The 62132-nt window shown below is 35.9% G+C and overlaps 8 protein-coding genes, 1 long non-coding RNA gene and 1 pseudogene across 9 annotated transcripts; 5 read left to right on the top strand and 5 right to left on the bottom strand.

Annotated features, from left to right (window-relative positions):
• Positions 1–2861: 2861 nt before the first annotated feature.
• Positions 2862–4656, bottom strand: LOC105973870 (uncharacterized; annotated as a pseudogene).
• A 2228-nt stretch (positions 4657–6884) lies between these two features.
• LOC148765251 (uncharacterized) lies at positions 6885–8056 on the bottom strand. Its single transcript, XR_016029844.1, has 3 exons — positions 7919–8056; positions 7104–7184; positions 6885–6997 (listed from the first exon to the last, which is right to left on the bottom strand). It is a non-coding gene; the product is annotated as an uncharacterized LOC148765251 (long non-coding RNA).
• A 15442-nt stretch (positions 8057–23498) lies between these two features.
• On the top strand, positions 23499–25735 carry LOC148765250 (putative carboxylesterase 8). Its single transcript, XM_088814140.1, has 2 exons — positions 23499–24125; positions 24878–25735. Exons 1-2 carry the CDS (start codon positions 23547–23549, stop codon positions 25460–25462), a joined length of 1164 nt encoding a protein of 387 aa, XP_088670266.1. The 5' UTR covers positions 23499–23546; the 3' UTR covers positions 25463–25735.
• A 1515-nt stretch (positions 25736–27250) lies between these two features.
• LOC105951375 (glutathione S-transferase T3-like) lies at positions 27251–28756 on the top strand. The gene is made up of 3 exons (XM_012974797.2): positions 27251–27282; positions 27727–28031; positions 28115–28756. Exons 2-3 carry the CDS (start codon positions 27729–27731, stop codon positions 28625–28627), a joined length of 816 nt encoding a protein of 271 aa, XP_012830251.1. The 5' UTR covers positions 27251–27282; positions 27727–27728; the 3' UTR covers positions 28628–28756.
• A 39-nt stretch (positions 28757–28795) lies between these two features.
• On the bottom strand, positions 28796–30361 carry LOC105973177 (uncharacterized). Its single transcript, XM_012998198.2, has one exon. It carries the CDS (start codon positions 30341–30343, stop codon positions 28907–28909), a length of 1437 nt encoding a protein of 478 aa, XP_012853652.2. The 5' UTR covers positions 30344–30361; the 3' UTR covers positions 28796–28906.
• Positions 30362–30767: 406 nt separating this feature from the next.
• LOC105960514 (UTP:RNA uridylyltransferase 1) lies at positions 30768–32587 on the top strand. The gene is made up of 5 exons (XM_088812721.1): positions 30768–30821; positions 31346–31569; positions 31767–31830; positions 32070–32266; positions 32374–32587. Exons 1-5 carry the CDS (start codon positions 30768–30770, stop codon positions 32585–32587), a joined length of 753 nt encoding a protein of 250 aa, XP_088668847.1.
• Positions 32588–32787: 200 nt separating this feature from the next.
• LOC105960530 (cation/H(+) antiporter 9) lies at positions 32788–35945 on the bottom strand. Its single transcript, XM_012984717.2, has 2 exons — positions 35410–35945; positions 32788–34983 (listed from the first exon to the last, which is right to left on the bottom strand). Exons 1-2 carry the CDS (start codon positions 35662–35664, stop codon positions 32881–32883), a joined length of 2358 nt encoding a protein of 785 aa, XP_012840171.2. The 5' UTR covers positions 35665–35945; the 3' UTR covers positions 32788–32880.
• A 1171-nt stretch (positions 35946–37116) lies between these two features.
• LOC105960516 (phenylpyruvate reductase) lies at positions 37117–38707 on the top strand. The gene is made up of 2 exons (XM_012984702.2): positions 37117–37647; positions 38114–38707. The coding sequence occupies exons 1-2, from the start codon at positions 37183–37185 to the stop codon at positions 38636–38638; spliced, it is 990 nt and encodes a 329-aa protein (XP_012840156.2). The 5' UTR covers positions 37117–37182; the 3' UTR covers positions 38639–38707.
• Positions 38708–42342: 3635 nt separating this feature from the next.
• Positions 42343–44177, bottom strand: LOC105960531 (gibberellin 20 oxidase 1-D-like). Its single transcript, XM_088814139.1, has 3 exons — positions 43621–44177; positions 43136–43457; positions 42343–42887 (listed from the first exon to the last, which is right to left on the bottom strand). The coding sequence occupies exons 1-3, from the start codon at positions 44115–44117 to the stop codon at positions 42627–42629; spliced, it is 1080 nt and encodes a 359-aa protein (XP_088670265.1). The 5' UTR covers positions 44118–44177; the 3' UTR covers positions 42343–42626.
• A 13906-nt stretch (positions 44178–58083) lies between these two features.
• LOC105960532 (agamous-like MADS-box protein MADS3) lies at positions 58084–61602 on the top strand. Its single transcript, XM_012984718.2, has 8 exons — positions 58084–58423; positions 59546–59621; positions 59728–59789; positions 60139–60238; positions 60402–60443; positions 60672–60734; positions 60842–60984; positions 61310–61602. The coding sequence occupies exons 1-8, from the start codon at positions 58242–58244 to the stop codon at positions 61371–61373; spliced, it is 732 nt and encodes a 243-aa protein (XP_012840172.2). The 5' UTR covers positions 58084–58241; the 3' UTR covers positions 61374–61602.
• The last annotated feature ends 530 nt before the right edge of the window (positions 61603–62132 follow it).

The following is a 62132-nucleotide window of genomic DNA, read 5'->3' as shown; positions in this document are numbered from 1 at the left end:
AAATACCATTGTTTACTGATAAATGCAGAAAATTTTTTGGAGAGTTAATAAGGGTATAATTGAAAAATATGTAATTAATGCAGCATTGGAATTGTAAAGTGACATATAATATGAAACAAAAAAAGTTCTTAAAAAAGACAGATATTGTGGAACAGATGGAGTACTTATTAAGAGATATCAGAATTGAAAATTATATAATTAATGCATTCATATTGAAATTCTAAAGTGACATATAGTATTTCAGTGGAACTACGTTAATTTATTAATTTTATGATTTTGTTTTTGCAGGCAATTACGAATGCTAGGGTTCCGGTTCTTAAGCTAAAGGATCCAACGACGGGTATTTCATGCGATATATGTGTGAATAATATGTTGGCGGTTGGGAACACGAAGCTGCTCCGGGATTATTCCCAAATCGATGTTAGGGTTTGACAGTTGGTCTTGATTGTCAAGTATTGGGCTAAATCACGAAAAATCAACGAAGCTTATTGAGGAACTCTCTCTCTAGTTATTCGTAAGTTTCTTCTCTTTTTCGATCTTTTAGAACCTAATTAACTACGACCCCTGAAAATTCTGACTCTGCCATTGATCATTTGGATATTGTTATATATAATTAACTTGATGTTTAATTATTTTTTCAGTTATGTTTTGATGTGTATACATTTCTTACAACAACGTTGGCCGGCCATACTCCCGTGCTTGCAGGTTCGAAAACGATGATATATATATAAATACACACATCAATTTTTTGATAATTACAAAAAAAAAATTATATAGTTAAATTCTTGATTCTTATTTATTTATTACATGACTTGACAGAGAATGGGGACTACTTATTCAACAACTGCGGAGGATATCGAGTGCTCGTATTTCGACCGTGTGAAAGAGCTGCGCAATTTCGGGATAAGAAACAGAGAGAATCTATCTCAACTAGTGTGGGCATTTTTCCATTATTGGGCTTATTGTCACGACTATGTAAACGACGTCATATCAGTTCGAACGGGAGATTTATTAAGGTAGTAATAATTAATAAAACGTGATTTTGTGTTTTTTTAATAAAGTAAACGACAACAAAAATACTAATTAAACTGATTTTTTTTTTCCATGTTCGATTTTTGTAGCAAGAGAGAGAAAGGATGGACGATTAGAGTGGGCAACGATCGACATTTGATGTGCATCGAAGATCCATTTGACGTATACCATGATCTTGGAAGATTTGTTGACAGAAGTACTTTGAGAATTATCAGACAAGAATTCGAACGTGCTGCCGAAATCATGCAATATGATTCTCAACCCTTTGTAGCTTTGTTTGAACCCTATGTTAGATGTACGTAGATAATATATATATATATATATATATATATATATATATATATGGGAAATGTGGGATAACCCCCTAGTTTTGAAAATATATGGGGATAAGTTCTAATGATTTTTCTTCCCTAGTCAAAAATCCAAATTATAATCTTAATTTGATAGACCCCCTAGACAAATTAAAATACCTATTTTACCCTTTAGTTACAATTTAAAACCCTAGATCTCTCAACTCTCGTTCCATTCTCTCTTCATCCTCCACCGCCGTTTATCCTCTCTCTCTCTCTCTCTCTCTCTCTCTCAAATTTCAGTAGCTTTCACTGCTCTCTCTCTCTCTCTCACCACTGTACAAATTCCAGAAAGAAAAAAAACTTGAAAATTTTCAACAATGGCGGCCATTGGTAGTTGGATCTGATTTGTCTCAAGCTCCATCAGCCACGCCCAAAGCCTGCTCCAACAGCAGCACCAGTGGCGGCGCCGCCCACGCCGGTGGCGGGAGCACCAAGTCCAACACCATCAGCCACCATTACGCCGCCCGCATCATCTCCGCCGTCCGATTCCCCCACCGCTTCTCCCCCTGTTCCTCCCACTTCTCACTGCGACTCCGTTGCTAACAGCCGCCCACCGCCACACCGCCGTCCACCACCGCCCACCGCTCACCGCCGCCACCGTCACCGGTAAACTTAATTTTTGCATCAGTTTAAGATGCTCCAATAGCATAAGAAAAAGGCTTCTTCTTTGAAGGGTTCCTAATTAATTGGGTTTGTTCTTCTTTTCTATTTGCTGATTCGATTTGTTAACTTAATTGATTTGAATATTCCATGAATCAGGTGATAAGATCTTCAATTTCCTTTTTGCATATTTGTTTTGCTTGTGCTAATTGTGAGCCTTGTGCCGAATAATAGGTTTTTAGGTTAAAAGGCATTCTCTGTATCAAAGTTATCATTTATTTTTTATTTTTTTAATGAGATTCTAGATCTTTAAATATTAGGTTCCACTTAAGTTAAATAATTAGATTCTATTCTATGTTTTTTATGTTTTTAGGTTGAATTGCTCTATTCTTTGTTATACTGAAGCTAAACTGCATCTTTCACACGATTCATAGGTAGCCCTTGAAAATTTCTGATACGATTTTAAACATATGTGTTAGATCCACGAACCTAAAATGTTGATACTGCAAAATTACTATACATACCTATTTTTAAGAAGAAATTCTTCTGTGTGTGGATGCAACTGTATGTTAATCGATATTTGTCGGTCGACGATAACATGTAGTAACATATGCACGTGATTGCGTATTTCGATTTATATTTATTGGTTATGAGTTGATTTATAATATAAATATTTAAATTGAACCTGTTTTTTTTTCAACAGGTTTTGGTGTTTGAACACCTTCTATGCACTAAGCTTTTGCAGAGAGGACATGTTGTTTGTCAGTTCGAAACAGTTGCCGATTAGATTGAAGTTACTATCGTGTTGAAAAGTAGGATTTGAAGCCATAAATACAAACTATACTATATACTCTTATAGTCACATGTGGTCATATACATGTAGTCATATATAGTCATGTACATGTAGTCATATATAATCATATGTAGTCTTATACAAGGGGCATCTTTGGTTGGGGGTATTACAAGGGATGGGATGGGATATACCGATTTGTACAATGTTTGGTTTGGTTGATTTTACCATCCTTGACAACTGGGCCCACCAATTTAATCCCTCAATCGAATTATTGTTAGTCAAGCCAAAATTGGCTTGACTAGTTATCACATACTCAATCCCATATTGTGACCCATGTGAAATATCGAAAATATCCTTCCAAAATACCATAATTACGAAATTAATAATATATACACTAAATCTTCATCTTCCTCTTTGAAATCTCGATCTCCTGCAGGTTAGTATATGTAATAGCATCTCCTAGTATCCCCTTCGTCTGCATATTTACGAACACCCTTCGAGCACAGTCAATTCTTTGTTTTTTACACAGCCTCCGAATTATCGCCCGATATACCGTGACATCAGCACAGAGACCCTTTTGCACCAACTCGTCCCGCAATTTCAAGACACCCTCGTCATCGTTTAAAAAATCCACAAGCCATGAATATACGCAGTATCTCGGAGAAAATCCAGAGCCAATCATATCGAATAAAATCTCTTTCGCACTAATTACATCCCTCGACTTGCAGAATCCATGAATCAACGCCTTGTGAGTGAATTTGTCGGGTTTTAATCCAGCCCCCAACATCTTGTTCTTGATTTTCGAAGCGGATTTCATATCTCCGATATTGCACTACGCGTTGATTAATGTATTGCACGTGACATTATCGGCTTCGATTTTTCTTCAACTCATTTCATTCATCAGTTTATTCGCATCTTGTATCCGCTTCTCTTTGCATAATTTCCGTAAAATTGCATTGTAAGTCACCCCTCCTCCCAACGTACAACCCTTTCACCTCCATTATACCACGAAGCTCTAAAGCTTCTTTTATATCACCAACTCTGCAATACCCACGAGCAAAGTAGTATACGTCACATTGTTCGGAGAAACACGTGTAATAATATCGTTAAAAAGCCTCAAAGCCTCTCTCATTCTGCCTTCTCTACAATAACTATAAACGAGCGAATTATAAGTTATAATATCGGGACATACTCCCCCTCGTTCCATCCTATCTTAAACGGGTAAATCCTCGTAATGCATACCATTTTTGGCAGTATAGCGAAATCAATGTGTTGTACGTGAAAATATCCGGGTGTACGTTTTTCGACCCCATTTCACCGACACCAATTCATCAGCCTTCTCTACATCCCCCGACTTGGAACAAGCGTGCATCAAGACATTGTAGACATGTAAATTCGGAACAATCCCAACTCTCGTCATCTTATTGTAGACTTTCCACACATTATCGGCCAGCCTCTCTTTGACCAATGAATGAAGAAGCACGGTACAAGCGTGCAAATGGGTCTTATATCCACACAGGCGCATATGATCAAACACTTGGAGTGCATCTGGATTCTTCTTCAATTGACGTAAAATATCACCAGCCAGCTCAGAACATACGAATTCACACCCGAGTCACCGTCGCTGTTAACGAGGGCGTTCAATACAGTTGGAGACGATAAGAAATCTCTCCGCGCGATCTTTTTGAGCAAATTTTGAGCAGTTTTGAGGTGCCTCTGTTTTGTGAAGATGCATATCATCAACCAATAAAATTGCAACGAATGCTTGTACTGTGGAATCGTGTCAACCCATTTGAAGAATGACCATGAAATTGAAAACGAGTATGGAGAAAGATCCAACAATACTTGGTTCTTGACAATAAGGAGAGAATCGATTAATAATTAAAAAAATAAGAGGGAGAAGTCCTGGTAATAACGAGAGAGAATCAATTAATTAAAAAAAAGAATTATAAGGGCAAACCAGTAATTTACCTCAAAAATCCATATAAAACAGTGTTATCATCCAAACAAAACATGATATTGTTAATGCATTTATTATTAGTTTCTTCCCCATAACTCCAACCAAATAATGGATTACTCACTGTGAATCAACAATTTAGTCCCAGTATACCATATCCCATCCCTAGCTATCATTCCAAACCACCCAACCAAAGATGCCCAAGTAGTCATATATAGTCACATGTTGACATGTTGTCATATAGATGTAGTCATATATAGTCACATGTATTAATATATAGTCACATGTAGTCATGTACATGTAGTCGTATATAATCATATGTAGTCATATACAAGTAGTCATATATAGTCACATACTCACATGTAGTAATATATAGTTATATATTAGTTATGTGGTTTTTCCTGATGTATAGTGATGTTGGTGTTTTTCTAATTCTTTTGTTGGGTACTAATTGATTTATAATATCAAGTTCCAAATTGTGAATTTTGTAGATGTAGACGAAGTTTTTTTTTTTTTTTTTTATATATATAATGAACCCTCTACATAATCGTCCGACCGTAATTTTGGTGTAAAAAACAGTTCATGACTACATATAATTATACTAATATACTATAGTCATTTTTAGTCAATTTCTGTACAGGAAACTTATTGAGTAAATAATTGAAAAACTAATATAAGAAAAATAAAAAATAAAAATTAAAAAAATAATTAAAAAAAATAATTAAATAATTAAAAGAAAAGTAAAAGAAAATTAAAAAATAAAAAAATACAAAAAGGTATATATATATTAAAAAAATAATAAAATAAACATTAATATTTTTTTATAAAAAAAATCTGTAAAGGTGGTAAATGCAGGTCAAAAATGCTAAAATGCAGTTGATGGAAATGCTGACTGCAGTTGGTGGAATGCTGAATGCAGTTGGGTGGAAATTGAATATAAGGGCCCAATAGTACTTTTACCTCTCCAGGGGTTATCTCAAAGAAAGAATTTTAGGGGTGGACCTAGCCTTATATAAGTTCCTTATGAGGGGTGTATATCAAATGGGCCCATATATATATATATATATATATATATATATATATATATATATACTAGGTATGGAGCACCGCGCAAGGCGCGGTGCCCGTGTGTACTCGACATGTTGCACAGTTAAAAATAAATCGAGTGATGCTTCATATGAATTTGAATTTAATGTTGCCTAGGTAAACACATATCTGTTAAACCTATACAAGTGCATGGGATCATGACAAATTATTTGAATAGCACTGAATTTTACACAAAGGCAACATTGTATGCTAAAACACTATGCGCTACCATGGAAGGCATACAATTGACTTAAGACGATGCCTAACACACACTATCGGCGAAATATGAATGTCCGAATTTCTAGTAAGAATGTAATATTTCTAAACACATCCATCGTTGCATACCATGCACAGGCCTTTTCGTTTTAGGTTAGTCTCTTTTCGTCACTGTATATATGCATACAAGTGTCTACAACGCACAAGGGCCAAAGAAATTATAAACAACACGGGTCATATATGGGCCAAAGATATTATTAACACCTAGGGCTAAATCTGAGACAAATGTTGATTATGATTATTGTATTGCCGTTCCATCAGCAGCGAAGAAACTAACAATTAACAAATAGTTCGATTCAAGTTTCAAAAAGTTTTTTTGTGAATTGTAACCTGAATTCACCAAAAGCTTCTTTAATTGCCTAAGTATATGTGGTGTTGTGCTCGAACAGTTACCGTTGTTGTTAGAACCTATTTATGGCACATGCTGTAGTCTTTTGCATTGAAAAAAAAATAATTAAAAGTATTTTTGTTTGGCAATACATAAATCACTATACACTTCATTTACAATTGGTTATGTGGCTAAAATAAAAAAAAAAGTAGTTATCTTCATTATGCCATTACTTCAACAAATTAATAAATATGTGCTCATGTATCATATTATGCAATATGTAACAGCCGTCATTATTGTTTTTTTTTTTTTTTTCATTTCTTAATTCAAAAAGCTACAAGAGTAAAAAAAAATCCTCACCATTTTAAGCCACAGAGCCAAACAGTGCCGAGAGAGCCAAACGAGTAAGAAACAGACGGTCAACCAAATTTGTGAATCAACATAGGTGAAAATGCAAGACCGATTACAGAGCCAAGATACATACCATTGTTAGCTAGTGTTAAAGACCTACTTCTGTCCGATACAGGTACCCATTTCGACAGTAAATTATTCGTAGCAAGCATTGCAACACCCTGAAACAAACTAAAGAACTACTTGTCAAAAAAAAAAAAAAAAAATCAAGAATGGCATATTATTGATTTAATTTTATGAATTAAGAATTAATGGTACTGTTATGACCGACACCCATGAAAGCACGAACGACGAGTAAGTAGGTCAAACCGAATTTTGCTCCAACAGTGCCCATACGCCACCTGCAATCTGCAATCTGCAATCTGAACTCTCCATGCCATAAATATAATTATAAAACCTTGCTAATATATAGTAGTCTTAACCAATATATCAAACACATGGTGTGCACATGAAAATTCTTCTGCCATGTGAACAGCTTGCTGAAGTTAGATTTCAGTCCCAATTCATGTGTTCTTAAGGAATATCCCAAACCTAAAATTCTTCAAAGAAAAATGGTTCTTACCTTGTAAGAAATTATATCTATGTCTAAGAGAATTGAAACTTAAAACCTCAATAGGTTTTTGTGAAGGTGTTCAAATCAAATAATTCCAATTACAGCGTCTTCCAAATGCTAAAAGAAAAACACATTAATCAATTACATCGGCGTAAATATTATCAGATCATTTAAATATTATCACCCTACTCATTATACCACAACATACAACATTAACCATAAAATGTAGTTAATTTTTATTTTTTCTCAAATCACTAAAGAGCTATATTTTCAATTTCCTTTATAATTCAAACTAAGAAACAGTAGAGGCATACACATATTCATATCAAAACTTCAAAAGTTCCTCTCCAATCAAAATATCCAACATGCGTGGGAGAAAAAAAAAACTAAAATCTAAGTAGAAAAAATCCCCAGAATTGCTCAATCCGAAAATTAAAAAAGAAATCTTTTAGTGCTGATAGGAGGGGGAAAATGGCTGAAATATGATTTTAAGAAAACCAAAAAAAAAAAAAGAGAAATTTTAGCCAACCTCGGTCGATCGAAGTCCGAAATATGGAACGAAGCCTACGGAACCTACGCCACTATGTGTTTGGTTGAAAGGGGCAGCTCCGGCGAGCCTAGAAAAGACGGCGGCGGAAGGGAACAGTTGTAGGCCGGATGTGGACTGGTAATATATATATATATATATATATATATATTAGTCATTTGAAAGGAAAGAAAATAAAAGAAATAATTTCTTGGAAAAAAAACATTTATAAAACAAAGATATAAGTACCGTAGATGCACTGCTAATCATCCATTTACACACAAACACAAACAAACAAATTCAAATCGCCTTTGCAAACTACAATTCACTAATTCAGGACAAATTCTGATTTTACCAAAAAAAAAAAAGAAACGTGGAGTTTATTGCAAATACCACCCCTTGTAATTTTTAATTGTGAAATACTCCCAGTCAAAAGAAAACGTACACAAGCCTCCATGTATAAACTTTTTCGAAGCACATTGCACCCTTTGTTATTATAGACTTTGACTCAAGGTAAAATAACAGAAATACCATTGGGGATTATTATATCTATTATATATTACGTATATATTATTATTATTATTTATTATAGTTATCTTGTGTATTAGGTTACCTTGTGTAATAGGTTAGGGTTTCCTACATGTAATTATATATATGATTAATATACGTGAGAGACATAATTCTCTCTTTCTCCAACTTTATTTCTCTTATATGGTATCAGACACTAGGTTAACCTAGCCGTCACCACCCTCAGCCGTCGCACATCTTCTTCTCCATGGCCGACGACGCTTCTTCTCAGCCGTCGCACATCTTCTTCTCCATGGCCGACGACGCTTCTTCTCCCTCCACCGCCCCTCTCAATCATTTCCACCTCGCTCATGCCATCTCCAATATCAAATCTCTTATCCCGTTATTCTAGATTTGAAAAATCCCAACTATCAAAAGTGGAGCCACTTTTTCACAATTACTGTCAGTCAGTTCTGCCTCTCCGATCTTCTCCATGGAAAACCCCGACCGGATTCAATTTCCGCCGATGAATGGCAACGCGCCAACTATCTCCTCCAATCTTGGATCTACGACACCATCTCCAATGATTTGTCCAGCATGGTTCTATCCAAAACCTCCACCGCCAGTGATCTATGGACGGCCATCTCTTCTCTCTTCACCGATAATAAAGATTATCGGGCCATTCAACTTGAAGAAAAATTCAAGTCCCCTCAAGAAAGGCACTCTCTCCATTCACGATTATTGCCAAATAATCAAAACCACAGCGGACAACTAGGCCGATGTCGGAAATCCAATCTCCGACAAACAACTCGTCCTACAAACCCTACATGGCCTTCCGAAAAATTACGGGACCGTCGACAATCTCATCTCCTTTCAGAATCCCCTTCCCACTTTTCTACAGACTCGATCGCTTCTTCAAATGGAAGAAACAAGACTTGCTGAACCTGAGCAGATTGCTGCTGTTTTCTACGCCTTCAACGCGAACTGTCCATCCAACAGTTGCAACAATTCCCGCGAAGGTGGTTCTTCGCGCTATCAGCGCGGGGGTGGCCGATCCAACCGTCGCGGAGGTCGTGGCACTAACTGTCACCCCATGCAGCACTAGGGCTACCATAGTGCTCATAGCCTATCTCAACTCTGGCACGTACCTTACCGACAATCGTCGTACCCGTCAATTCTAGGACCCGCTCCAAATACATCGGGCCATCCATCCACTCCGGCTGCTCAAGCCTACTTTACTGGACCACCTGAACCTTACACCGACCACTCAGGTTCATCCGCACCAGCAGCCATGCCACAGCCCTAACAGTTCCATCAACAGTTGCAACAGTCCTTGCAACAGTGCCAACGTGGTGGATCTAGCAAATCATTTGAATACGGTGACACTTCAGCAGCCTACTGAGTCACAGTGGTTCATGGACAGCCAGGCGACCTCTCATATGGCACCACACTCAGGTAATTTCAATTTTGTTTTTAATCCTAGCAGTAATTTCCCCAAACATGTCGTCGTCGGTAATGGTTTCACCCTCCCCATCACCCACATAGGCCACACAATTCTTCACACCACTCATTTCCGCCTCACAAATGTCTATGTCACACCTAATATCATCAAACACCTTATCTATGTTCGAAAGTTCACCTACGATAACTCATGTTCGGTTGAATTGGACCCTTTTGGTTTTTCTGTGAAGGACCTTCGGAGTCGAGTCGAGATTTTCATGTGCAATAGCTCCGGTGACCTATATCCATTTGGCGTCCATCCTCCCACCTCACTTCCCGCTGCTTTCCTCACTGTCTCCACACCTTCGTCTCAAACTCTTTGGCATCGGCGTCTAGGTCATCCCGACAAACACGTCATGTCCCGTTTATTTTCTAGCACATTTATTTCTCATAATAAAGACACTAGGGGGTCTATTTGTAATGCCTGTCAATTAGGCAAACATTTCCGTCTACCATTTTATTCTAAAAAATCTACTACCGTTGCTCCATTTCAAATTAGTCATGCTGATTTATGGACTTCTCCTGTCTCTGGTCTTACGGGTTTCAAATACTATCTTGTCTTAGTTGATGATTTTACCCACTATTTATGGACTTTTCCTCTTCGAAATAAATCTGACGTTTTTACAACCTTTGTCAATTTTCGTACACTTCTAAAAGCTCAATTCCAACATTCCCTCAAAGCTTACAAAGTGATAATGGTCGTGAATTAAAAAATGCGGATTTTCAAAACTACTTCACTAAACACGGCATCCTAAATCGTTTTTCATGTCCCCACATCTCCCCTCAAAACGGACACGTAGAACGAATGATCGGCACTATAACCAACATGATTCTGATAAGTGTTCATTTTGCACAACTTTTACTTATCGAATCTTCGAGTTTTGGTCTTCGTTCGTCCGAGTTTTCGGCTTTATTTGTACATATTATGCGTTTCTAATTTTATTTATATTTTAGGTAAAGAGAAGCTATTTTTGCCGATTCAAAACGATTTTGGAAGCATAGCCGAAAATCTAACCAAACACGTGCAAAAGTGTATATTCGCGGGTTGTGGCACTGTTTCGTATTTCAAGAATAATTTTTTCATACAACCTCCGATTGAGCTAATTCAAATGCCCTTAGAAAGCTAACTTCAAGATCTACAACTTTTGTAAAATGCAAAACTGTCAAATTCGGGTTAAAAAAGGGTCAAAACAGTGTTTTAAGTTGGCACAGAAGACCAGATCGTGATCCAGCCTTCCTGGATCGCGATCTGGGGGTCTTACAGAACGCTTTCTTGATCAGGACCCAGATCGCGATCCATCTTTCCTGGATCGCGATCTGCGCACCGAATTCGAGACAAGATATTTTTATTTGATTTCCTACTATAAATAGAAGGTCTCTTATTTATTTTTGAAGATCTCGACAATATCTCGACCTTTTCTTCGGTTTTCTCTTCGGTTCTCGCCAGTTCTTAGCGGGAAGCTTCGACGAGGGTTTCGACTCGGGTTTTTCATAAGCTTTTCTTTACGTTTAGTTTATAATTTCTCGTGTTCTTCATTTTGATGCTATGTTTGTAATGAACTGAGCATTTTCTTTTTGGGGAAATGAAACCTTGTATATATTGATTTTGATTTCCAGATCTGTGATCTATTTGTCGTTCTTTGATTTTGTTTATGTTTTCTGTATTAAATGCTTTCGATTGTTTGGCCAACAGTTGAATAGATTCTAAATGGGAATGAACTCGAGAGAGGATTTCTCGTTTGATTTTAGGAAAACATAGCTCGGGTTGTGGAAATGGAGACGTGATGCACCTCGGGTAGCCCTTAAGGACTTGACCTAAATGCTCTCTTAATATCAGGTTCTGAACGGAGACGTCGGACCTGTGGGTAGACTCTAACTACACTGGAGACGGGGGTTAGGGTATTTTAGTGTCTGGGTTAGCAAACATAGAATTGACAATATATTCGGATCTGTAGATCTTTATCGATAGTACACTGGTGGATTTTACCCTAGAAGCCATCACACGTCGGAATTCCTTGCTTTTACTAGCGGACCGTTATTTTTATTATTGTTTATTTTTAGTTTTATTTCGCCCTTCCATTCTTGATCGTCTAGATAAAAGTATAGGATAGTATAATTACGGTACTTGGTAAATTTAGGAACTTAATTCCCTGTGGATCGATATATGGAATTCACTATTCTACAAAACGCGATATTGTACACTTGCGGTTTTTCATACGTAGGTTTTACGCGTATCAAGTTTTTGGCGCAGTTGCCGGGGAATTAGTTAATCTTGAATATACTAATATCGTTACCAACTATCCTTACTTTACTTTAGACATTTTCCTTCTATTTTTTTTCTTTCTTTTGATTTTTTTTATTTTATTTTTTTAGCAGATTTGTATACATTGATGGCCTCGATATTTGATATCTCTCTTTACGAGATTCAATCCAGAGCAGATTACATTCAACAAGAGTTGGAAGATATTGAAAGACATCGAAGGTTGAACCCAGAAAATGGAATTGCACAGACAAATGAGCACTTGTGCTATTTACAAGACGAACTCCACTTTCTGGCGAATATTTTTGAAAATTTTCAGAGATGTCACGTTCACAAACCACATCCGACCATCCTATATAAAGACGAAGAGGTATTTACAGATTTTCGTGTGAAGGATGAGGTTGAGCACCTTGAGGGAATTATTCATCCCAATTTTGTTGATATTTTTGCGTGTGATGAAAGTGGGATGAAGATGTTGGTAGATGCGGAATTTGACGAAGAAAATCCTATCCACATTGTAACTTTGGATTTAAGTGTGGGCAAGGGGATGAGTATCATGTTTGAGGTAGAGCTTACTCCAAAGCTCGAATATCTTGTGTACAAGTTTGAGAGATCGGTAGGCAAGCAACCCATCCTAGTCTCGTACCGACTAGTCTCCTACCGACTGATTTCCCAAGCAAACGAAAAGTACCATGGGTTGGGATGGTCATTACAAGATTGCAATCTAGTCCATGATATGATTGCAAAATATGTATTAAGATTGATGGATGGATGCGCAATCTACAAGGCTTTGGATTGGACATAATCCGTCGAAATTGTGTCGAGCCGTCGACTGTAAAACAGGCGCTGAATGGGAGGCAACCCATTACTTATTTTTCGTCATTTATTTTGTTAGTTTTCTTTTATTTTTGCATTTTTTTGGTTTAAAGTTTAATTTCACCCATTTTTCTTAATTTTTGCCGGTATCTCGTCCCCAAGGAAGGAAGATAAGAAGTCGGGAAGTCTAGACAATTCCGGCAAGACGCCCTCGGTGCCAAAATTCATGGCACCCCGTGCAACCAAAGAACACTTTCGCAACCGTAGAACACTGATCAATCTGCGGCACGACTGTTCAGGGTGTATTTCTTTCTCATATCTTTTATTTTTCGCATTGAGGGCAATGCATGATTTAAGTTTGGGGGTGAGTTTAGCTTATTTTGATTTGGTCTTTTGCATGCATATCATATAATTTAGTTTCATTTATGTATTTCGATTTCCGTAATTGTGTTATGTTTGTCACATGCATTTCATTTAGGATCGAGTGTAAATTGCATTTCCGGATTCTATTGAAGCAAAGCAATTAATAAATGAATTAGTAGACTGGCTAGTTGATTTTAAAACTGAAATTATGGATAACCCGTTAATTATGGATAACCTTCCGACTGCGTTTTTGCAACTTGTGTGGATAGCCTTTCGAATCCTTTCCGATTAAGCTTGAGCGCACTTTTCTGAGGGGTATAATAGTCTGAGGTTTGGGGGGCGAGTTAGAATTGAATTATGTGTTCATGATTTCCAGTTGTTGGCTAAAAGTTCTATCAATGGTCTATACGTTTCATGTGACACACCGTCCATGTTCATTCTCCCTCAGACTTCGTCTAACTATTGCAATAGTTCTTCCAGCTGTCCAACAGTGAACCACCCAGTTCCAACAGTTCGTCCCACAGTCCTATAACACAGCCAACACCTGTTTCACCTGCAGCACCACCTCTCGACCACGACCAGCTCACAATCCCTACTCCTACTCCCACATCTCCTTCCCATACTCCCACACCTCCCCCACCTCCCCTGCTCACCCTAAGGTGACTCGCAGTAAAGTGGGCATCCACAAACCCAAAGTCCCTTTCTCTCTAGTCGCGTCCACTACCTCTTCCATTCCCACCAACTATCGCCAAGCTCTTATTGACCAAAATTGGGGAAACGCCATGATTGAGAAATATACTGCTTTAATTAAAAACAATACTTGGAATGTTGTGCCCCGCCCCCCGTTCACTAATGTTATTTCTAGTAAGTGGATATACAAACAGAAACTCAAGTCTGATGGCTCCTTTAAGCATACAAAGCACGATGGGTTGTTCGCGGTTTTCACCAGCAGGCTGGCATCGACTTTGACGAGACCTTTAGCCCAGTTGTCAAACCATCCACTGTTCGAACAGTTCTCAGTATTGCTCTCTCACGATCATGGCCAATCCACCAGCTTGATGTGAAAAATGCCTTCTTACATGGCAATCTCTCTAAAACTGTCTACTGCGAGCAACCTCCCGGATTCGTCGATCCATCTCGCCCCACTCACGTGTATCGTCTCAACAAAGCACTCTACGGTCTCAAGCAAGCACCCCGTGCTTGGTATAAGCATTTTGCCTCTCACATTACTACCATGGGTTTAAGAGAATGCAAGTCCGACACTTCACTCTTTGTGTACTGTCGCAACAGTTCACGTGAATGTCGCAACAGTTCATGCGCATACCTTCTACTGTATGTCGATGACATTGTACTTACGGCCTCCACACCTGAATTGCTATCGTTTTTTCCCTCGTCTATTTATGCGTTCGTTTAGTATTATAATTTTCAAAGTTTCGTGTAGCGGTTTTTTCTTCGAAGATATCGAATCATACTTATGAAAGCCAGCTAAAACGACTTGTTGTAACGCGGATTCAGCATTGTGATTCTTTAACTGTTTTAATCGTAAACTGGTGTATTGAATTTTCACTTGGTACATTGCCGTTTGGAAAAGTTGCTCTGCATCGTAAAGTTTGATATTCAAGAAATCATTTACCTGAAAATAAACATGTGCAAAATCAGTGTCGCTATATATTTGTGGCGGGGGTTTTCGTATAAACATGTGCAAAAAAAACCGGTTTCACGTCAAATGAATTTCTTGAAATGTTCGTCTCAGGCAGCAGAGGTCATCATAAAAGAATCGGTCGAACCATTACTAGAAGATTATCGGCCACCTGGGATTACTTCATTGAAATTCAGCAAATTGTAACTCGGGACCGTGTCTCCTAAAATTGAAGGTCACAAGTTGTCAATATATTTAATCTTTTAATGTATCTTTAGCTTTTCATATTCTATTCATTTTCTTACGGCTTTGAATATGTAATAACTCGATCCATGCAGGTATTCGAGTTCAGAGCCTTAAGCAAGGTCAAATCACCATGGATATTGACCTTCGCTGGGGCGGTGATCCGAACATTATTCTAGGTATTCAGGCCGCACATATTGCTTGTATACCCATTCAGGTGACAATGTTTTCTTTTTTTCTTATGTTTTTTTTTTAAAATATATAATTGCAATTTGGAGCTAAATACGAAATTTTACTTGTTTGTTTCAGTTGAAGGATCTTCAAGTTTTCACAGTAGTTCGTGCGATTTTCCAACTTACGGACGAAATTCCTTGCATCTCTGCAGTTGTTGTTGCTCTGCTAGCCGAGGTTCTTTCTTAGCACACTTATTAATTCGCTTAAGCCTTTATTCAAATCTAGTGATCGATTAAGGCCTGTCGATTGTTTTAATTTTCTTTCGTGTTATGCAGCCAAAACCACAGATTGAGTATACTCTAAAAGCCGTCGGCGGAAGTTTAACAGCTCTTTCCATTTTTTTTCTCCGAAAATTATACTTATAGTTACAATTTTTATAGTATAATGCATTTAATATTGTAGGTGAGTAAGAATTTTCCGAATTCTAGCAGATTCCAATCCGAAAATTTTCAATTTTGCATGAGTTTATGCATTCCAATTCCCGAAATTCCTACTACCACTTTTCAATTCTTTCGATTTCTTCATAACGGAATTGGAATTAGTTTTTTAACTTCGAAAAAAATCTGATTTCTTTCGAAATGCTAATTTTGATCCGATTCGTTCAATTTCCAGGTAGATGCAATAAACTGTTTAGATAAAATCCTAAAATCCAAATGCAAAATTAAGATATTGTTGTGGGTGTAGGTGTTTTATCACGAATTCTTGAAGGAAGAGCAATTGTTTGCTCTAGAAGAAGAGAAGAGAATATTCGAAGAAAGAAAGAAACTAAAAGAAGCCGGAGTAATAGGAAGCACCGTTGAAGCCCTTGACGGAGCAGCCTCTGCAGTTGGCTCCGGCGTCGGTATGGTCGGCAGCGGCATCGGTGCCGGAGTTGGCTTCGTCGGCACCGGATTTGGAGCCGTCGGTAGTGGATTGAGTAAAGCCGGAAAGTTCATGGGCCGTACCATCACCGGCCACCACTCCGGCGGGTCCCGCCGGAGCGGCTCCTCCACCCCCGTCCATGAGAACGGAAGTGTGAAGACCAAGTCGAGTTGATTATTTGTCGACGTGGAATTTTTTTGGTATTTTTGCCGTCCACACGCACGCACCCGTACGGGTGTGTGTGTTTTTCTCGGTGGATGTTATTAATGATTGTCCAGGTGGCATGTAGTAGACCTATGTTATCCTTTTCCTTTTTAAATTAGTATTTTTTTCGAAGTTATTTTCACAACTATTTAATTTGGTTCCAATGCCATTTTTTTTTAATGTTTTAAGATGAGAGTTAGTTTGACAAATTACGACCACCCTTAAAGTAAGGTCAAGTTACGAAAAAAAATGCATAATATTTATGTAATTACAACCACTTGTCGATCAATTGTGTATTTATTTTCACGTCCATCTTTACGGTGTTAAAATTTATCTACTGAATGAAGAGTTTTTTTTATAAGAAAATATATGATTGTAAGAGGTTATTGTAATAATCCAAAGATGAGAAATTTTTACTTCTTCATTTGTTGTTACTTCGAGAGTTACCGTAGTTTGTCCTGAGTTATTTTCATGTCCAATCAACTTTATTTTAATTGTAAGGATGTATATAATGTTGTCGACTGTGTTGTCATTGCTGTCGACTGTGTTGTCGTTGCCAAACAATCGGTTGAACTTATTTAAAAAAAATGAAAAAAAATAAGAAAAAGAAAAAGAATCAATCAATTGAAAAGAAAGTAGCCCTTAGAACAAATCAATACAATATGCCAGCTCAACTCATATTTAATATGACATTTTGCAGCATGTGGATTGCATGAAGATATCCTTGGGATAAGATGTAGACCTCTCAATACTTTATAATCGTGAATAGTTATTTATATAGATTTGTTCAGAACAATCTTTACAGGTTTATGTGAATATGTACAATGACCTATATATGTCGACAAGTTTCGAATTTAATATTGAAATTTCATTCGACTGATCATTTGATTTGTGTCCATAGAAAAAAATGACATTTGTAAACCTAAATTGCTAGAAGTAAACATCAGTACAATTCCCACAATTTTAGTGGTGTAAGGGAGATAAAAATAGGGGACGAATGGGGTGAATTTCGCAAATGGACCATATTCATGGTCGAGCTGAATCACCGAAAATGTCAAGTCTAATTCGAAGGCCCGTCTCAAACGATAATCTTAGAGGAGGCGTTTTAGAAGTAATCTTATCTAGAAGATTCTTTGGCTTAAAAGGCACGTTGTTCAAAGATACGAACGTCGTGAGACCGATCTCGTGACATAAAAATAGTTCATCGAGTAGGAATTTAGAATAATCTCATTAGTTAAGGAAAATATATCCCATAACAATAGCCAGTCTACCCCTTTGGGAGGGTGGACTCAAGCCTACCTAATATTTTTTTATTCTTTTCTTCATTTTATGTTCCTCTTTTCTGATTTTGTCACAAAAAAATTCTCAATTTTTTTTGGGGTGCTGCCCCTGTACCCCGAAATTTTAAGCTCACCCTGTAAAACATTCTTGAACTCAGCACTGCCCATATCTATAGAAAATGGAAAACCTACCAACGATGGACTTTGAAAACCCTAATCTTATATATGGGTTCGGTGAAGAGGAGTTTGAGCCCGAGCTTAAAGGGCACCCTATTCTTCGAGGATCTTCTCCGACGGACAATTGAGATAGGTTATTAAAAAAACTTGACCGCGTACTAAGTCATGCGATCAAGGACGATCGACAAAAACACACGACGGCCAAATGATCATTTTTCTTCGTTTTAATTGGTTCAAAAAATTCTTAATTTTTCACACATCCAAATATTATTTTCCATGATTTTATATATAGTCTCTAACCTACCATTATTTTAGAACCCGAGCTAAAAATTCCTCATCGTTTCCTTTTCTTCTTTAAGATCGATAAAACATTGAGTATGACAAACTGTAGTAGTGGGCCCCACACAATCGCTTTACATGGGCCACGTGGAAACAAATCGTGAAGAAATGCTTTACCAACAATCAACCCAATAATTGTTAGCCTCTTGGGCTGGGAATTGGGATATTACCTTTTTATTAGTGGTTTGTAATTTTAATAAATAAAAAATGATAAATAAATCACAATTTTTAGTAAATGCAATATATTTTTATTTAAAAAATAAAAATATAATTGACAAATATTATTTTTGTCTAAAGTTTCGCATCGTTAATAAATAAATAACATGAATTTATTAGATTTGCAATTTCTTCGTCATTTTTTGGACATGAATTGGACGCACGATGATTATAGTCGCGTTTGGAACGTGTATATATATATTCCTAAATAACCCATTAAAAAACTTGAATTCCACCTAAAAAATTAAAGTGTGGACATAACATATCGAATTTGGATCGTTAGATGTCTGTTTTCCTGCTCGGCCAACTAATTAGGTCATTTAACGAAATGGTCCCTCCGTAACCAGTTATCGATAATAACAAATAAATAATTTTCATTTTTCAGAGGTTTTAGTTGGCGTAAATATTTTCTCCGACATTGGTAAATTTCATATTTGTATTTATATGGGAAAGGGGAGAAACATATATTATTTCACTTAATGTGGACAATTTCATAAAATTAAAGAGTTTTGGGCCCACCTTTTAATTGAGATACCAATGGCGTGCATGATATTAGCTGGCATCAGTAGTTATAAAACATAAAATAAAATAAATAATTATTATATATATTATGAGCTCTCCATGAGATTTTCATTTAGTACACGTCCCCACAAAAAAGTTGCTAAAATATGTATGTATTTATATTTTTTCTATTAAAAATTAAAAAAAATATTAGTATTATTTTATATTCTAATAACTAATAGAAAAAAAAATAGGGTAAATTACGGTCACCCTAGAGGTGTGGTCAAATTACGAAAAAACCCCTTTTGTTTGGGTAATTACAGCCAACCCCTTCTTTTATATATATTTTACATAAAATTTATGTAATTCACTTATTTACCGAACCAAATCGTATATTTAGTTCGGTAAACGTTATGAAATATTGCCTTATGAAAATTTCAGTTCGGTATTACTGAATTAACATCCCTAAATTTACCTCTGAAGGGGTCTCTTCGTAAAATAATACATAGTTGATTGAGGTGGCTGTAATAAGCCGAACAAGAATGGGGTTTTCGTAATTTGACCATAACTTAGGGTGGTAACCGTAATTTGCCCCAAAGAAATATGAACTTAGATAATAGAATAGAGAACTTATAAAATCTGGGGGGTGGGGGAATGTAAAAAACACAGATTTATAAAATACTGATATGCCTAATTGGGTCAACCCAATGGGCCTACAATTTCTTTATCTAATGGGCCATGAACTCAATATTTAAGACCACTATCACCGAGGCCCAATCGCCTTCAAGGAAGGTTTGGGCCCGACAATCTCAACTAAGCTATAAATAAAGGTTTGAACTCAATCCTTAAGGTACGCCATATTATCCAAATAATACGAGGGGTCATATTCTCCCAACTATTTCTACTATCCGCACGTCTGACTTGAGCGTCGGAGGGGTTTCCGCCGGATCAACCCCTGGCCTAGTTCACGTGTTCTTTGTTCGCAGGTATCTCAGGGCCATCTAGCACGTGAGCAGTGACCCACTTGGCTTTCCAAGCTCCCTCAATCTCAACTATCTAAGGTGATCTATTTTTAGCATCATCATAATGGCGCCGTCTGTGGGAAGGCAGACATAATCACGTAGCGCGCATGATGGCCTTGAGACATTTGCTCAGGGGGAGTGTGACTGCTAACGACCTCCCACCTTGTGGAGGCTCTGGCTTGCAACTTCCTCCTCCTCGTGCTCGGGATTCACCACGAGACCTGCTTCGGAGGTCCCACTAGATCCTCAACAGGATTCACTTCTTCCCGTCCCTCAATCGGTTCAGACAACCGAGGAGGCCCTTCAACGCTCGCCAAGGGTTATCGACTCCCTGGGGGCCTACCTCTGCCCCCAAAATAGTTCGTTTGCCAAGGGTTATCGACTCCCTGGGAGTCATCCCAAGGGTACGTGATCGCCTCATCCTAAGTTGGGGGTTATCTCACCCCAAGGTTGGGCATCTCACCCCAAGGGTACGTGATCGCCTCTTCCTAAGTTGGGGGTTATCCCACCCCAAGGTTGGGCATCTCACCCCAAGGGTACGTGATCGCCTCTTCCTAAGTTGGGGGTTATCCCAATCCAAGGTTGGGCATCTCATCCCAAGGGTACGTGATCGCCTCATCCTAAGTTGGAGGTTACCCACCTCAAGGTTGGGCATCACATCCCAAGGGTACGTGATCGTCTCATCCTAAGTTGGGGGTTATCCTACCACAGATTGAGCATCTCATCCCAATGGTTGAACATCACCCTTACTGCGGGTTCACATCCCACATCTCCATCCGGATTTACATCACTTTAGGATCCCTCTGATTCTTCACTATCACTCCTAAAATCTACATATTGGGATATAAGACGTCTCCTACTAGTACCAACATCATCAATAATATTGGTAATTCCATTATTCGTTGCCAAATTATGATCCGGAGAAGAAACAAGTCGACGCTCCGCGAAAACAGGCGAAAAAGGGCCAATAACGCGCACCGAAGCGCAAATCAGCCCTACCCTACTCACCCCCCCACCCCACCCACCCGCGCGGGGTACCACCCCACCCACCCGCGCGTCGCACGGGGTACCCCCACTCACCGCGCGTCGCACGGGGTACCCACCCCCCCATCCGCCTCCCCTACCTCTCCCCTCTCTCTCTCTTCTCTCACCCACCCCACCACTCCCCCCACGTGGCCACCCTGCAGCCCCACCTACCACCCTCTCTCTGTCTCTCTCCTCTCACCACCCCCCATGTGGGCCACCTACCCTACCCCTCCCTTTTCTCTCTCCTCATTAATCACCCTCCCATCACCTCTCTCCTCATTAATTATATATGTCATCACACTCTCTCTCTCCGCATTAAATGCACCTACAAAGCACGCGCGACCCCATGCGCGCGTTCTCCAATGCGCGCGCGTGCACGTGCTTCCAAGCGCGCCGCCTTCTACTATGGAGCGCGTGCAACTCTCGCTATTCTCTACCCAATTGCGCGCGGATTTCTTCTCGTTTCACCAAATCGCGCGAGAATTTCAACGCGCTCCACCAAATTGTGCGAGCTCTCCAGCGCATCTCACCATATCGCGCACGCTCTCACATGGATAAATAAATAATTATTATTTCTCCACACCACGCCAGCAATTAGCGGTACACCACAACACCGATCTACTCTCGACACGATTCGGTACCATTCTCGACTTATCTCCCACATCGAATCGAAAGTGGGGGGCTTGCGAGACAACTCCCACGAGGAGCCAACTAGCTCGGTCCTACAACCCGTTGCGAGGCAACTCCCACGAAGAGCCAACTCCCTCGGCACTACAACCCGCAGCGAGACTACTCCCACGAGGAGCCAACTCGCTCGGCACTACAAATCCAACCTTAGAAACACTTAGAGATATTATGAGAATCTATATAGCCTGGCCAGCTTGATTACTCAAATTTCTATACTTGTTTTCGACAGGTCGTTTATTAAAACGTGGCCACGGTCCAAACATACGTATGACCCACGAGGTCAGAACAAGGGGCACGATCCCCATATACAAAAAAATCTTGAGAGCCTGATCCACTCATCAAGTACATCACGCACAAGGCTATATGTAAACACATATAAGCAACACGTCAAACCATTGACAACGTCAATACATAAACAACTCCCACGAGGAGATAACAACGCCGACGACTGAAGTAATTTATATCGCGACATTTTGGTCGCGCTACGCGCCAACGCGCCTTCACTCCCTTCCGACACACGCTCCAACGCATATATATATATATATATATATATATATATATATATATATATATATATATATATATATATATATATATATATATATATATATATATATATATATTATTTTATAATATCATTATAATATATTTAATATCTTGATTTAAAATTATTGTTTTCATTAGGTAACCTTCAATTTTTTTTATTATTATTTTTTTTAATTTTTTCTTCAGCTTTACGGGTTTTTTGGCGGGGCGGGTGCGGGTTGAGAAAATTTAAACCCGTTGCGGGGCGGGACGGGTGCGGGTTGAACGGGTTTGTTAACGGGGCGGGTGCGGGGAATGCAAAACCCGCCCCAAACCCGCCCCATGGCCATCCCTACATATACTGCTTCATATACAAAATGATGACTATGGTATGAATGCAATAAAGGATATATTATTGTCCTAATTTTATTCACTTATGTAGTTAATTATAAGTGTAATAATGTAGACAAATGTTGGGCTAGGTCCATATATATGTCACGTACAATTAAATTTCGAAATTGATCACTCGTACTAAGTAGTTGGCCAAATTAATTACTACGTACTATTCATGACTTTTTTCATATAACTAAAAAACTAAACCAAACTTACTCGAAAATGTGATATGAATTCGGTTTTGATATGACGAACCAAGTCTGAACACATATTTTTTAATGATGTGTGTTACGAAACTCGACTCACATTCGAGCTCGATCAGAAGAAAATTAAATATGTACAAAAAAAACCCTACTCGAGATCGACTTTTTGCTTATGAGACCAAACTCAAACGCAACTTTTAAAGCAAGGGGAAAAAAATCAAGCACTTGTGCAAATGTGCGTTCGTATCGACTCTATTCGCTTACACACCCTATTCCGCATAAATAAACCTCTTTGAGCTCGATCAACTCTATCGATTATCAAAACAAACTCAAATATAATTTTTAAAGTTAGCTCATAAGAAAATAAAACAAACATACGTTCGTCTCGACTCGATCGGTACAAATTGCACACATTTTGTTTGAATTCAGTTTGCTAATATAACGAACCAAATGTGAACACACATTTTCATTTCTTCGATAAATTTTGAAACTCAGCTCCAGTGGGTCCCGATTAGTGATAATTTTATTTAATTAAATGTGTATTAAAAACAGACACGTACACTCGAGCTCAACTCTATTGCTTATCAGACCAAACTCAAATATAATTCAAAAAATTTAAAACTCACGTGAATTGCATGCCCCTCCTCCCCTTTATAAATCCCTCAAATCTTATAACAAACTTCAAAAAAAAAAGAAATAAGAAAATGGCTAAACTATTAGCCAATCAAATCCTTGTTATAATCTTCTTGATTGTTGCTTCGCAACAATGGCAGCATGCCGAATCACATAAGCACACGTGGCAGGAAGCCTTCAAAGTCCTCGGCATTGCATGGAACCGCGACGGAACCCTAAACAGGACCATCCAGATTCCGATGGTGGACCCCACCCCGTACGAGGATTCCGCCACCCCATCCCCGACGGTCCTCTCCCAGGACATCCAGCTCAGCTCCAAGAGCAATGCCACCGTCCGCCTCTACGTGCCGGCGAACCCGCCAAAGAACAAGAAGCTGCCGCTCGTCGTCTACCTCCACGGCGGCGACTTCGTCCTCTTCAGCGCCTCCACCGTCATCTTCCACAACTTCTGCAACGACATCGCCGAGTACTTTCCGGCCGTCGTCGTCTCCGTCGAGTACCGACTCGCGCCGGAGAACAAACTCCCCGCCGCCTTCGACGACGCCCTCAACGCCATCTTCTGGGTAAAGAACCAGGCTAAGGTACTAAATCAGTTGATGTTCATTTTTGTTTTTGTTGTGTTTTAATTGCATTTTAGTACCTTGTTTTATCATATTGCTCAAACAGTCCTCATATTATTACAGATTGGCGAAAAAACCCTCTTTAATTATTTTTTTGGCTAATTTTTAATAGTACGAGGACTTCACTGACAATTAGAATAAATACAAAGGTATTGAATGCTATTAGGTGTAGAAATTGGAACAAAATCCGATTTCCTCCAATTCCGGCTTTTCTCCAATTTTCTTGTAATGAAAATCGGAATATATATTAGATTTCACCTTTTGATCAGATTTTAATTTTTGAAAGCTATACTTGTAATATCAATATTATTATGCTCCTTATATTTTAAAGGTGACCAATAAATTGGAATTTTTCGAATGCCGAGGAAAACAATTAAAAAAAAATAAGTTTTTGGAACGACTTTTTTCATTCTAATTTCTACTTTTTTTTGATATTTTTTTAGTGAAATTGAAACTAGTTTTTCACTTTAAAAAAATATTGAATTTTTCCTAATTAAGTGCTTCTTTTGTTCTGATCTGTCCGGTTTAATTTCCATGCATAAATGCAATTATCTTTATTTAATTTCAGTTAATCTATAAATTAATACAAATGCGAGCGTCTAACAAAATTTTATTAATTTAGAAAAATATTAAATTATTGAATTAATAATTTAATATGTTTTTACGGAAGAAAATTATTAATTTATTAATGTCATGCTATATATTAAAAACAGGGAGTAGGGGGGCGGGACCCATGGATGGAGTTCGCCGACTTCTCAAGAGTCTTCATCCTCGGCAGCAGCGCCGGCGCCAACATCGCGTACCACGTGGCACTCCGGGCACTCGATTTCGATCTCCGGCCACTCAAAATCAAAGGCCTCCTCATGAACCAAGCCTACTTCGGCGGCGTGCAGCGAACCCAATCGGAGATCATCCTGAAAGAAGATCCCTACGTGCCACTTTACGTAAACGACGTTCTCTGGTCGTTAGCTCTGCCGTTAAACTTTAACCGGGACCACAGGTTCTGCAACCCGATCTCCGGCGGGACTTACCGCGGCCGGGTTTACCGGCTGCCGAAGGTGTACATCAAGGGCGACTTCGGCGACCCGTTAGTTGATAGATCGATTCTGTTGGGGATGTTCTTGCAGTCTTGTAAGGTGCCGGTTTATCACCGGTTCAACACCGACGGGTTTCACGGGATCGAGCTGCAGAATAAGACGGCGGCGCAGCAACTGTATCATGATATGAAGGGGTTTATTGATGATGTTCATACCAATTTGAACTCTGAGGATCTTTCTAGTCTTCATGCTTCTTACTAAGCCACGACGATGGCGGCGGCGGAAAATCGACTGTCGGAGTTGGTTAATAAAGTTGTCTTGTGTGAGATCGGTTTCGGTTTCGGGTTTTTTTTTTTTTTTTTTTTTGTTTTATCCTTTGTACTTGGAGTTCATGATTAATAAGCTAAGTAATAAAACATATTTATGATGAATAATTATATACCGGGGGTAAATTACGGTTACCGCTGAGGTAAGATTAAATTATGAAAAAAATACCTCGTATTTGGGTTAATTATGAACTTTTTTATATGTCTACACTTATGATGTTAAATTCAACGTAATCTTGTAGATTGCGTGGAATGTTCTCTAGTTTATACTCGTTTTGTGTAAAAATGCAGTTTCTGATGCACCACAATTCGATATTTATAAGCCAAGAGACGCATCTTATGATCGATCATCTTGCTTCAAATATGAAACTCAATTGGGGTAAATAGGACACAAACTAGAGAATATTACATACAATTTAGAAGATTTTACTAATTTGATATCACAAGGGTGGGACGTGTAAGGAAATTTTTAGCTGAGGGGTGGTTGTAATTACTCAAACACAAGAATTTTTTTCGTAATTTGACCTTATTTTAAGTATGACCGTAATTTACCCTTTCAATGATGAAAATATATTTTTTTTGTCAATGACACTTGTTTAGTGACGATAATCTTTTTATCATTCCAAACACGTGGCCATGTTAGACATGTTTTGAATCCTCCTGACTTCACCGCCAACCAATCCATTTCGAAATTAAATATTCGGTCGACGACCATTAACCAATCCCAAAAGTTGGACTGGCAATAATTTTGAACTTTGAGCAGAATTCGTCTGTCAGATCTTCGATTTTTAGGTCGGTAATTGACCGATCCAACCGAGTCCCGGACATAATTATACCAAAAGAAGCCTTTTTTTAAAATCCAAATTGTTGTTGAATCCCAAATTTTAAATTTATTTTATTTAACAAAGATTAGCCCAATAAAGAGTAGACGAGCCCAATAAATATTAGCCCAATAAAGTGAACAAATTATTGGCGTTAGTGTTATAGTTGAATTTGTTCTAACATGTACGTATTCACATATATAAATAAACACAATTAAGAAAAAGAAAAAAAAAAATTAGTTTATGTTGAATATATTATTAAAAAAATAATGAGCCTCCTATCAAGATATGTGCAGAAGAACACGCCATGCCGGAGCGACGTCGTCTCGTTCAATCCCCAATTCTTGAGGGTTTTCGAATCTTTAATCCCGGCCGTTGAAATTAGGGCTAAACAGAAACAATTATTTACATTGTTGGAGAATCTAATCACACAGGAATTGCCACGTGCTCGATTGTTCATGTACGGATCATGTGCCAACACATTTAGCCTGTTTGAAAGCGACATCGATATTTGTCTCGACTTGGGGGACAACAACGTTGACAAGTCCCATGTTTTATTAGGGCATCTCCAATGGAGTCTCTAAACTCCATTGGGCTGCATAATATAGAAATTCTGCACCAAAATCCAACACCAACAAGAAATTTTAAGGGGCTCTAAATTTTCAGATTTTTGCAAAATATGCAAACTTGGTTCTAAATTTAGGTATTGCTTTAGAGACTCTGATTTATTGGGACCCAGCTTCAAACAAAACAAAATTTCTTGAATTTAAATTTTGAATTTAATTTTTTTAAATAAAAATAAAAATTTGAATGATTTGTAAATATGACCGTTGGTTTTCAACGGTAAGAAAAATAATGAAAAAAGCATAAATACCCTCTAATTGTTCTTCATCTTCATCTTCATCTTCTTCATCTTCTTCTAAATCTCCAGATTGTGAGTTTTTTTTCTCTTCAATAGTTGTAGAAATTGGAAACTTGGTTGGGTTTATGGCAGAGAATGAAGAAATAAGAAGTATAGGGGGCTGGGATTTACTTCAGTTCTTGAAGAAATTAGGAGCAATTTTTTTTGTGTTTTCTCTCTGTCATGGCTGCGTGAATAAATTGGGGAGTTGCGTGAATAAATTGGGGAAGAAGAGGGATTAGGTTTAGAAGAGAGAAAAGAGGAAAAAAAAAAAAAAAGGAAAAAATACGTGTGGGTGTCAAAGCGGTGCACAATTTGTGGAGATTACAAATCTTATATTTAATTAGTTACTAAAAAATATTTAATTAGTCTTATTTTTTTTTTTTTTAGTAATTAGTTTATTTTGTTTTAAAGTTTAATAAATTTAATTTTTTTATATTTAGTTTAATGACTTATTATTTAATTATTTTGTAACAGTAATGGAAGATCTCGAAGGAAGTTCAAGGGGTCGTAATTTTTCTTCTGAAGAGGATGCATCTTTGTGCCGAGCTTATATAGCGATTAGTGAAGATCCACTTATTGGAAAAAATCAATCAATAACTACAATGTGGAAGCGAATACAAGAAAAATTTCACGAGTTGGTTCCTGATGGAGGTGAAAACAGAACAGCAAAAAGTCTGAAATCCCATTGGACGAAAATCAATCAAAGTTGTACAAGATTTGCTGAATGTGTTGCTCAAATAACTTTGAGGCCAAGAAGCGGAGCAAGTGCCATTGACAATGTGAGTGTTATTTATGTTGTGTTATTTTTATTTCTTATTTAATATTTTATATACTAAATGTTTGTTATTTTTGTTATTCACAGTTGGATGACGCTAGACTACTATACCTTAGTAGTGAGCGCAAAAATTTTAACTTGGATCATTGCTGGACAATTTTACAAGATGGCAAAAAATGGAGGGCTATCATCGGAGTTCAATTCTCCCCAAGTGCAAATATCACTTCAAGTCCGAACCTATTTTCTAGTCCGAGTGAAGGAGGGGATTCGGTGCCGGAGACCCAAAATTTACCTGAATCATCAAACACCAACGTAAGGCCGATGGGGCACAAAAAAGCTAAGAAACAAAAAGATAAGGGCACTGTAAATGATAGCACGAGACAAGCTGATTCAATGGCAAAAGTAATGAGGGATTACCAAGAAAAATTTGAGATTAAAACAGATTTCAAAATTATGATGACGAGCAGGTCCTCAGTTGAAACTCCGGAGAGGAAAGCATGGTTGATTGAACAACAAAATGCCATTATTGCAAAAAGGTCATCTCGTTCACTGAATTTTGACGATGATGTCTATCATCCCGAAATGCCTCCATCTGATTAAGTATATTGATGTTCTTTTAACGGTTTAATTTTCTGATTATCGTTGATTATCTTAAATGTAGTTATTTTAATTGTTAATTTGAATTTTTAGTAATGTCTAATAAGTTATTAATATTAATGTTAATTTTTTAAATATATAATTTTAAATATTAAGTTTACAGACAATCAATTAAAACGAGGATTAATATGGTTGACCCAAATATCCCTTAAAATACAAGGAACAAAACAAAAAAACAAGACAATGAATAACCATCTTACAACATGATTACAACAATAAAAATTAAACATTCAAATTTCCATCTCGATACTCTTTCCAGACATGCTCGACGAGATCATTTCGGAGCATAAAATAGCGATTTGTATCTGTAAGTCCGGCACGGTTGCTTAAATATTCTGCAATAGTTATCGGGTCTCGATCAACAGGTTGCTGCTGCACGTGCTCGACAAAATCGTCACCTTCTTGATTGCGGTTGTCTTCCACGATCATATTATGAAGAATTATACAACATTTCATAACTTCACCAATTTGTGCATTGTGCCATAATCGACAAGGTCCTGTAATAAACTCAAATCGTTGTTGGAGAATGCCAAATGTTCTTTCAACATCCTTTCGATATGCCTCTTGCAACCTCGTAAATAATTGTTTATCGCGTCCTTGTGGATCGGGAATTGCTTGAACAATAGTTGACCAACGTGGATATATACCATCTGCTAGATAATATCCTTGCTTGTATACTCTACCATTTATAGTAAACTGAATATCTGTGGCTAGACCTTCGACAACATCATTGAAAATAGGTGAGCTATATAATACATTAAGATCATTACACGCACCTGGTGGACCAAAGTATGAATGCCAAATCCAAGTATCATATGATGCTACGGCTTCAAGTATTATTGTAGGTTTGCCATGGCGCCCAGAGTATGTACCAGCCCAAGCGGTGGGACAATTTTTCCATTCCCAATGCATACAGTCCACACTTCCTAGCATTCCAGGAAATCCCCGTTGCTCTGCTTTTCTAAGTAGTCTTACCATGTCTGCATTGTTAGGTCGTCGAAGGTACTCCTCTCCATACACTGCATTGACAGCACGACAAAAATGCTTCAAAGTATCTGAGGATGTGCTCGCTGCTATTTTTAGATACTCGTCAATTGCATCTGCAGGATATCTGTAAGCGAGTATACGAAGTGCAGCTGTCATCTTGACATGGGGTGAGAAACCTTGATTTCCGGAGGCATCCGGTTTTTGCCTAAAGTAATCGTCAAAATTCACAATATCATTCATAATTCGTAAAAATAATTCACGCCTCATACGATTTCTAGTTCGAAAATATTCAGGAGGATATAAAGGACGATCTACAAAGTAATCATTCATAAGTCGCTCATGCGCAACTCTTCGATCCCTTCTTATGGAAGTCCGGCGTGATGATGTTCCTCCATGTTGTGTTTTGCACTTTCCCTGCGAAGCCAACATGAGTGATTGGTATTCCACGTACATCGTCGTCATCATTGTGTGGCCTTGGTTGTCGTCGTCAGAGGAGGAATTATCACTTCCTTGCTGTGCCATTTTCTTTTTATAAAACAGAAACTGAATTGTATATAGAATGTGAGGTGATTGTGTATAGAATGTGTGGTGATTGTGTAAGGGGTGAGGAGTACCATTATATAAGAAAATGAATAGATAATAGATAAGAATTGGATGGCCAAGATTGAACATGAAAATTCAATCTAATGGATTATAGTTGGATAAGATAATGAAAATCTGAATAAGATCATCAAGATGTGGATAAGATGATTAGATAAAAATTTGATGGACGAGATCAATTGAAATCATATCCAGTGGTTGTAGTTCAATATTTCAGATATTTTCAGAAATTTTCATTTTTAGGATCAAAATGTGTATTAAAAATAATTAAGATTGTTTAAATAAAATTTAACTGTCTACAATCTCGTATATGAATAAAATTTGAGCCATAAATAAATTACTACATAAAATAATCCGCAACATGATTTAGAGACTCGAAATTATAGAGCCCTCCCATTGTGGATTTTTTTTTTTTAGAGACCCCAAAATTTTACTGGGTCTCCATTTGGGTCTCCAAAACATAATTTGGAGACCCAATTTGAAGACTCTATTGGAGATGCCCTTAGGGTTGGCTGATTTATTTCGCATCCAAAATTTTACGGATGTTCAGGTATCAATTTTTCTTGTTCCATATTATCTTCGTATTTGTTTACTTATTTCATCTTGTTCTTTGTAATTGTTTCATTATACGTGGCCTGATTTTGGGAAAATTCTTTTTTTAGACGATAATGCCCTGGTCCTCTAGTTATTATTCCCTCCGTTTCTAAATATGTTGTTCACCTAGGCACGAGTCTTAAGAATCTCGATAAATATACCTTGATTTTAGGAAAATATATATAAATAGACCAAAATACCTTTGTTTACTAATTAATGCAGAAAAGTGTTGGAGAGTTAATAAGGGTATAATTGAAAAATATGTACTTAATGCAACATTGGAATTATAAAGTGACATATAATATGAAACAAAAAAATCCTTAAAAGAGACAGATATTGTGGAACAGAGGGGTACTTATTAAGAGATATCAGAATTGAAAATTATATAATTAATGCATTAATATTGAAATTCTAAAGTGACAGATAGTATTTCAATGAAACTACGTTAATTTATTAATTTTATGATTTGTTTTTTTGTAGGCAATTACGAATGCTAGGGTTCCGGTTCTTAAGCTAAAGGATCCAACGACGGGTATTTCATGCGATATATGTGTGAATAATATGTTGGCGGTTGTGAACACGAAGCTGCTCCGGGATTATTCCCAAATTGATGTTAGGGTTCGACAGTTGGTCTTGATTGTGAAGTATTGGGCTAAATCACGAAAAATCAACGAAGCTTATCGAGGAACTCTCTCTAGTTATTCGTAAGTTTCTCTTTTTCGATCTTTTAAATTCTAATCAATTACGACCCCCGATGTTTCTCAATTCCCTAGTATTGTATATAGATATTTACTAGTTTTAGTGCATTATTTGGCTCTCGCAGATACAAAATTCTGACTCTGCCACTGATCATTCGGACATTTTTATATATTATTAAATGATTTTTTAATTTTTTTTCCAGTTATGTTTTGATGTGCATACATTTCTTACAACAACGTTGGCCGGCCATACTCCCGTGCTTGCAGGTTCGAAAACGACGATATACATATATATATATATATATATATATATATATATATATATATATATATATATATATATATATATATATATATATATATATATATATATATATATATATATATATATGTATATATATATATATATATATATACACACACACTTCAATTTCTTGATAATTACAAAAAAAGAAATTATATAGTTAAATTCTTGATTCTTATTTATGTATTACATGACTTGACAGAGAATGGGAACTACTTATTCAACAACTGCGGAGGATATCGAGTGCTCGTATTTCGACCGTGTGAAAGAGCTGCGCAATTTCGGGTTACGAAACAGAGAGAATCTATCTCAACTAGTGTGGGCATTTTTCCATTATTGGGCTTATTGTCACGACTATGTAAACGACGTCATATCAGTTCGAACGGGAGATTTATTAAGGTAGTAATAATTAATAAAACGCGATTTTGTGTTTTTTTATAATAAAGTAAACGACAGCAAAAATACTAATTAAACTGATTTTTTTTTTCCGTGTTCGTTTTTTGTAGCAAGAGAGAGAAAGGATGGACGATTAGAGTGGGCAACGATCGACATTTGATGTGCATCGAAGATCCATTTGACGTATACCGTGATCTTGGAAGATTTGTTGACAGAAGTACTTTGAGAATTATCAGACAAGAATTCGAACGTGCTGCCGAAATCATGCAATATGATTCTCAACCCTTTGTAGCTTTGTTTGAACCCTATGTTAAATGTACGTAGATAATATATATATATATACACACACACATATATATATATATATAAATATATAGATAAAGTCTTTGTCTTTCTTGTTGATCATGTTATGTCTTTTTCTACTGTATTTTGCTGCTGTATAATTAGCATCAATTCTTGATTTCTTCTCATATATATATGTATATATATATATTTAGTCATTGGAAAGAAAATTAAAAAAATAATTTCTTGGAAAAAAAACATTTATAAAACAAAGATTTAAGTTCAGTAGATGCACTGCACATCATCCATTTACACACACACACAAACAAACAAATTCAAATCGCCTTTGCATTTTGATGCTGCACCACCAGCACAGAAACCGGCGTGTTAAGATCCGCCGCCGCCAGCATATCCCCCACCGGCCCGAGCTCCGGCAGGTCATTCCACTCGCTCAGCCCCAACAGCTGCGGCGTGTCCTCCTTATGCCGCCTCCCAACCATAATCAAATCAAACGCCTCCTCCATTGCGTGTATCATCAGAGCAGTCTCCGCCCCATCCTTCACCCTCTCCTCCTTGTACACGATATTATCCTGGTGGGCCCCCTGCATCCTCGTATCCTTCAATATCTCGGCATCCAGAACGGCATCCCACTGACTATCCCCCGCGTATATATCCCACGGCACGAAACGCACCACCGTCAAGTGCACGTCCGCCGACTGGGCCATACGCCTCGCGTAGGCTAGCGCCTCCCTGTCGTCGGTCCCGCCAAAGAACGCAACGCCTACGTTGTACGTCTGAGAAGGGTTCCGCCGCACCTTGTGTCGGTCCACCAGTATCCCCACCGAGCATGGCGCCAAATCAAGAACGTCGCAGTTTATCGACCTCAAACTACTACTATCAAGAATCATCTTCCCCTGGTGGTTCCATTTTCGATGGAACGGTAAAATAATCAAAGACGCCAACTTGTTGAATGCCACCGTGCATATATCGTGGTGCATGAATTTCGTCAGGGACATTGCAGTAAATTGCTGTACCGTAACTACCCCTTGATACTGCTGCTCGAAGAAGGAAAGAATCTCAATCATTTTCTGCGTTCGTGTGCCGCCGGACGATTTCTGACCTAATTGATGGTCAATAAGCTGAGGGTGGGCCCTGCCCACGAGCTCCACCAAATGGAGGGCGTAGACTGCCAACGGACTTTCCTTCCTCGGAAAAGAAGCTTCTAGAACCTTCCGGGCTGCTAACACGTCATCCACACGGTGCGCACACGTCAGCACACGGAGCTCGGAGTTGGCCGTTGTGTGCTGGATGTCTCTTTTCTGGTAGCCAGTGTACATTCTCGAGTAATCGTACAACGACTTCACTATTATGTTTGCTGCAGCAGCTTGTATTAGAACCGATGTCGTGAGCATGGAAAACGTTTCTCCGTCGAATGTCTGGTTCACAGCGTTGTAATAGTAAAACGACATCTGAACGACTCCCTGACCACTCATTACGAACGCGAGCGCCGCAGCATCTTTGACCGGCACTCTGCAAATCAACGCCGGAATGAAAATTGCGGCCAATTTAGTCAGCAGGCAAATGCCGAGAACTAGCCACACCGTGCCGATGAATTTCAGATCGTACAGCTCGACTAGATTGACTTTCATTCCGCAGTAAGTGACCAAAAGGGGTGCGAGCAAACCGGATATTAACGTCTCCAATCTATCAACGAGTGTGGCTCCGAGAGGCGGGCCATCTGGCACAGCCAACCCTAGTAAAAACGGACCGTACATATAGTTAAGCCCAGCATTGTCGGTAAGCAAGACGACAACTAGTACGAGAAGAGACGTGAGAATTATATGGAATCTGCAGACGGGTTTTCCTTCCGGAGTCTTCTGGATGATCCACAAACAAAGCGGGCGACCCACGAACAAGATAAACATAATCAGGCCGAGGGTTAAGACCGACGAATGAACCATGATAGCACTAGCGTACCCCATTTGGCCCAACCTCCCGTACGATATGATGGTGGCCGTGAGATTGCTGGTCAGATCGCTGATCAGGGCTGCCGCCAGAGCGAGGCGGCCGAGCTCGGAGTTCATGATTTTCAGGTCGACGAGCATGGAGGCAATAACGGGGAAAGGGAATAGATTCTGGATACCGATGATGTTTTTGTAAGCCGGCCAACGGTACCTGTGGATTCTGTTCTGGTTGACTATGGTCAACACCAAGCCACCGCTGACCGGGATTGTGACAGCGAGGACTCCAATCGTCCAAGCCTTGATACCGGTTCTTAGCACGGTTCTTGGATCCATTTTCACGCCGCTGAGGAATATGAAGAAGATGTAGCCGATTTTCGACAGCAAGTCCAAATAGACGTCTCCTTCTAGCGGGAACAATGCGGATTGAATGTTCGGCAACTGTCCTAGAATCGTGGGTCCCAGTATGATTCCAGCCTGTTCGAAATAAAAAACTCCAGTGAGTTTTATATGTACTAACATCTGGCTGAAAAACAACAGCAAACGAAAAAACACCAATCGATTTATAAACAAAAATTTTGCAATCAAATCTACTTGTTCTATAGTATGTAATTGCGTATAATGTTCAGATAATGAAAAAACAACCAAACGCAAACACACACAAAATCATGCCTCATTCAAGCATTTCATCAAACACTACATAGGCACCCGGAACAGGGCAACAATCTCCCAAATCAAAACGAAAATGGAGAACAAATAATCAGGCCAACCGTTAATTTCCACACACACACACACACACACACACAGAGAGAGAGAGAGAGAGAGAGAGAGAGAGAGAGAGAGAGAGAGAGAGAGAGAGAGAGAGAGAGAGAGAGAGAGAGAGAGAGAGAGAGAGAGAGAGACCAGGATCTCTGAAACAAGGCGAGGCAAATGGAAACGGCGGAGCAAAAGATGAAGTGATTGGGTGAGGATGAAAATGACAGCCAATTGAAGCTGTAGGCGGGGCAAGGTGTACTGGAGGAAGGTTCTCTCCCCATCGGAACCCCAGACGCCGGGGGAATGCAGCCCTATATCGACGGAGCATAAATCACCCGCCACATTTCCGGGCAAATCTCCTTTTGTATTAGGATCAATCTTATCGGCACCAGTGTCTGCCATGTTCGTCCTCGTCGATCTAATCAGCTCCTGCTGCTGCACCCCCTACCCACCACCACCTACCCCCTTCAATTGATCTTCATCAGCGCGCCAAGGATTGACCTGATTTTTTTTCCCCGTTTGAGAAGAAAGGTTTTTCCATGGGATTTTGATGGTGGAAAAGGGGATTTTTTCTCTGTGGGTAATCTTGAAATGGACGGACCTCTGTCGGGTTCTTGCCCGGGAAATATTCGCAGCCATTTGAGTTCTGTATTATGTTTTTAGGTTTGTTTTGGTTAATATGTGGTATACCTATATTTATCTACTTACTATAAATAAAACTAGATTAATTTTAAATAATTCAATATTTGAATTTTATTGGATGTTTTGTTATTCATTAAAAATTATTTATTGACATTTTTTTAAATATAATTATATAATTGAATTATCATAAACTTACATAATAATTATATACTAATCATATTTTTGACATAAAACTGTTACTTGCACTCCCTACTTTTCATAATAAATATTTTTATCTCATATTATCTGTCATTTTAGATTTTCAATGCTTGAAGTACATATTTTCATGTTTTAACTTTATTAGTTTAATTAACTCTCTATATGACATCAATAAATGACTAAGGTTATTTTAGTCTCTTTTAATGTATTTTTCGTAAAATTAAAACAAGTTTATTGACATTGATCCTAACACTTTGTGAAAAAAAAAATGACAGTTAATCAGAAACGTAGAGAAGAAGAAGTTAGTCAAATATATTACGATGGGATACGATCAATGATACAGTACAATATACACACGAAAAGGATACTCCATATATTTCCGATATGTTAACCATGCATTGAATTCCCTTCATTAACTCATTTGATGAGAGAAATTATTTGATATTTGAACTCATTTAAAACAATATAAGGTAAATTCTACTTTATTTCTTGTACTTTGGCTCGATATCATTTTACCCCCTTCTAATCCTGATTGCATCAATTTCCCCCCTTCTGCCTTACTTTAAAAATTATCTCAATGTGGCCATCGCCGTTAACTTTCAGATCTTTAACCTTAACACCATTTGATCTAAGCTCGAAAATTACAAAAAAAATTATCCCTCTCAGTTTAAATAATTATTAAAAAAACAAAACATAAATTAAAAAGCAAAAAAATAATAATAAAAAATTCAAGACAACGAGAAAGCATAGTCCACTACGGCATCCACAATTTATTTTTAATTTTGTAATTTTTTTGTAATTTTTTTAATAATTATTTAGACTAGGAGGCGTGATTTTGATCAAACGATGTTAATGTTAAATGTCTAAAAACTAACATTGAGACAATTTTTAAAGTAAAGGGGGGCAAATCGATACAATTGAGAGTAGAAGGGGTAAAGTGATATCAAACCATAGTACTAGGGTGGAAAGTGAAATTTACACAAAAAATATATATATAAATAATATGAATTAAGAATCTTATTTGGGGGTGCGTGCCAAAGTATCTCAAACATTACTATTTTTGATCTCTGTGATTTCTCCATGGCTGAAGACAAAAATCTCTCCAAAATTCAGCAGCCGCCGGAGATTGTAGTCCTCGGCCCTCCGGCCATTTTCAGAACCTACTGCAAAGAATTCTCCTCAAAATTCCGATTACTAAAGCCATGGGAATCTCCTCTTCCTCTGGCGGAGTTCCTCGAGGCCCAAGCCCACAGCACACGAGCCGCCCTCTGCTCCGGCGTTTTCTCTCTCTCCGCCGCCGTGCTCGCGAATCTCCCCTCCCTTCAGCTGGTGGTCACCACCAGCGCCGGCCTCAACCACATAGATCTCGTCGAGTGCCGCCGCCGCGGCATCGCCGTCGCCAACGCCGCCAACATCTTCTCCGCCGATGTGGCTGACCTCGCGGTGGGGCTCCTCCTCGCCGTCCTCCGCAAAATCAGCGCCGGAAATCGATTCGTGAAAAATGGATTTTGGCCGGATCTAGAAACCTACCCTCTCGGCTTCAAGGTATGTTAATTGGATCATACAATTATGCTTAGTTGTAATTAACTCAATAGGATTAACGATTAATCCCTAATTAGTATCTAATCAGCTTCAAATATGTCAATTCAATCATAGAATTGTGTTTAATTAAGTCAATAGGATTTACGATTAATCCTTAATTAGTCTCTAATCCAGCTTCAAAGTATGTTAATTTAATCATAGAATTGTGTTTAATTAAGTCATAGGATTAACTATTAATCTCTAATTAGTGTCTAACATTTTCAAAGTATGTTAATTTATCATAGAATTGTGTTTAATTAAGTCAATATGATTTACATTTAATTCATAATTAGTGTCTAATCATCGAGAGAATATGGGAATTTAGGGGTAAAATAATAATCAAGCACAAAGTTAATTTAATTGATATGTTTTAATGAGAAAACAATCCGTTTTTTATGACAATAACGCGATAATAACGCATTAATTGTAGTTAGGATGCAAGAAAGTTGGAATCGTGGGATTAGGAAGCATCGGCCTCGAATTAGCGAAAAGGCTCGAACCATTCGGCTGCGAAATATCATACCACTCGAGAAATAAGAAGCCGTTTGTTCCGTACATATTTTACCCGGACATTTTCGAATTAGCAGTTGCATCCGATATACTTATACTCTGCTGTGCATTAACCGAACAAACGCACCACATGATCAATCGAGGGGTACTTTTGGCATTGGGAAAGAAGGGAGTTATTATTAATATCGCCCGTGGGGGTGTGATTGACGAGAAGGAATTAGTGGCTTGTTTGGCGAGTGGCGAAATAGCTGGTGCTGGATTGGACGTCTTCGAAAACGAGCCTTGTGTGCCGAACGAGCTTTTTGGATTCGACAACGTCGTTTTGTCGCCACATTGTGCTGTCTTTACGGAGGAGTCGTTTGGTGATTTGTATGAGCTTGTTTCGGGTAATTTGGAAGCTTTCTTCTTGAATAAGCCTTTGGTTTCTCTGGTTGAGATGGAGTAGGGGTATTATCGTCTTTTCCGCATTGGTATGTATGAGTCTTGCCTATATTAATAATTTAATTTGTTTTAATATTGGGCTGAGTATTTATTAAATTAGTCACAAAGGCCCAATTCTGATCCAGCTTATATTTCAGGCCCACATGTGTGACAAATTGAGGTCCAATTATATATATATATAGACGTGGCCACGGGCCGGTTCCGGGTCAGAGAAACATGGAACCGGAACCGAAACAGCGGTTCCGGGCTGAATTTTGGCCCACCGGTTCTGGGTAGAGCCGGCTAGAACTGGATTTTCTATAGTATTTGGTTTTATTAAAAAAAAGGGTAAATTACACACACCCCCTGAGGTAAGCTTAAATAACTGTAAGGTCCCTGTGGTATCGATAATTACACTTAGCCCCCTGAAACGTAGTCAGAAACTCTAATGGGATAATGAATTGGATACGTTATTCCGATAGGGTTCTAACGGACTATTGGTTTCAGAAAGTAGTGAAGACAACAAAGAGCTATGGGGTGACATGGCTCCCCGAACATTCCCGAACATTTCTTAAATCACCCATAGCTCTTTGTTGTCTCCACCACTTTCTGAAACCAATAGTCCGTTAGAACCCTATCGGAATAATGTATCCAATTCACTATCCCATTAGAGTTTCTGACTACGTTTCAGAGGGCTGAGTGTAATTATCGATACCACAGGGACCTTACAATTATTTAAGCTTACCTCAGGGGGGTGTGTGTAATTTACCCTAAAAAAATATACATACATATGTAGACGGGTTTACATATTGTTAGAATTAAATGGGAAAGAAACAAAAAACGTGAAAAAATATAGGGGTGTTCATTCGGTAAAAGCAGTTAGCACCAATAAAACCGAAAATATTCGGTTCGGTACGGTTTTTTGCCGAATTAATTTGGGTTTATCAGTTAGCACCGATAAAACCGAAAATATATTTTAGGGTATATTACAACTACCCCCATGAGGTTGGTCAATTTATGAAAAAACCCCTCTTGTTTGGATAATTACATCTACCCCTCAACTATGATTTTTTCTTACACCTCCACCCTTATGGTATGAAATTCAACATAATCATCTAGATTTCGTGAAATGTGCTGTAATTTGTACCCGTTTTGGGTAAAAATACAGTTTCTAATGCACCACAATTTGATATATACAAGCTTAATAACACATATTATGATCATCTTGCTTCAAAATGTGGAGTTCGAATAGGATAAAACGGGTACAAAGGTGATAATAATCCATATAATCTCGAAAATTCCACTAAATATAAAACCGCAAGGGTAGACATGTTAAAAGATTTATACTCGAGAGGATGGTTGTAATTATCCAAACAAGAGGGTTTTTTTGTAATTTGACCATAATTGTGGTGATGGTAATTTACCCTATATTTTATTATTGGGATATTGTTCTAAAATACCTTTGAGATATGTTAATAGGGGTAATGGCAAATAGGCCCATGATAAGGGCACTTAATTAAAAGAGGGACATCCAACTTTTTTGTCTTTCAAATAAATTCAACCCATTCAAACTTATTTGCAAATAAGGAAAATCCCTTTATATATACCAAAATTACCCCCAATTCATTTGAAACCCAATTTAACTCCAATTTCATGATTTACACCCCAATTTAGCCAAATTTCATCAATTAACCAATTTTAACCATAATTTCAATTTTGACCCCAATTTTGACCCGCTGCCACCGGAGACCGCCGGGTAACCGACGTTGACTTTTTTTTTTTTTTTTTTTTGAATTTTTTTTCCTTATTTTGTTTTTTCTTAAAAAAAATATTTTAATTAATATTACTGTCTTGGCTGCTAAATTACTGTCTCCGGCAGTTATTTAACTGTCGGAGACAGTAATTAACTGTTAATTGACTCTTTTGTTTTTTTTTTCTTCAAAAATATTTTAATTAATATTACTGTATTCGTTGCTAAATTACTGTCTCCAGCAGTTATTTAACTGTCGGGGACAGTAATTTAACTGTTAATTGACTTTTTTATTCTTCAAAAAAATATTTTTAATTAATATTACTGTATTCGTTGCTAAAATACTGTCTCCGGCAGTTATTTAACTGTCGGAGACAGTAATTTAACTGTTAATTGACTTTTTTTTTTTCCTTAAAAAAATTATTTTTATTAATATTACTGCCTTGGATGTTAAATTACTGTCTCCAACAGTAATTTAATTGTCTTAGACAATAATATTAATAATATTACTGTTCGGAAAAATAATATTCATAATATTACTGTCCCAAACAGTAATATTACTGTCTGAGACAGTAATTTAGTAGTCAAGACGGTAATATTAATTAAAATATTTTTTTTCTAAGAAAAACAATTCAAAAAAAGAAAAAAAAAGTCAACGCCGGAGACCGGCGGTCTCCGGCGGTCAGCGTCGGAATCTGGCCGGAAAAAAAACATTTCAGAAAAAAAATTATTTTCTGAAAAAAAAAGTGTTGGGGTTAATGTGATATATTTGTTTAAATTCGGGGTCAATGTGTAATATTAATGAAGTTAGAGTACAATGAGTGGAATTGATAAGAATTATATTATTGAAGGTATTTTAGACTAAAGACATGGGGATGAGTTTAATTGAGAGACTGTTTTTTTGTTGGATCAAAATGTATTTAAGTCCTATGTGATTGGCCTTTTTGCCCATAGCCCATGTTAATAAATCAAATAAATAGAGAATAATTAAAAGCAGAAAGCTGAGCAACTTTATGAGAAAATAATAGTGTCGTGTTAGTGGCTGTCTATCTAAGAAAAGAAAAGGTGTAATTAAATTTCTTTTATATGATTGGTCAAAGGTCATTCCGTACTGACAGTATATATTTAGGTGTTGGATTTTTGTTTGCCACGTTTTGATCACCAATTGGTTGTTTTTATTTATCTCTCCCCCTCTCTCTCTCTATAATCAACCAATCATTATAACCTTAATTGCCACAAATAAAAATTGACCAACAATGTTATTTTGTTTTTAACTAAAACAGTAAATAGTAAACACCACTGAGTGTGTGGTGGACTACGCAGACCCACAACATTTTCATGCCGACATATAATTATGAAGAAATTAATTAATTAAATAAATTGTTAAGAAAAATAAACTATTTAAATTAATTAACGTACATTATCTTTTCACAAATAATTGAAATTGGATTTCATAATCTGTATCTTCATTCTTCTGTTTCCAGAAATTTATAAAGTTCCTCTGTTAGCCAAACCGTGATCGATGTATTTTGTTTAATCGAATAATTTTAAATCTTGACCTAATTAAGGAACAAAACATCTTAACCCTAAACCTTGAATTTTGTGCTTAAACTGTTAGTGAAATGTATCATTTAATATTAATATCTCCAACACGCCCCCTCAAGTGCAGACGAATTACATTTGAAGCCTTGCACTTGAAATATTTGAATTGGGTGGCGGTGGGATTCGAACTCAGGACCTTTCATTTGGTCTGGCTCAGATACCATGTTGAATGACCATTTCAACCAAAAGTTTAAGCTGTTAGTGAAATGTATCATTTAGTATTAATATCTCCAACAAATTTAACAATCATGATTCTTACTTTAATTTTTAAAATTTAATTTATTCCTGGAAACTCATGCTGGCATACACACAGACATAGGATTCATCCACACACACACACATATATATATATATATGCACCCGTACAAATCAGTACGTATTCAACTAGACCACTCATGCATGGGGAACAAAAACAACACTTGCACACTAGCTATCACAAACTGCTTTATTTCCTCTCTCTCTCTCTCTCTCTCTCTCTCTCTCTCTCTCTCTCTCTCTCTCTCTCTCTCTCTCTCTCTCTCTCTCTCTCTCTCTCTCTCTCTCTCTCTCTCTCTCTCTCTCTCTCTCTCACACACACACACAACACACACACATATACTCTCTCTCATAAAATTCATCCAAGTACCCCACCAATTCTTGATTTTGATCACCCTTTCTCTCTCTAAGCGTTCTGTCGAAGCCAGCTGACGAAAGCTTCGAGAGTCTTCATGTCGGACCGGTAATGCTTCTGCGTGAACTCGAGCAAAGCCGGCCACGTAAAATCAGGATACATTCTCGGATTTTCTTCGCACACCAATTCTTTTGGCGGGCGCACGATTTTGTCCGTTTTCGGACAAAGAAAGAATGCAAGAGATTTCCTCGGACTTGTACTGTTTACCACCGCTCTATGCAAGCACCCCTTGTAAATCCCATTTGTCAAAGCCTGCATGCCAAAAAAGAAAAAAATATATACCGTAGAACCTCGATAAATTAATAACATTGCTTAAATAATAAATCATTCTGGTCCCAATTAGGTGAGAACGTGATAAATTATTAACTCGATAATTTAATATTTCACTAAATTAATAGAATTTTCGTAGTCCCAACTGTGTTAATTTATAGAGGTTTAACTGTATATATATCAATTAATTCGATATAACACATGGGGTGTTGAATGCAACAATTTGATACCATGAAAGTGTCGCCGATGTTGACCAAGAAAGCGTGTGGATTGGGGGCAATAGAGTGCCATTTTTCGTCGACGAATACTTCAAGGCCACCGACACTGTCTTGATGAAGGATGGTTAGCGAAGTAGGGTCACAATGCGGGCCCGTTCCGAGAACTAGGTCGGGTTTTTGACAAGGAGGGTAGTAGTTTAATCGCATTATCGAATCATTCCCTTCGAAAAAGTCTCGGAAATAATTTTCTCCAACACCGAGGCTCATCCCAAGAATCTCCATCACTTTTAGTGATAAACTATTCATAGCTTCACAATACCTTTGGCACACACTCCTAAAGAACAGTTAGAAAAAATTAAGTCCCGAAAAGTTGTTGCTGTAACCAAACATAAACAAAGGCTCAACTAATAATAAGGCTCGAAAAGCTATTGCACTAATCAGACATCAAATAAGGTCCAATTATTCAATTAATCATGAAATATTTTCGAGTTTCGTACCCGAATGCATCAAAATCCTCGCCCATCACATCAAGAAAGTAGCTCTCGACGACATTGCTGAGGTGGCGCTCTGCGCTGTAACGGAACGAGAGCGTCTCCTTCCACGGGAGATTGGATGAGAATCGATTAGTGAAGCTACTAGCATATCCACAATGGTCACCGTTTTTCCTCAAAGCTTTCTCCTTTGCATCGAGCGGCAATTTGAAGAAGAGATCGACGCCTTTGTGAACTTCCTCGATTAGCTTCATGTCAATGCCATGGTTGACCACTAGGAAGAAACCGTGCTCTCGGCACGCCCGGTCAACTAATCGTGCCGCTTCGGAAACCGCCTCGGGCCCGCCAGAGAGGACCCCGCCGAGGTCGATTGGCGGGACCTCGAGCTGAGGTGGCGGGTCCGGGCTCGGTTTCTCGTGATCGGGCCATATGAATTGTGGTGGAATGTGGGATTCGTGCTGCAACGAACCGAAGGAGAAAGATTTGTTTTCGATTGGTGGCATTGTGTGTGTGTGTGTAATGTGAAATGAGGCACAATATGTATAAATAGATGTAAGTAATTAAGTAGTGAAATGGACACAAGTGGGAAGGAAAGGCCAATGGAGAGGTAGAATGTATTACTGTCGGAATCTTTATGTACTTTGGGTCATTCTTACATCATATCTGGCAAATGATTGGAAGTTGAACTAATTATTACTATTATCATTTATTATTATTATTATTATTATTCTTATTATTATTATTATTCTATTATTATTATTATTATTATTCAGTTTTTGCTTTATGCTTCTTCTATGTTCTAGACATCTCGAGATGAAAAAAAAAAAAAGTGAAAATAAAACAAGAATTACTTAAGGTGATGCTCAATGGTAACTTTGGAATATGTCTCTATACATATTATCCTAGACACTCATTTGAAAACTAATTAGAATTTTACTATACATTTAAAATTCTATGAATTAATTAATACAGCCGATACTAGCAAAATTTTATTAATTTAGCGAAATATTAAACTATCGAACTAATAATTTAGTACGCTTACACGGAATCGTGACTGCGATAATTTATTATTTAAACGAGATTATTAATTTATCGAGTATTAGTTAAACGAGATTATTTTGTAGTAAAGCGGATATGATAAAAGAATTAGTTAAATATTACAGCATGTTAAAAATGGCAAGAATTAAATTTAAGCAGAAACCTTAGAATGATAGTAAAAGAAACCTCGTGAAAACGAAAAAATATTCGAAGATGGTGGAAGAATTTTAAACTTTTCGTTACCGGGGAGCAAAAGTAATCTACAGCACAAAAATCTGCTCCTGAAAATATCCAGAAAAAGGTAGAAACAAATGGTGGTGGTCTAAATATATGATATATATATATTATGCCTATTTATATGCAGAAGTAATTTCTAATTACAGAATCACATCAAATCACCAAAATAATAAATAAAATAAATGGTGTAAGATATAGTATACATAGCACACATGAAAAGTGTTTTATTTTTCTCAGGAGGGACCCGAGCCGAATTATCTGTCTCGGAGCTGTGATTGGTCGAATACTTGAGCGGTTTGTTTACGCAGCAAGCACATACATATATAACAATGATTTTAGTCCGTGGTTTTTTTTTTTCTTTTTAATTTTCAGACGAGTGCTCTTCATCGGAAGATACATCAAATCGAAAAAAAATTAAACTTTGGAGATAATAAAGAGATGCCACTGAATCGACATGTAAGTTATTTAAAACATAAAACACGGAAGCGTCATAATTAGGATTCAGTTACATACCTCCAGCCATAGCCAACGTCTGAATAAGAACTCAAGAACTTTGTTGTGGGTACTTCTAATCTAAAACAATTTGCAGTGATGGAGACGGGTTTGCTTAAAAATTGCATAGATTAGGGACCCCAACTAAATGGTTAATTTATAGTATTCCTCCCATCAAGGAAACAATTCTTACGATAGAGTCACAACTCTTTAATTAACCTTTCAATAAAGTCACAACCCTTCAAAATAACTCTAGAGACATGTCCTTTTATTCAATAGTTATAACTCTTTAATTACCACAATAAAATAGCCAATAAAATTATAAATAATTTATCCATTAAATAACTTAATATAATATATAATATTATATACGTAATATATATAGACCACAATATTCTTACATTCTCCCACTTGGTCAATATATTAACTTTTAATGGTTTAGAATGAACATACTGTGCACATAATGATTTTTCTAAACCTTTAGTTCATTGGCTACATTTATTCAAGAATGAATAAGAAAAAGAATTATTATCGAGGTTGTTTATTATTTTAATGTGTTTCCTGCCATGCATTACAATTCGATTTTCTTATCACGTTCATTGTGGTATTTTATATGCATAAATAAGCCTGAATGCTTATAGTGGGTCCATTTAACAAGTATTATCTGTCATTCTCTCACATATATGTATACCAATAAAATAGAATACAGATAGAAATAAGAATTTTATTGTCAATACATTATGTATTACAATAATAAATCATCTAATAAGTGACTTAACTGGGCATAACCCCATATTGGTTATATGATCCTTGAACAAACTTGGTGGCATGCCTTTTGTCAAAGGATCAGCAATCATCTCTCCAGTACGTATATGTTCTACATGTATTTCCTTAGACTTAATACGCTCTTTTATAGCTAAAAACTTGATGTCTATATGTTTACTCCGGCTGCTACTCTTATTATTTTTAGCCAAGAACACAGCAGCTGAGTTGTCACAGTAGATTCTCAAAGGCTTGGAGATAGACTCAATAACTTGAAGCCCAGACATAAAATTCTTTAACCAAATACCCTGCGATGTTGCCTCAAAAAATGAAACGAATTCGGCTTCCATTGTAGAAGTTGCAACTAGTGATTGTTTCGCACTTCTCCAAGAGACAGCTCCAGCAGCGAGTATGAAAATGTATCCCGATGTTGACTTGCGAGAATCAATACAACCAGCTAAGTCTGAATCCGAATATCCAACAATCTCTAAATTGTCGGTCTTTCTATAAGTAAGCATAAAATCTTTGGTGCCTTGCAGATATCTCATGACCTTTTTCACAGCTTTCCAATGGTCTAGTCCCGGATTACTTTGATATCTTCCTAACATTCCAACTACGAATGCAATGTCAGGTCTTGTACAAACTTGAGCGTACATTAGGCTTCCAACGGCTGAAGCATAAGGAATGTTTTGCATTTGTTCCCTTTCAAGGTCATTTTTTTGGACATTGGTATAAACCAAACTTGTCACCTTTCACAATTGGAGCTACACTAGGTGAACAATACTTCATGCGAAATCTCTCTAAAACTTTATTAATATAGGCTTCTTGAGATAAACCCAAAGTTCTTTGATTTCTATCTCTATGGATCTTTATGCCGATAACATAAGATGCCTCGCCCATATCTTTCATATCAAAATTTTTAGAAAGAAATTGTTTCACTTCATGTAACAATTTTGTATCATTAGTTGCAAGCAAAATGTCATCTACATAAAGGACTAAAAAAATGATATTGCTCCCACTAACCTTGTGGTATATGCATTGATCAGCAATGTTTTCGACAAAACCATATGAAGAAATAACATTGTGAAATTTTAGATACCATTGTCGCGAAGCTTGTTTTAGTCCATAGATAGACTTCTTAAGTTTGCAAACTAAATGACTACCATCGTTTGAGATAAATCCTTCCGGTTGTTTCATATAAACTTCTTCCTCTAAATCTCCATTGAGAAAAGCCGTTTTCACATCCATTTGATGTAATTCCAAATCTAGATATGCAACCAATGCCATGATGATGCGGAATGAATCTTTTTTAGAAACGGGAGAGAAAGTCTCCCGATAATCGATTCCTTCCCTTTGGGTAAACCCTTTGGCAACAAGCCTCGCTTTGTATCGTTCAATATTGCCTGATGAATCTTTCTTGGTTTTAAAAACCCATTTACAACCAATAGCCTTCGTCCCATCAGGCAATTCTACAAGATCCCAAACTTGATTATTCGCCATTGAGTTCATCTCATCTTTCATCGCATCTTGCCATAACTGAGAATACTACTATTTATTGCTTGTGAAAATGTTTCGGGGTCATTCTCAATTACAATATCTTGGTCAGACTCTAAATGATATACCACATAATCACTAGGAATTGCATGTTTCTTTATTCTAGTAGATCTTTTCAAAATTGTACCACTTACTTCTTGTGAAGTTTGTTGTACAGTAGGATCTATTTCAATATTATCATCATTATTATGTGGAATAATAGAAATAGCTTGTACAGTGGTTCCATTTTGAACAGCCATTCTCTTACGTGGAGTTGTATCAGAAACATGATGATCATCACAAGTTAGATTATGAAAATTATCACTCCCACTTTCCACATCATTCTCAAGAAACTTTGCATTTCTAGATTCCACAATTCTTGTGGTATGGGAAGGACAGTAAAACTTATATCCCTTAGACATTTCAGCATATCCAATAAAATATGCACTAATAGTTCTAGGGTCCAACTTCTTCTCATGTGGATTATAAATCCTAACCTCAGCTGGACAACCCCATACTCGTGTATGATTTAAACTTGGTTTCCAACCTTTCCATAACTCAAATGGTGTTTTACTAACTGCCTTAGTTGGAACTTGATTTAAAATATACACAGCCGTTTTAAGGGCTTCACGCCATAGAGATTTAGGAACTTTAGAATTATTGAGCATACTTCTTACCATATCCATCAAAGTCCGATTTCTTCTTTCGGCTACACCATTTTGATCCGGTGAACCAGGCATAGTATATTGTGCTACAATCCCATGCTCTTGAAGAAATTTTGCAAATGGACCAGGTGCTTGTCCACTTCCCGTATATCTTCCATAATATTCCCCACCTCTATCAGATCTTACGATTTTGATTTGTTTTCCACATTGTTTCTCTACTTCTGCTTTATAAATTTTAAAAACATCTAAAGCTTCATCTTTGTTATGAAGCATGTAGAGATACATAAATCGTGTATAATCGTCAATAAAAGTGATGAAATATTTTTGACCAGTTGAGTACATGTCAGGGCAACAAATATCAGAATGTACTATTTCTAATATACCAGAACTCCTCCTAGCACCCTTTTGGTACTTGTTAGTGTGTTTGCCTTTTATGCAATCTACACAAGTACTAAAATCAGTAAAATCAAGAGATTCAAGAACCCCCTCATTTACTAAATTCTTTATTCTCCCAATGGAGATATGTCCTAATCTTCGATGCCATAACATGGAGGATTTTTCATTATTGACACTACGCTTAATTCCAGCATTACCATGGGTAGCTATTGAAACAAATGGAACGTTATTGGTATTGCTTAAATGAATTTTAAATAAATCACCTTCCAGAGTACCATTACCAACAACACTTGAGTTTTTCAAAATATTAATAATATTATCATAAAAATTGATATGAAATCCTTGCAATACAAGTTTTGAAACTGAAATTAAATTCTTAGAAAAATCTGGAATATAACATGTCCTTTCCAAATCTAAAACAAAACCAGTATTTAAAATAAGCCTATAAGTTCCAATAGCAGCAACATGTGAACTCATCCGATTGCCCATATAGATGTTTAATTCACTCCCCATCGGCTTTCTTTGGTTTAAAAAACCCTGCATGGTATTAGCAATGTGAATTGTAGCACCGGAATCAATCCACCAAGTGTCGCGTGAAATTTCAATTAAATTAGATTCAAAACATACTAAGGGAGTAAGTTTACCTTTCTTCTCAAGCCAAGCCTTTCGTTTCGGGCAATCCTTCCTCATGTGTCCTTTCTTTTTACAGAAGAAACAACGGGCTCCCTCCTTATTTTCAGAACGAATAGGTGCGATACCTTTTCCCTTCTTTTTATTGGCTCGCTTTTTGTCCTTGTCGTTTGTCACCAAACATGCACTTTCACCATATTCCTGAATCAATCTTCCTTCTTCCTGAACACACATGGCCAGTAATTCATTAATCGACCATTTATCCTTATGTGTGTTGTAGGAAATTTTAAAAGGTCCATATTGAGATGGAAGTGAGTTCAAGATAAGATGCACCAAAAATGACTCGGATATCTCAATTTCCAATGACTTCAGTTGAGCAGCTATGTCCCTCATTTGCATTATGTGCTCACGCACACCTTTGAAGCTGGTAAGTTTCATCGATGATAACTGCCCCATTAAGGTACTTGCAAGTGATTTATCCGACGACTCAAATTGTTCATCAATAGCCTTCATGTAATCCTTGACATTTGTACACTCAGGAATAGATCCACGAATACTAGGCGTAATGCGAGACTTGATAAACATCATGCTCAAACGGTTGGATCGCTCCCACCGTTCGTACAACGTTGTCTCAGCTTTAGTGCTGGTATTTGTGGGCATAGGTGGTTCTTCCTTTCGAAGAGCATAGTCAAGGTCAATGCATCCCAAATGAAGAAGAACTTTCTCCTTCCAAATCTTGTAGTTGTCACCACTCAAACAGGGAATTTCAGATGCATTATCAGATTTTACTAGTGCTGCAAATAAATAAAATTAATATCATGCTTACAGTTTAAAATAAAATAAGGCTCATCTTTCCATCCTTATGTGATATGCTTGCACATGCAAGTTATATCTAATAACATGAATTAGCGTGTCATTAAAATCTACCTGTGGGCAAAGACCTTAACACACAATTATTCCATACTTTGCCTATTATAGTGGAATTATGAAAAATATTACTATTTCTAAATACCTGTGGGCTAATTTGAGAAATAAACTAATTTTCTATTCCACCTTAATCATAAAGATTGACACTAACCACTCCTGTGGGATACAGTTAGTATAACAATAATTTGATATTCAGTATGTGACCTAATTACATTAAGAGCAATTGGATAATTAAGATGCTGTGGCTAGTCTTTAATTATTCAAATACACTCATCACATGATATCATATTTGTCCAAGAGATAATACATATTATACACAACAGGTAGAGAAATCTATTACATGTATAGCTAGATCATAATACTGTATCGAATAGAATTTCAAAGCACCCATCATAATTAATTAAAAAACAAAAATTATTTCGAACGAGATAAAATGAGAATAATAGATTCCAAACAATTGAAAGTTTGGATAATGATTCTCATGGTTTTATATATATATTCGGGAAATACTGTTTTTCCTAAAATGATTTTCAAATTAATTTTGGAAATCAAAATCACGTCATGGTTAGGCAGAGGATATTGTTCTGCTCTGATACCACATGTAAGTTATTTAAAACATAAAACACGGAAGCGTCATAATTAGGATTCAGTTACATACCTCCAGCCATAGCCAACGTCTGAATAAGAACTCAAGAACTTTGTTGTGGGTACTTCTAATCTAAAACAATTTACAGTGATGGAGACGGCTTTGCTTAAAAATTGCATAGATTAGGGACCCCAACTAAATGGTTAATTTATAGTTTTCCTCCCATCAAGGAAACAACTCTTACGATAGAGTCACAACTCTTTAATTAACCTTTCAATAAAGTCACAACCCTTCAAAATAACTCTAGAGACAAGTCCTTTTATTCAATAGTTATAACTCTTTAATTACCACAATAAAATAGCCAATAAAATTATAAATAATTTATTCATTAAATAACTTAATATAATATATAATATTATATACGTAATATATATAGACCACAATATTCTTACACGACATGCACGATCAAATACTTTTTCTCATGGCACTTACTAATTGAGAGAGAGTGTTATAACCTATGCATGTTAGTTTTCTGAGAATTATTACATGTGTGATGTAAATATGTAATATTATTCAAATTAAACGAAGATCGATCGGTTGTTAAAAGGAAATATAAAATATAACGTCCCAATTAAAGTGCAATTTACGACATCGAATGAAGCGTTGAAATTAATCAGCAATCTATAATTGCTACGATTAATTACGGTCAAACTATTTCATGTATGTGCGTGTGAGATTGCGTGTAAATCTACGATAAGAAATTAAACTAGTAAAAAAAAAAAGTATTTGCACTATATATAGGTGAAGAACTGAAACTAAGATTCATCCCATACTGAGTTACTGACTCTGTGCACTCGGTATGTTGAGGTTAACCCAATGTAATAAGGCCTTGGTTTGAGATTTGGCCCCAAAAAAATCCAAGTTTAAAATGGAATTGGGCCCCAAGTAAAGGCCCAACAATAATTTGATGAATAAATTCCAAACGACAGTCCCGCGGTTTGATTACGACGATGGTTGTACCATTTATGTTCTCTACTTTTGAGACAATCTCCATTTTCCATCTATAAAACAAACCATTTAGAGAGAGAGAGAGAGAGATATATATATATATAGTTCAAAACTAGTTTCTTGTGATCTCTGTTCTTCGACAAGCGAGTGATATTTGAGTAAGAGAAACACGAAAGAATTCAAAACTAGTGAAATTAGGAGTTTGGGTTAGAGCACCGAACAAAAAATGAGTGGTTATGGTCAGATCTACGGTTCCGATGATTGGACTTTGTGCTGGGGTGTTGGAGCCACCGTCCGTGGGTTCTGGGTAAGAAAACGCGACAAGAAAACTGAGCCGTGACAGAAAACTAAGCTTCTTTATCTGTTGAAGATTAGTTTGTTCGTAGTTTCGATCGACCGTTTGGTTTCATTACTTCCACATTCTGTCAGTAATTCTTCATTTATTTTCCTAATAAATTTGTAATTCCTTATTCATTTTCCCGTAAATAATCATTTTAATAGATTAATTATATATTTTGTTATATTTTATTTTTATCGTCGAGTTTAAATGACATTGATCCACAATGTATCTCAATTGCACACAAGACCATAAAAAAGAAGGCACAAAAAAGTCAATCAGCCAGTTTGAAAGATGTCAAATTGTTTTCCATCAGGGGGCCTTCTTCCTTTTATTTATTTATTTTATATTTATAAATAAATAAATAAATAATATATATTAATTCTCTGACTAATATTAATTAATGAACAGTAGTACTAATAAATAAACAATTAGTTAATGCAAGCAACAGCTGCCCAGATGCAAAAATTGATCCCCAAACACAGTAGTTATCAGGCTTTCTTTTGTACGGACTAACGACGTCGTACTGGCTTTCTTCCTTCCCACTAAAGATTTTTCTAATCTGTCACCATCCATCTCATACAAAATGTTTGACTGCCTTTTAATTATTATTTTCTTCATAATAATGTTGCAATTAATTCAAACTTTAGTACTATTTATTATCCTTTGGCTAAATTTACACTTTCGTTAAAAAAGGGGTAAATTACGAAACAACCCCTTTTATTTGGGATAAATTACAAAAAAATCCCCACTTATTCCTGATTATTAACCCCCTCCCCCCTCTCCGATATATGTTTCCGTCTTACACCGACGCCCTTAAGATGTGATTTTGCATGAAATCCTTTCGATTCGAGAGAATATTCCTAAAAGATGCCGATTCTCCCCGGCAGACATGACATTTCTTTATGTTACTTTTTAAAGACAAAAATTACCCGAATAGGGCTTTTACATGAAATCTTTACACTTCTTAAATAACTCATTCACAATTTTCTAATATTATCATTACCCTTTCGCGGTTAATTTTTGTCTTAAAAAAATAGCATGAAGAAATGCCACGTCTGCAAGGGTAGAATTGACATTTTTCAGAGACTATTCCACGGAATAAAAAAAAAGTCCGTGAAAAATCACACAGCAAGGGGGTCAGTGCAAGACATAAACAAATATCGAGGGAATTTTGGTAATTACTGATAAGTAGGAGTGTTTTTCGTAATTTAGCCTAAGTTTAGGGGTTTTTTCATAATTTTGGGCAGCCGAAATTCAAACTCCAATCCAGTAGATTTTTCAATTAACCAAATTAAACAAACACCCCTAATAAATCTTTATTTCTAAATATTATATACACATATAATAAAGAGTTTAATTAGGTGAGTGATATTTTCAAATATATGAACTTTGCAGTCTCGTTTGGGTGGATGTCTATTTATTTGCTGGCATATTGGCAGGTATTAAAATTTACCAGGGGTCCCTTCCTAAATTTAATTTGCTCTTCTTTTTTTTTTTTTTTTTTTTTGTACGAAGTTTACTCCGTTGGGTAATAAAGATATATACATATGCATGCAAGTAACATTTACATAATTGCAATTTCCACCCCTCAATATACAAATAATTAATCGTGTCTAATGTTGCACATTGAATCTCTATAGCGAGTGAGTGCAACGAGCGAAGTCAGATGCTATATCTGATTATTAACATTTTGTGAATTTCAACAATAGATCTGATTAAGTAATTAATCACTAAACATACATATAAACGGCTATGAGTGTGTAATTATGTATAGATAATCAGATGTAACACATAATTACCCGACCAACAACATATTCGATGACGTAACTCAAAACTCGACTATACAATAATACCATCATGCATGGACCACCACCCCTAACACCCCCATGCACCCCCCACCCCCACCAATTTTCATGAGAGTACAAATTGTATGAAGCTAGCTAAGTTGATAAGGAAATAGGGTTGGCTTAAATTGGGAAAAATTGCAATTAAAATTCCAACTTGCACCATTTAAAACCCTTCTTTGTAAGGAAGGCCCTAACCACACCATAGCCCACTTTAGATGGCTATATGTATGTACACTATTATATATATATATATATATATATATATATATATATATATATATATATATATATATATATATATATATATATATATATATATATATATATATATATATATATATATATATATATATATATATATATATATATATATATATATATATATATAGTGGAACCCCCCCTCCACCCCCACCATGTATACATGTGCTTGTGTGTGTGTGTGTTACACATATATATATATGTGTTATACTTTTAAATGCTACATACAAACATTCCAATTCTTGAATGTTTACTATTTGAACTCTACTTCCTATTTGCACACCTCTTTATAGTAAATTTAGGGCAAGCAAATAAGGTTTGTTTGTGAGAATGTAAAAAGGGTTGACAGTCTTGCCAATTATGTTAATTCTTCATACTTTCTTTAAGTAGAATGCATGCATTTGGTTACGTTGTACATTACAATCTTACATAAATAAATAATAAATTAAAAAAAAATAATAATAAATACATTTCGAGTTGGGCACGGTATTAACGTTTTCGGTTTAATAAATAAAAAGCATGGACCATGTATGTATCTATAAATTAAAAAAAAAAATGGACCATCTATACATACAATTATATTGTACAATTGAATTCATGCATGCATCCCTTTCTCTCATGTTTTTAGTTTTTGTGGTCCAAATATTGAAAATGCCTTCTAGGGATAGTAATGTCTTGCTACCAATATTTATGATCTATATATATATATATTAAATTCCCATCTCCCTCTCTCCTTTTAAATTAAATGACTTTCTAACAAAAAAAAAAAAAAAAAACCAATTTTTTTAAAGAAATTGCATCCAACTCCTTACAGTTTGTAAATTTATTACATACAGCCCCTGCAAAAAAAGTGTTAATATAAAAAATCTACCAATTGTAGGGAGTGGACAATGTAGTTATTCAAAATGAGGGTTTTTTTTCTTCTTTTTTTTGTAAGTCGGTCTTATCTCAGTAGGGGTCGTAATAATTTACGCTATGTTATATTTCAATATGAAATTTGATGCTCTATAGAAAGTACTCTTTAAGATTAAATATATATATATATATAAAGAACCAAGTAAATGTAGAACAAGATAGAGTAAAAATAGCTAATAGATGCACCACCACTTTTTCCTAGGCAAACAAAGACATCAATGTTATAAATTGGATTCTGAAATTTCCTAAGATGCCCAAATGAAAAATATATATGGGTCAAAATATATATATATATATATATATATATATATATATATATATATATATATATATATATATATATATATATATATATATATATATATATATATATATATATGACATTATTTTATTTTGCAAGGATGTGACATATTTTGATTGACACAAGAGGGATTTTCTTTTTCAACTTTGCATAGTGGACACCAATTTGATGAGACTGATGGGTAAACTTATTGAACATAAGAATTAATTAAAGGTTATTAAGGTTTGCCAATTGAATAATAAAACTTTTGGTGGTGTCAAAATTCATCTACTTGTTGAAAAGTGGAATATTATATATGCTTATGCTAACAATAAAATTAATTAGTATGTGTTACTAACTTATTTGATTGACCATATTTATGAGGAGTTACTTAATATTAACTTAATTCACAATTAGTAACTTATGTTTTTTAATATTTTTTTGCAAACACCATAGTAATCGGCCTTCTGCCACGTGCGATTAGTTTAGGCGACAAAAAAAAATATTATTTGAGAAAAATTTAAAGAAATGTAAAGGAGAAATCAAAGAGTGAGGTATTTTTTATTTATCTTTTAAATAATTTATTTAAACCCCCTTTTTTTTTGCAGCATTTTTCAAAAGAATTTAAAAAATAATCAATGAGTGGGGCTTATGTAAGATTGAACTTGACATGGTGATATTTTATTCATGTGGGTCGACATGTAGATTGACATTACATTTGCCAATATAAACTCATGATTCTTTTTTATAATAAATTTAAATTAAATTAAATAAATAAAGAATTTTTAGAAATTCGGCAATTATTGGGATTTCTTGATAAAGTCATTTCCAAGCTTTCATCATGCAATAAACAAAAGTTAAATAATAGAGTATATGTTTGTCAAAATTATTAAAATACAATAAATAAAGAATTAAAATTTTAAATATGTATTTAATTTCGAATAAATTATCATTTAATATGATATAGAAATAAGTTACACATCAAACTCTATAATGTATATAACATAAACATATATAATATGATAGCAACAAATCAATCTTGAAAATATTAGGAGACACGGTCCCGACATGACAATGATCCAATATATTTATATACAAATAGTTATATGTAATAAAATATTAGAAATATATAAATAAATTCATGCAAAATTAGACCACATGTTGAATGTGATTGCACATTGGTTATTTAAAGGTGCAAAAGTAAAGTGAAAACCATGTTCACTTCATGAATATTTATGATGAATTTTATTAGTGAGGCTTGTAATTTTTAATGGAGGAAGAATAAAAAATAAAATAAAATAATTGACCTTGATAAATAAATTTTTTTTTAGTAATTTTTTATAAGACAATAGTTTGAGAAAATATATTTTCACTTATGTTTTACGGTCTAAATATATAATATTTACAGACTTACAGTCACCCCCTAAGGTAAGTTTAAATTACAAAAACACCCCTCATGTTTGGGTAATTACAACCACACCCTTCAATTATGAATCTTCTTACGCGTTCACCCTTACACGTCAAATTTAGTGGAATGTTCTAGATTATGTGAAATATTCTCCAGTTTGTACCTGTTTCATCTCATTCGAGCTCCACATTTTGAAACAATATGATCAAAGATGTGTCTTTTGGTCAGTAAATATCAGATTGTGATGCATTAGAAACTGTTTTTTTCCCACATAATCTAGAAGATTATGTCGAATTTGACACCATAAGGGGGGACATGTAAGAAGATACATAGTTGAGGGAGGTAATTGTAATTACCCAAATATAAGGGGTTATTTCATAATTTGACCTTAACCTGAGGGGGTTGACCGTAATTTACCCAAATAATTAAGTTCTTAATGTGAAGTAAAACAAGTATAAGTTTCTTGTCCAAATTAATGTAAGCATCGACACATAGTTTGAATCCACCTTCATACAAATTAAACCAACCAAACCAATAAATATCACTAAGGAAAGCGCGTGAGTCTCACTTTTTCACCCAAGAAAATTACACACACTACTACGTACTGTCAAACAAGACAGAATTTCAGTCTTTGGTTCTTGCACAGTGGAAATATGGAAATGGAGAAAATAATTAGAGAGAGAAATTAAACAGTAGATTTTTTCTTTCATGGCTATTGCCTAAAGGACCCAATTATATGAAAAGAAAATACATTATTATTTAAATAAAAATAAATATATATATGATGTAATAAAGACCCTTGCTAGAGAAAAAATCCAAGAACAACACGTTCTATATTTATGAAGACAAGGAATTTTCAGTACACCCTAGCTACTTTTCTTTTTTTATTATTTATTATTATTATAAGGGCAAATTACGAGCACCCCTCAGTTATGCTCAAAATTACGAAAAAACTCCTTAAAGGGTAAATTTAGTGATGTTAAATTGGTAAAAACAAACCGAAATTTCGGTACGCCAACATTTCATATCATTTACCGAACTGAATATATGATTTGATTTCGGTACGCCAACATTTCGTAATTTGATCGTACCTCGGGAATGGTCGTAATTTGCCCATATTATAATAATACATTCAGTAGTACTAGTTACCCCCACCTTCTTCATCTTCACACAAAAAGTATATTCTTTGCACTGTGTGTGTGTATATATATATATGTAAAGAAACATTGTATAAGGCATATTCATAGTAAAACACAAACACAGTGAGTGTGTGTAAGAAAAGAAAAGAAAAGAAAAGAAAAAGGAATGGGGAGAGGGAGAGTGGAGTTGAAGAGAATAGAGAACAAAATAAACAGACAGGTTACATTTTCAAAGAGAAGAAATGGTCTTCTCAAGAAAGCTTATGAACTCTCTGTTCTTTGTGATGCTGAGGTTGCCCTAATCATTTTCTCTAGCCGTGGCAAACTCTATGAGTTCGGAAGTACTAGGTATCCATCTATACATACATATATATACATACATACATATATACAAGCCATGCAAGAAAAACTGGGACTTTCTGTTACTGAGAACTATCTTATTTACAGACTAGCCCTTCAATTTTTTTTTTTTTATTAGCTTTTCTTTTCTTTTGTAATTTTGTTGTCATTTTCCAGTGGTTTTTAGTTTTGGGGAATTGAGTTTTTTTTTTTTTTTTTTTTTTTTTAATTAGTGTTCTTGATGATGGGTTTCATCAAGATTTGATTTTTATTTATTTTTTGAGAATCCCATTTGGGGAAAAGAAAGACTGACTGAAGAGGTTTTGTGTTTTGTTTTTGTAAGATGGTAATATTTTCAAACCCCTTTTGGACCTCTGTGCAAGATCTAGGGTTTTCTCTCTCTTCTTTTTTTTCTCTCTCTCTCTCTCTCTCTAAGAATCTTCAGAATTTTGTCTTCTTTTCTTTTCATCCTTAGATCTTCCGGTTTTTCCACTGTTCTTTGTAATAATAATAAACTATGATTATATTCTTGAAATTAAAAAAATTAAAAAATAAATAAATAATAATTCTTGCATATTTTGAGAGGAAAACTAGGGTGTCTGAGGCTTTTATGTAGTTTTTGTTTTTTGTTTTGGGAAATCTGAATTTCAGGCTTTCAGGCAAGAATTTATTTTTATTACATGATTTAGTGAAACATTTTTTACTAATTTATTTTTCTTTGTCAGCAAATGATTTGAGTTTGTTTCAATAATTGATGCAAGTTTTTCTTTACCTTTCTGAATCCCAGATTTATTCTTACCTAGCCATGTCCAAATATATATTTAGCTCTATCTTGTATCTGCTTGTTCTTGAAGAGAGAGAGAGAGAGAGAAAGAGTTGTTAAAGATTGAATTTTTTTCTACTTTCTTCCATATTTTTTTTCTTGGTTTTCTGCTGGATATATAGTACACTTTCTAGGTAGTGGAATTATCATCATTTAAAGAAATTAAACCGAGTCAAACGAGCTTTTAACGAATGGTCTCTAATCGCGTATCGATTAACTTTGACTGAAATCCATTTCATACGAGACTAGGGCATGTTTGATTCTTGATTTACATAAGGGCTTTTTTATTTTATTTTTCTTTTTGGCAGCACGACGAAGACGCTCGAGCGATACCAGCATTGTTGCTTTAATCCTCCAGAAAACAGTGCTGATAGAGAATCACAGGTTAATTAATTAAAATTAATCAATTAATTTGGTTAATAATTATTGTCAATTGGTTAAACTAAACTAGTTTGTTTCTTTTTTCTCGATTTTTTCTGCGTCGATGCAGAGTTGGTTCCAGGAGGTCTCGAAATTGAAGGCAAAATACGACTCCCTTCAACGAACTCAAAGGTCTTTAATCAATCCATTTTTCTTCACACCATAGTACTATTATTCCAAAATTAAATATTATTATCATACTTTTCGATTTTTTTTTATTGATTACATAAAATAAAACGAAAAACGATAATGAAATACGTATAATATATGTATCAAGAAAATGTCACATTTTAACAATATTTAATTAATTTGTTGTTGCATATTGCTATTAGATAGATGGGCTGTTATAATCTTTAATCAATGTTTCTATTTGGACTAATCAATATATAATCATGTATTGTGTGTGTGTGTGTGTGTGTGTGTGTGTGTGTGTATGTGTGTATATATATATATTGAAATGTATATAATTAAATTGTTGAAGGCACTTGTTGGGAGAAGATCTAGGACCACTGAGTATTAAGGAGTTACATAATCTTGAAAAACAGCTTGAAGTAGCTCTTTCTCAGGCCAGGCAGAGGAAGGTACTATTTTAATTTTAATTTTTAATTTTTAATTTTAATTTTTAATTTTTAATTTTTAATTTTTAATTTTTAATTTTTAATTTGTTTTTATTATACTAGTTATTATTCAAATGAAATGAAATCTTTACCATTTAGTCTAAGTAATTTCTTTTGTATTATGTAGACACAGATTTTGATGGAACAAATGGAAGAGCTGCGCAGAAAGGTAAATTTCGTTTCGTCTTTAAGAAACCGACGAGCTAGCTTCCTAAATTTAATCGATAATAAATTTTTCAGAAATTTTAATATTTTAGGTATCCCTAATAGTTTACATGGAAAAAAACAATTAGAATATTTATGAATGATTTTTCGTAAAACAATTGAAATTCTTTTCGTTTTCTTGATTAAGGAACGTATTGTTAATTACATATATTTTTTTTAAAAAACCATGCAGGAGCGCGAACTTGGAGATATGAACAAGCAGCTCAAGATTAAGGTTTCCATGGAAATGTCGTCGGTATAAATAATTTTTTTTTTAATTTGTAGCGTTAAACGTCTTTATTTATTTATTTAAGTAATCGAGAGTATAATTAATTAAAAAAAAAAACCCTTCGGAATTTGCAGATCGAGGCCGAGGGACAAAGTTTACGAGCATTTCCGTGTTCATGGAATATTCAAGGCTCAACATCTGAAACTATCAGCTTTCCTCTCCAAATTCAGTCTTCAAATCCAATGGAAATTGAACCAGAGCCTTTTCTGCAAATAGGGTATGTATAACTTATATAATATGATTTAAAAAAAGGGGTAAATTACACCTACACCCCTGAGGTATGCTAAAATAACTTTAAGGTCCCTGTAGTATCGGTAATTGTAATCACCCCGTTCAAACATTGTTAGAAGCCCTAACAGAACAATGCATTGGATAAGTTATTCTGTTATGGTTTTAACGGACTGTTAGTTTTAGGGGTGTGGCAGTAATAACCCATACTACAGGGACCTTAAAGATATTTTAGCATATATTAGGGGTGTATGTGTAATTTACCCTAAATAAAATAAAGGGAAATTTGATGAATATGTTGTGACATTGTGCAGGTACCATCGCTATAATATTGGAGAAGGGTCCAATGGATACTTAATTAATTCTGGATTTAATTAATCCTTTGAAATATGTTTTGCAAGTTAATATATTTTTGCCATTTGACTTATTTAAAATTTGGCTTTTGTTGGTTTGACTTTTGGGGATATTATTTTGAGATTGAGACTTTTACTTGCACTTCATGATTTTTAGTCATCAAAGAAATTTGTGAAGTGCATTAATTACAAAATATAAATGGCATTTGATGTAATATCCATCCATTTTTATATTTATTAATTGTTGTTTGTTACTCCCACCGTCGCTTTTATATGTCGTTTTTTATGATTACGCGTAGATTAAGATAGTTAATAAATATGTATAAAGTATACTAAAAATAGCATAGTAAATACTAAAATACCCTTATCATTAATTATTTTTAATTAACTAATTAATAGTGATAAGGGACAAAATTGATAAAAATGCAATTAATACCTTATTGGAACTCTAAAATGACAAATAATTTGGGAAAAAAAAAACACTCCGAAAAGACATATAATAAAGGACAGAGGAAGTATATTTTAGAATTTCAATGATGCATCGATTAATTACGATCTTGTTTCAAAATTTGCTCTCAGTTACTCATAAATTATACCTAATATTGATTCCCGAAAACAAAACATATAATTACTAGAGAGAGAATTTGATAAAAAAAAGGTATTTAATTTAATTATATTGTGAAAATAGTGTTTTTAGTAGTAGTCTAAATTTAATAATAATATTTTACTAAAAAATCGGAATAAAGTTGAATTTGTACCTCATGTTTAACTCCGTCAAATTTAA

The sequence above is a fragment of the Erythranthe guttata genome, chromosome 14 (genome assembly GCF_056151865.1).
Source record: "Erythranthe guttata isolate IM_541 chromosome 14, IM_541, whole genome shotgun sequence".
Taxonomy (NCBI): domain Eukaryota; kingdom Viridiplantae; phylum Streptophyta; class Magnoliopsida; order Lamiales; family Phrymaceae; genus Erythranthe; species Erythranthe guttata.
Note: the sequence above shows the minus strand (reverse complement) of the source record. Positions and strands in the feature narration are given on the sequence as shown.

Coding starts and splice junctions, on each gene's coding strand:
- LOC148765250 (XM_088814140.1), top strand. CDS start 23,547: ATGCCCCTCCTCCCCTTTATAAATCCCTCAAATCTTATAACAAACTTC. Junction 24,126..24,877: donor GGGTAAAGAACCAGGCTAAG/GTACTAAATCAG, acceptor TATTAAAAACAG/GGAGTAGGGGGGCGGGACCC.
- LOC105951375 (XM_012974797.2), top strand. CDS start 27,729: ATGGAAGATCTCGAAGGAAGTTCAAGGGGTCGTAATTTTTCTTCTGAA. Junction 28,032..28,114: donor GAGCAAGTGCCATTGACAAT/GTGAGTGTTATT, acceptor TGTTATTCACAG/TTGGATGACGCTAGACTACT.
- LOC105973177 (XM_012998198.2), bottom strand. CDS start 30,343: ATGTTCAATCTTGGCCATCCAATTCTTATCTATTATCTATTCATTTTC.
- LOC105960514 (XM_088812721.1), top strand. CDS start 30,768: ATGCCCTTAGGGTTGGCTGATTTATTTCGCATCCAAAATTTTACGGAT. Junction 30,822..31,345: donor AAAATTTTACGGATGTTCAG/GTATCAATTTTT, acceptor GTTTTTTTGTAG/GCAATTACGAATGCTAGGGT. Junction 31,831..32,069: donor CCATACTCCCGTGCTTGCAG/GTTCGAAAACGA, acceptor ATGACTTGACAG/AGAATGGGAACTACTTATTC.
- LOC105960530 (XM_012984717.2), bottom strand. CDS start 35,664: ATGGCAGACACTGGTGCCGATAAGATTGATCCTAATACAAAAGGAGAT. Junction 34,984..35,409: donor GCCTTGTTTCAGAGATCCTG/GTCTCTCTCTCT, acceptor TATTTCGAACAG/GCTGGAATCATACTGGGACC.
- LOC105960516 (XM_012984702.2), top strand. CDS start 37,183: ATGGCTGAAGACAAAAATCTCTCCAAAATTCAGCAGCCGCCGGAGATT. Junction 37,648..38,113: donor CCTACCCTCTCGGCTTCAAG/GTATGTTAATTG, acceptor CATTAATTGTAG/TTAGGATGCAAGAAAGTTGG.
- LOC105960531 (XM_088814139.1), bottom strand. CDS start 44,117: ATGCCACCAATCGAAAACAAATCTTTCTCCTTCGGTTCGTTGCAGCAC. Junction 43,458..43,620: donor GAGGATTTTGATGCATTCGG/GTACGAAACTCG, acceptor ACTGTTCTTTAG/GAGTGTGTGCCAAAGGTATT. Junction 42,888..43,135: donor ACATCGGCGACACTTTCATG/GTATCAAATTGT, acceptor TTTGGCATGCAG/GCTTTGACAAATGGGATTTA.
- LOC105960532 (XM_012984718.2), top strand. CDS start 58,242: ATGGGGAGAGGGAGAGTGGAGTTGAAGAGAATAGAGAACAAAATAAAC. Junction 58,424..59,545: donor TATGAGTTCGGAAGTACTAG/GTATCCATCTAT, acceptor TCTTTTTGGCAG/CACGACGAAGACGCTCGAGC. Junction 60,239..60,401: donor CTCAGGCCAGGCAGAGGAAG/GTACTATTTTAA, acceptor TGTATTATGTAG/ACACAGATTTTGATGGAACA.